The 72,089-nt window shown below is 44.9% G+C and overlaps 1 long non-coding RNA gene across 2 annotated transcripts; it reads left to right on the top strand.

The window, feature by feature from the left end:
- Positions 1 to 14,923: 14,923 nt before the first annotated feature.
- Positions 14,924 to 40,196, top strand: LOC133628584 (uncharacterized). Of its 2 annotated transcripts, none has more exons than XR_009820762.1 (3): positions 14,924 to 15,383; positions 23,415 to 23,642; positions 39,099 to 40,196. It is a non-coding gene; the product is annotated as an uncharacterized LOC133628584 (long non-coding RNA). The 2 variants fall into 2 exon arrangements; XR_009820761.1 differs by lacking the exon at positions 39,099 to 40,196 and adding an exon at positions 27,172 to 30,650.
- The last annotated feature ends 31,893 nt before the right edge of the window (positions 40,197 to 72,089 follow it).

Here is a 72,089-nt window from a genome sequence, read left to right on the forward strand (position 1 = left end):
CAATATAAGAAGAATATCAGACTATTAGAGTGTGTCCAGAGGGAGGCAAGACCAAGATGGTGAAATGTCTCGAGGGCAAGACTTATGAGAAGCGGCTGAGGTCACTTGGCTTGTTCAGCTGTGTTGGGTTTGTGTGGAGCTCTTTCTGGTAACAGGGGAGGGGCTGCAGTGGTGGCCCCTGTAAGAAGTTGCTGGAAACTTCCCCAGCTCTAAGTTGGACCCACCTCTGGGGCCGAGCCAATTGGGCACCTCTGTGAACATTTTTTAAAGAGGAGAAGCTGGAAGAGGAGGGTTGGAGGTGGCGGTGGAGTGGGGTGAGAAGTGACCCATGAAGACCGCAAGGTCAGGGAGGGAAGAGAGGGAAGAGGTGGGCTGGATCAGAGACTCCCCTGCATCCCATGGTGAGATTGCAGGCTGTCACCCTGCAACCCATGGAGAGCAGTGGTGGAGCTGAGATCTCCTGACAGCTCATGAAGGACCCCTGTAGCAATGTACCTGAAGGAAAATGGGACATGTGGCCCACCCAGACTTTGGTTATATGAAACCGTAAGCTGCATTAGGCTCAGACACAGGCCCCAGATGCAGGCTCAGACTTTAACTATATCAGACAGTGAACAGTGGGCCTGAAGAATAGTCAAGGACGAGTTGCTTATTAGAATCGTAGATACGAAGGCAGCTGTGCGTGTGGGAAAGAAACTGTGTAAGCTTAGAATAGAAATTAGATAGAGAAGGAATTAGGTAAACAAAAAATGTAGAAACCGCTACTATCAAAATACTAACATAGTTAAGCTTAACAAATCATATTCTGCTATTAGGTGCATGAACAGAGCATGATAGACTGAGCTATCCAATCATAATAGAATACATCATGTATTTAAAAAAAGGAATAGCATGTATAATGTGATTGAATGCTAAAAACGGCTTCTGCATTGATCATATTGGTCTGATGCGTGGTCCATGAATCCCGTCCCGCAAGGTGGTCCCTGCAGGACCCCCACGCCAGAGAGTGGTTGTGCCCAGAGGAGGTCATGACTCCTGTGGGAAGGTGGTTTTTCAGCAGAACGTGCCTGAAGTTCTGCTGGCCGTGGAGGAGACCCACTCTGGAGGAGTTTGTGAGGAGCTGCAGCCCTTGGGAAGGACTCACGCCAGAGAGATTCATTAAGGACTGTGTCCTGTGGGAGGGACCTCACATTGGAACAGGGGAAGAATGTGAGGAGTCCTCCTCATCTGAGGAGGAAGAAGCAGCAAACTATCTGTGAGGGACTGACCATAACCCCCATACCCTGCTGCCCTGCGCTGTTGATGGGGGGAGGAGGTATTGATATCAGAAGCAGGTAGCTGAGCTCAGGAAGAAGGGAGGGGTGGGGGGAAGGAGATCTTAAAGGGTTGGTTGTATTTTTTTCTCATCATCCTGCTCTGTTTTTGCTTTCTATCTGTTCTGTTTCTAGTTGGTAGTGGATTAAACCAATCTTGTTTTCTTCCTTAAGTCAAGTAGTTGAGTCTGTTTTGCCTATAGCCATGGTCGGTGAGTGAGCCTTCCCTGTCCTTGTCTAAATCCACAAGGCCCTTGGTTATCTTCTCTCCCTCTCATCTCACTGAGTCCTTTACTACCTCACTGTGGGGGGGGGGGGGGGGGGGGAGTGAGTGAGCAGCTGCCTGGTGCTTCATTGCTGGCTGGGCTTAAACCATAACATCAGCTTAGAGAAGAGAAGGCTGAGAGGAGACCTCATCACAGTCTACAACTTCCTCAAGGAGGGCAGCAGAGGGGGAGGTGCTGATCTCTCTCTGATGACCAGTGATAGGACACAACAAAATGGAATGAAGCTGCATCAGGGGAATTTCAGATTGGACATTAGGAAAAGGTTCTTCACTGAGAGGGTGGTTGATCACTGGAACAGGCACCCCAGGGAAGTTGTCACAGCACCAAGCCTGTCAGAGTTCAAGGAGCATCTGGACAACACTCTTAGTTATATGATTTAGTTTTATGTGGTTCTGCGAGGAGCGGGAAGTTGGACTCAATGATCCTTATGTCAACCAGCAGGGAATGGTCTTCCATTCAGCTGTTGACTGTCAGAATGAGCTGCATGTATTCTCTAACATAGCCATTCTCAAAATCAGGCTGCAGCAGTTTCACTGTCATTTGTTCACCATCCACAGAGGGCCGCAAAATTTATATCATAATGTCTAAAGTTGAAAAGGTTCTTAGCATTATTGCTGCTAAAAGCAAGACAGTCCTTTGAAGAAGGACTGTGAAGGAAGAAATCAAACCTCTTTCAGGCTTTGACAGAAATAAAATGAAATGGCCCAAGTTCTTTCCCTGACTCTACATATTTGTAGAATGTTTTAGAAACATCTTCAGCTGTTATAGGTAGGAGGATTGTAGCTACCAGCGTTACAAGGAAATTATCAAATCAGTTTAAAGTTGTAATCCTTTCTTCTATGTAGTTAATTTGCAAAGATATCCACCTAGATCCATAAAGGCCTAATAGGCCTATTAGAAATTAGAATAGGAAATTCTACTTCAAATAATTTCAAATATATAATTTTTTATCTCAAAATAAACTTTTAAAACTTCAATAATTCTCAAAAAAAAGGTATGTCTTAATTTTTTAATAGATCATTATTTTTTTCTGAATTTTACAGCAATTACTCATTGCTATTGCGGAAGTAGAAATGCTAAGGCCTGAGTGGGCCTCTTGACTCAGCTCTCATCCTGTCTCATGGGCCCGATGATTTGAACGCTCACCCTGTCTCCTGAAACGAGAATCACTGTGTAACCTCCATGATAATCAGCCCCTGTGTTAAAGAAAGCAGACTCCAGACTGGCCTTGAGCAGTTCTGTGGCTTTATGTATATAACAGATATGAATAACTCACATCCTAATATCTGTCTTTTGCGTAGCATCTCCAAGTGTATAAAACTCGTATCCACTTTACTGTACGTAACGCTTACCTTAGGACTAAACCATGATAGAACTGTGCTCTATCCTTCTGAACACAGAACATGGGCACGAATGGTGTATGGGAAGTGGCAAACTGTAAATTTGGAGCCTTGCATTATTTGAAAGCAACGAGGACTCATTTGTGAAAATAGTACCACCTCGATGCCCAAGACAACTGCCTCGACACCGAGCAAAGCATCTGTCACTTTGAGATCCATCCGGATGCTAACCGGAAGACTGTACTTGTATGTATTGGCCAAGGTTGTGTGTGTTTAAGGACTGCTTGCACCTCTATAGAGTAATAGATAAGTTAATCATGGATAGTAAGAATCATTCTAATTTCTGTATTTGTAACTTTTTTGAGATTGTTGGGTGTGACTTTTCTTATTTGGCACCAGTCGTATCTGACCAACTGATAAAATCCAATTATACAACGCTTCACAAATTATCACCTGTACCTATTGGAATGAAACAATTACAGAAACATCGAGATTTGATCAAAATTTTAAAACGAGGTCCAAGAAAATGGGAAAAAAGACCCCGATAACAGTCCACTATGACGCCGGGGGAATAAACAGGGTACTGAAACGAGTAAAAGAAGACGCAAACAAGCATTGGTGGGACGTGCTGTTTGGATGGTCCCCTACTGCGACTGGCATCCTAAATAAGATGTGTCACCCCATTATAGTCCTTTTGATACTAGTTTCAGTTAGCTTTGTTTCCTCTGCTGTGCTGTTTATTTGGAATTGGAGAATGCAACGAGAACTAACAATTTTGTCTTCCATGTCTACTGCCCATGAAAATGCATTAAAAAGTAAATAAGTGAATTGTTTTCCAGAGGTAGAAATGCATTTGGCAAATGAATTTGCCCATATTAAAAGACAGGGGGGAATTGATGGGCAAAAGCAGACATACAGAAGGGAAAGGCCTGAGAAAGTTAGAAAGACACAATTCACTGTAAACTAACACCATGATAAGAAAACTCAGCTCATTGGAATCCGAACCGCTGGTTAGTAAAAGGCCTTGAAGACCCTGAATGCTGATAACTAAGAAACCGGTGTGCAGACAGCTGCAGATAAGAAGGACTTGGAATGTGGAAAACGGAATCGTTTGCATCCTTCTCTGTGGCATGGAAATCTACCAGAGACACTGTACAAGTGTAAGCTCGAAGAGGACTTATTGCAATACAAAGCGGGGATAAGGTCATGAATATGTAGTAGGCGCTTATGCATCCCCCTACCTGTACCCTATAAGTAGCCCTTTGTTAGACAAATAGGTGTGCCAGTTGGGCAGAATTATCTCCCCTCGCACCCGCCGGCGCAATACATACCTGCTTTATAACCCTTAACCGTGTTATAGAGTTTGTTCCGCACGTCAATTGGCGAGCCAGCCAGGAGGACCCTCTCTGCCCGGCTGCTGGACCGGGTGGGGGTGTGGGACATTCTAGGCGCGCCACCGGACTGTTTCTCCGGAGAGTCTCCCATCCCCATCCGATCGCTGCAGGGGAAGAGACGGATCGGCCAGCGGACCAGGTATGTAAATTGGGGAAGCCTGCAGGGGTATAGGGGACGAGTCCGTAAGCCGTGTATGGGACGCCTCACGCTGTGACGAGGAGTAGTGGAGCTCACCAAGACCCTGTAAGTCGTAAGGGGGGGGTATAAGCACCCCTTGCACCTGGTGAGGGAGTGATACTGCTCGCCCCTGGGGAATTAGCGAATTCGCTGGTATGGTAACTTGGGCGCTCCTCGCTGGGATAGCGGGAGCACTGTGTGTGGTAGCTATCATCGTATATATTTGCTGCAAAATTTCCGTACCGGGTACCGTGCATATTTTAACATCGCTAAGAGCTCATTTTAAGCCTAACTTGTGTTGCGGAGTGCTTGTGTGTGAGTGTGTGGTAGCGTGAGACTCGCAGCATGACTGCGGAATTCTGATCCGCGTTTCCGTTCTCCCGAGAGGGAAGCAGCCGGAGACAAACGGAGCCGAGAGGTCGTTGTTGTATGTTGGAAATTTGTTCTGTGTTTTGTAAGTAGTTTGGTGTATGGCAGAGTGCTGGAGTTTGGTAGAAATCTAAAACTTTGGATTCCGGCGGGGAGAGAGCGGAGACGGGGGAAGAAGGCGCGCGGACGGGGAAAGACTCGAGCCGCCGACCTTCGGGTTGCCGGCCGGGTGCGCGGGCCCGTCGCGCCACCAGGTGCTTTCAAGCGCTACGCGAATAGAACTAGGCAGGACAGCCTGATCACTCTGAAAAGGGAGGGGGCGTCGTGTTCCTCCGCAGACGGGGGGGGGGGGGGTCGGGTCAGGTTTCTGCAGATTGCGGGAACGGATCAGGTTTCGGTGTTGGGATTACTATAAGGCTTTGTTGTGTTATTCGGTTAAGCCTTAACACTTTATTGCCCTCAGTGCTTATAATCCCTGGACAGGAGTTGTTGTTGTCACTAGTTGTAGGTTGGTAAAAACGGTTTCTGTGGAAGTCAGAGAAAGGTAGGATCGGAGGTATAATGGGAGCAAAACCGAGAAAGGAATTTCCCCAAGCAAGCCCCCTAGGAAGCATATTGAGACACTGGAAGGAATTGGCTGGGGGTCCAGGGGAACAACAACAAGGGGTTGAATTTCTAGTGGATACTGGTGCTACGTTTTCGGTATTGAATCAAGCTTTGACGCCTGTAGATGGTGATTTTGTAACGGTAAAGAGAGCTACTGGCCAAAGTGAAAAGGCATATTTTCTCCAACCTTTAAAGTTTGAATTGGAAAACAATTGGGGATCCATAAGTTTCTTTATATGCCAAACTCCCCAAGCCACTATTGGGGTGGGATTTATTAGGAAAATTGGAAGCAGAAGTAAAATTTGGAAAAGATAGAATAGAAATTAAAGTGGGAGGTGACCACTTAATTGAACTTTTAAATTTAGCCCTGATAAGTCCCTCTGAAGAGATGAGAGTGCCAAAGGAGTGGTGAACCAGGCATTCCCTGGGGTATGGGCCACTGAAATGCCTGGCAAAGCAAAAACGGCCTTGCCCATAACAGTTAAAATTAAACCAGGAGCCAAAACGGTAAGAGTGAGACAATATCCCTTGAGGTTAGAGGATAGGAAAGGGATCTACCCAATCATAGAACGATTTTTGGGATATGGATTAGTAGTAGAATGCGAATCTGAATACAACACTCCCATATTACCAGTAAAGAAGCCGGATGGGAATTACAGAATAGTTCAGGACCTTAGGGTCATAAACAAAATAACTGAGGATTTATACCCTGTGGTGGCCAACCCATATACTTTGCTGACAAAACGGAAACCTGAATTGGCCTGGTTTACTGTACTGGATTTAAAGGATGCTTTCTTCTGCCTACCTTTGAGCCCTGAGAGACAACTGCTGTTTGCCTTTGAGTGGGAGAATCCAGAGACAGGGAGAAGGACACAACTTACATGGACTGTACTCCCACAGGGCTTTAAAAACAGCCCAACTCTCTTTGGCAACCAGCTGGCTAAAGACTTAGAGCAGTCTTTACTAACCAGCGGTTCGGATTCCAATGAGCTGAGTTTTCTTATCATGGTGTTAGTTTACAGTGAATTGTGAAGTCCCTGATCCAAGGAGATATGTGATTTTTGACTTTTTCCTCCCCTAGGGAGCTGTAACCCTTCTAGGGATACTTAAAAGATCCTGCCCTTAACAAGACAACTACTGAGGCAAAGGAGATGGGTCAGGTTACAGTTTCAGTGCTGTCCTACATGATTTCCAATTCACTGTAAACTAACACCATGATAAGAAAACTCAGCTCATTGGAATCCGAACCGCTGGTTAGTAAAGACTGCTCTAAGTCTTTAGCCAGCTGGTTGCCAAAGAGAGTTGGGCTGTTTTTAAAGCCCTGTGGGAGTACAGTCCATGTAAGTTGTGTCCTTCTCCCTGTCTCTGGATTCTCCCACTCAAAGGCAAACAGCAGTTGTCTCTCAGGGCTCAAAGGTAGGCAGAAGAAAGCATCCTTTAAATCCAGTACAGTAAACCAGGCCAATTCAGGTTTCCGTTTTGTCAGCAAAGTATATGGGTTGGCCACCACAGGGTATAAATCCTCAGTTATTTTGTTTATGACCCTAAGGTCCTGAACTATTCTGTAATTCCCATCCGGCTTCTTTACTGGTAATATGGGAGTGTTGTATTCAGATTCGCATTCTACTACTAATCCATATCCCAAAAATCGTTCTATGATTGGGTAGATCCCTTTCCTATCCTCTAACCTCAAGGGATATTGTCTCACTCTTACCGTTTTGGCTCCTGGTTTAATTTTAACTGTTATGGGCAAGGCCGTTTTTGCTTTGCCAGGCATTTCAGTGGCCCATACCCCAGGGAATGCCTGGTTCACCACTCCTTTGGCACTCTCATCTCTTCAGAGGGACTTATCAGGGCTAAATTTAAAAGTTCAATTAAGTGGTCACCTCCCACTTTAATTTCTATTCTATCTTTTCCAAATTTTACTTCTGCTTCCAATTTTCCTAATAAATCCCACCCCAATAGTGGCTTGGGGAGTTTGGCATATAAAGAAACTTATGGATCCCCAATTGTTTTCCAATTCAAACTTTAAAGGTTGGAGAAAATATGCCTTTTCACTTTGGCCAGTAGCTCTCTTTACCGTTACAAAATCACCATCTACAGGCGTCAAAGCTTGATTCAATACCGAAAACGTAGCACCAGTATCCACTAGAAATTCAACCCCTTGTTGTTGTTCCCCTGGACCCCCAGCCAATTCCTTCCAGTGTCTCAATATGCTTCCTAGGGGGCTTGCTTGGGGAAATTCCTTTCTCGGTTTTGCTCCCATTATACCTCCGATCCTACCTTTCTCTGACTTCCACAGAAACCGTTTTTACCAACCTACAACTAGTGACAACAACAACTCCTGTCCAGGGATTATAAGCACTGAGGGCAATAAAGTGTTAAGGCTTAACCGAATAACACAACAAAGCCTTATAGTAATCCCAACACCGAAACCTGATCCGTTCCCGCAATCTGCAGAAACCTGACCCGACCCCCCCCCCCCGTCTGCGGAGGAACACGACGCCCCTCCCTTTTCAGAGTGATCAGGCTGTCCTGCCTAGTTCTATTCGCGTAGCGCTTGAAAGCACCTGGTGGCGCGACGGGCCCGCGCACCCGGCCGGCAACCCGAAGGTCGGCGGCTCGAGTCTTTCCCCGTCCGCGCGCCTTCTTCCCCCGTCTCCGCTCTCTCCCCGCCGGAATCCAAAGTTTTAGATTTCTACCAAACTCCAGCACTCTGCCATACACCAAACTACTTACAAAACACAGAACAAATTTCCAACATACAACAACGACCTCTCGGCTCCGTTTGTCTCCGGCTGCTTCCCTCTCGGGAGAACGGAAACGCGGATCAGAATTCCGCAGTCATGCTGCGAGTCTCACGCTACCACACACTCACACACAAGCACTCCGCAACACAAGTTAGGCTTAAAATGAGCTCTTAGCGATGTTAAAATATGCACGGTACCGGTACGGAAATTTTGCAGCAAATATATACGATGATAGCTACCACACACAGTGCTCCCGCTATCCCAGCGAGGAGCGCCCAAGTTACCATACCAGCGAATTCGCTAATTCCCCAGGGGCGAGCAGTATCACTCCCTCACCAGGTGCAAGGGGTGCTTATACCCCCCCTTACGACTTACAGGGTCTTGGTGAGCTCCACTACTCCTCGTCACAGCGTGAGGCGTCCCATACACGGCTTACGGACTCGTCCCCTATACCCCTGCAGGCTTCCCCAATTTACATACCTGGTCCGCTGGCCGATCCGTCTCTTCCCCTGCAGCGATCGGATGGGGATGGGAGACTCTCCGGAGAAACAGTCCGGTGGCGCGCCTAGAATGTCCCACACCCCACCCGGTCCAGCAGCCGGGCAGAGAGGGTCTCCTGGCTGGCTCGCCAATTGACGTGCGGAACAAACTCTATAACACGGTTAAGGGTTATAAAGCAGGTATGTATTGCGCCGGCGGGTGCGAGGGAGATAATTCTGCCCAACTGGCACACCCTATTTGTCTAACAAAGGGCTACTTATAGGGTACAGGTAGGGGGATGCATAAGCGCCTACTACATATTCATGACCTATCCCCGCTTTGTATTGCAATAAGTCCTCTTCGAGCTTACACTTGTACAGTGTCTCTGGTAGATTTCCATGCCACAGAGAAGGATGCAAACGATTCCGTTTTCCACATTCCAAGTCCTTCTTATCTGCAGCTGTCTGCACACCGGTTTCTTAGTTATCAGCATTCAGGGTCTTCAAGGCCTTTTACTAACCAGCGGTTCGGATTCCAATGAGCTGAGTTTTCTTATCATGGTGTTAGTTTACAGTGAATTGTGTCTTTCTAACTTTCTCAGGCCTTTCCCTTCTGTATGTCTGCTTTTGCCCATCAATTCCCCCCTGTCTTTTAATATGGGCAAATTCATTTGCCAAATGCATTTCTACCTCTGGAAAACAATTCACTTATTTACTTTTTAATGCATTTTCATGGGCAGTAGACATGGAAGACAAAATTGTTAGTTCTCGTTGCATTCTCCAATTCCAAATAAACAGCACAGCAGAGGAAACAAAGCTAACTGAAACTAGTATCAAAAGGACTATAATGGGGTGACACATCTTATTTAGGATGCCAGTCGCAGTAGGGGACCATCCAAACAGCACGTCCCACCAATGCTTGTTTGCGTCTTCTTTTACTCGTTTCAGTACCCTGTTTATTCCCCCGGCGTCATAGTGGACTGTTATCGGGGTCTTTTTCCCATTTTCTTGGACCTCGTTTAAAATTTTGATCAAATCTCGATGTTTCTGTAATTGTTTCATTCCAATAGGTACAGGTGATAATTTGTGAAGCGTTGTATAATTGGATTTTATCAGTTGGTCAGATACGACTGGTGCCAAATAAGAAAAGTCACACCCAACAATCTCAAAAAAGTTACAAATACAGAAATTAGAATGATTCTTACTATCCATGATTAACTTATCTATTACTCTATAGAGGTGCAAGCAGTCCTTAAACACACACAACCTTGGCCAATACATACAAGTACAGTCTTCCGGTTAGCATCCGGATGGATCTCAAAGTGACAGATGCTTTGCTCGGTGTCGAGGCAGTTGTCTTGGGCATCGAGTGTACTATTTTCACAAATGAGTCCTCGTTGCTTTCAAATAATGCAAGGCTCCAAATTTACAGTTTGCCACTTCCCATACACCATTCGTGCCCATGTTCTGTGTTCAGAAGGATAGAGCACAGTTCTATCATGGTTTAGTCCTAAGGTAAGCGTTACGTACAGTAAAGTGGATACGAGTTTTATACACTTGGAGATGCTACGCAAAAGACAGATATTAGGATGTGAGTTATTCATATCTGTTATATACATAAAGCCACAGAACTGCTCAAGGCCAGTCTGGAGTCTGCTTTCTTTAACACAGGGGCTGATTTATCATGGAGGTTACACAGTGATTCTCGTTTCAGGAGACAGGGTGAGCGTTCAAATCATCGGGCCCATGAGACAGGATGAGAGCTGAGTCAAGAGGCCCACTCAGGCCTTAGCATTTCTACTTCCGCAATAGCAATGAGTAATTGCTGTAAAATTCAGAAAAAAATAATGATCTATTAAAAAATTAAGACATACCTTTTTTTTGAGAATTATTGAAGTTTTAAAAGTTTATTTTGAGATAAAAAATTATATATTTGAAATTATTTGAAGTAGAATTTCCTATTCTAATTTCTAATAGGCCTATTAGGCCTTTATGGATCTAGGTGGATATCTTTGCAAATTAACTACATAGAAGAAAGGATTACAACTTTAAACTGATTTGATAATTTCCTTGTAACGCTGGTAGCTACAATCCTCCTACCTATAACAGCTGAAGATGTTTCTAAAACATTCTACAAATATGTAGAGTCAGGGAAAGAACTTGGGCCATTTCATTTTATTTCTGTCAAAGCCTGAAAGAGGTTTGATTTCTTCCTTCACAGTCCTTCTTCAAAGGACTGTCTTGCTTTTAGCAGCAATAATGCTAAGAACCTTTTCAACTTTAGACATTATGATATAAATTTTGCGGCCCTCTGTGGATGGTGAACAAATGACAGTGAAACTGCTGCAGCCTGATTTTGAGAATGGCTATGTTAGAGAATACATGCAGCTCATTCTGACAGTCAACAGCTGAATGGAAGACCATTCCCTGCTGGTTGACATAAGGATCATTGAGTCCAACTTCCCGCTCCTCGCAGAACCACATAAAACTAAATCATATAACTAAGAGTGTTGTCCAGATGCTCCTTGAACTCTGACAGGCTTGGTGCTGTGACAACTTCCCTGGGGTGCCTGTTCCAGTGATCAACCACCCTCTCAGTGAAGAACCTTTTCCTAATGTCCAATCTGAAATTCCCCTGATGCAGCTTCATTCCATTTTGTTGTGTCCTATCACTGGTCATCAGAGAGAGATCAGCACCTCCCCCTCTGCTGCCCTCCTTGAGGAAGTTGTAGACTGTGATGAGGTCTCCTCTCAGCCTTCTCTTCTCTAAGCTGATGTTATGGTTTAAGCCCAGCCAGCAATGAAGCACCAGGCAGCTGCTCACTCACTCCCCCCCCCCCCCCACAGTGAGGTAGTAAAGGACTCAGTGAGATGAGAGGAGAGAAGATAACCAAGGGCCTTGTGGATTTAGACAAGGACAGGGAAGGCTCACTCACCGACCATGGCTATAGGCAAAACAGACTCAACTACTTGACTTAAGGAAGAAAACAAGATTGGTTTAATCCACTACCAACTAGAAACAGAACAGATAGAAAGCAAAAACAGAGCAGGATGATGAGAAAAAATACAACCAACCCTTTAAGATCTCCTTCCCCCCACCCCTCCCTTCTTCCTGAGCTCAGCTACCTGCTTCTGATATCAATACCTCCTCCCCCCATCAACAGCGCAGGGCAGCAGGGTATGGGGGTTATGGTCAGTCCCTCACAGATAGTTTGCTGCTTCTTCCTCCTCAGATGAGGAGGACTCCTCACATTCTTCCCCTGTTCCAATGTGAGGTCCCTCCCACAGGACACAGTCCTTAATGAATCTCTCTGGCGTGAGTCCTTCCCAAGGGCTGCAGCTCCTCACAAACTCCTCCAGAGTGGGTCTCCTCCACGGCCAGCAGAACTTCAGGCACGTTCTGCTGAAAAACCACCTTCCCACAGAGTCATGACCTCCTCTGGGCACAACCACTCTCTGGCGTGGGGTCCTGCAGGGACCACCTTGCGGGACGGGATTCATGGACCACGCATCAGACCAATATGATCAATGCAGAAGCCGTTTTAGCATTCAATCACATTATACATGCTATTCCTTTTTTTAAATACATGATGTATTCTATTATGATTGGATAGCTCAGTCTATCATGCTCTGTTCATGCACCTAATAGCAGAATATGATTTGTTAAGCTTAACTATGTTAGTATTTTGATAGTAGCGGTTTCTACATTTTTTTTTACCTAATTCCTTCTCTATCTAATTTCTATTCTAAGCTTACACAGTTTCTTTCCCACACGCACAGCTGCCTTCGTATCTACATTCTAATAAGCAACTCGTCCTTGACTATTCTTCAGGCCCACTGTTCACTGTCTGATATAGTTAAAGTCTGAGCCTGCATCTGGGGCCTGTGTCTGAGCCTAATGCAGCTTACGGTTTCATATAACCAAAGTCTGGGTGGGCCACATGTCCATTTTCCTTCAGGTACATTGCTACAGGGTCCTTCATGAGCTGTCAGGAGATCTCAGCTCCACCACTGCTCTCCATGGGTTGCAGGGTGACAGCCTGCAATCTCACCATGGGATGCAGGGGAGTCTCTGATCCAGCCCACCTCTTCCTCTCTTCCCTCCCTGACCTTGCGGTCTTCATGGTCACTTCTCACCCCACTCCACCGCCACCTCCAACCCTCCTCTTCCAGCTTCTCCTCTTTAAAAAATGTTCACAGAGGTGCCCAATTGGCTCGGCCCCAGAGGTGGGTCCAACTTAGAGCTGGGGAAGTTTCCAGCAACTTCTTACAGGGGCCACCACTGCAGCCCCTCCCCTGTTACCAGAAAGAGCTCCACACAAACCCAACACAGCTGAACAAGCCAAGTGACCTCAGCCGCTTCTCATAAGTCTTGCCCTCGAGACATTTCACCATCTTGGTCTTGCCTCCCTCTGGACACACTCTAATAGTCTGATATTCTTCTTATATTGAGACACCCAAAACTGCACACAGTACTTGAAGTGGGTGGGGCCACACCAGTGCAACGCAGAGTGGGACAATCACTTCCCTCAACCGGCTAGCTATGCTGTGCTGGATGCACCCCAGGACATGGTTGGCCCTTTTGGCTGCCAGGGCACACTGTTGACTTATATTCAACTTGTCATCAACCCAAAACCCCCATATCTCTTTCCGTGGGGCTGCTCTCCAGCCTTTCGTTCCCCAATTTGTATGTATAACCATGATTACCCCATCCCAGGAGGACAATCTGGCATTTGCTCTTATTAAGTTTCATATGGCTGGTGATTGCCCAGCTCCCTAGTCTATCCAGATCTCTCTGTAAGGCCTCTCTACCCTTGAGGGAGTCCACAGCTCCTCCTAGTTTTGTATCATCAACAAACTTACTTCATGTACATTTGATTCCTGCGTCCAGATCATTTATAAAAGCCTTAAAGTGCACTGGCCCTAAAATTGACCCCTAGGGAACCCCAGTGGTGGCTGGCCACCAGCCTGATGAACCCCCATTTACTGTAACTCTTTGAGCCCGACCCACCAGCCAATTGTTCACCTTAATGTATTATGGACTTTTCTAGCTGTATGCTGGACATTTTGTCTAGAAAAATACTGTGAGAGACTGTATCAAAAGCTTTGCTAAAATAATAATAAAAAAGCTCTACTGGCTTCCCTTGGTCAGCTAAATGGGTGGCCTTGTCATAAAAGGAAATTACGTCGGTTAAGCAGGACTTTCCCTTTGTGAACCCATGTTGACTATGGGTAATATATGTATTACAGCCAAATATTACTGGTTATGTAGATGGTAGAATGGGCTGCATACAGCTATACAGTAATGTCATAGGTTACAAAAGGTGCAAAAGAGCTTCAAGTTTGTATGTATTTGGGTTACAGAAATACATGGGATCATTGTGGCCATTAGATGTGGATGTATTGCAGAAAAATAGGTATGATGCTGTGAAAATTCTCACATTGTATATTGCCTCCAATACACAACATCTCTTATATCCTTAAAACAAGCAGTCATCCTCAACACCTTGTAGCCCCATGACCCTAGAGGAGCAGAGAATCACTGGTGATATGGGAGATTAAGGGGAAACAGGATGGGGAAAGGAAATTAAAGAGCATTGCCCTGGTAGCAGCATGCAGAATGACGTGTGTTCATGGAAGAAACAGAAGTGAAGCAGGTTGCATTCTAAGGAGAGGCATATGTGGGGAAGGGTAGGGGTCTATGAGGAACATCACTGGAGGGAAAGGCTGGCACAAGTCAGCTGGTAACTCACATGCTGGTCCGGTCCAGCAGGCCAAGTACATACAGCCATTACAGAAAATGTTTAGCTTTGCCAATAAGAGCAGTACAGCTGCTGCCACCATCTCACCTACTTTAATTGGCGGCAGTTAACAAATACCATATCCATCAGCAGCTCTTCACTGCTATTTTCCGATGGAAAAAGGAGTGGAAAAGATAACAAGCACTGAGGACAACGCATAACTTCCTGTTTACTCTAAATTGCCTCCAAGTAGCAGGAAGCAAGGACGGTGGAAGAGCAAAGCAAACCACTGAAGAGAGATTCCCCCTCCCCCCTTAATCTTTAATCGCTAATAGGATGTGACGTCAGGATATCGGTGAGCACGATGCCCACGGGAAACAGATATGCTGATGTGACCACACCCCCTCTTCTCTCCTCCCTCTCACTCGGGTTTCGGCCTGGCGGTTATTATCCATTAGAACAATCAGCCACCGCTACAGGTTCTCTTTCTCTGCTCGCTCCGATGTAGAGTGATTTTACATCCATGGATAGTCCATTGCCATACTCCTGCCACTTTGTTGGAGACCGGGTGCACCCTCGCACGCCTTTAACGAGGAGTTAATACGTCCCTCCCAACCTTCTTTTCTTTTCTTTCCCCCTTGCGAAAACAGACCCCCCTCCTCTCCGGCCCAGAGCAGCTGCCCGTCATACAGAAGGCCCTGCCTCTTCCGGGTCTCTTCGGCTGAGACACTGCTTCCTCCTCTCTCGCTTGCTCTCTCTCTTTTGTGAGTTATAGCAACTGTTGCCTTGTGAATTAAGCGCCATAGTCACCGTAGTCCTGGTGACCGTTACTCATCAACAATTGCTCTGCCGCAGCTTTCCATCTCCTTCATCATCACTTACAATAGCCACCGCCATCAAGAACAACAGAGCTTTCCACGGTTCAGGTGAATATAACTGTTCTGTACGATCTTGCAATCCCGCCTTTCTATCCCTTTCTTCTTCTCCTCCTCCTCCTCCTCCTCCTCCTCCTCCTCCTCCTCCTCCCCCCCCTCCCCCTCTACCCCCTTACCTTCTCCCTCCTTGCAGTATCTGGGCTGGAACTGCTCTTTTTGAGCTTCATTATTGATTGAAGGGGAGGGGAGAGGGAGAAGCCTCGAGCGCTTTCTGTTCCTTAGCCTTTTCTTCCCTCCCATTTTACAATATGGGAAGAGACATAATTTCCAAAGGGGAAAAATATGATGTAAATTGCCCTGTGGTTGTTTATTATGAAGATTTTTTTTTTTTTTAATTGGAAGTTATTTGACATGCTGCAGTACTTGTAATATTCTAAAGTATCTTGTATATCGATAGGGAAGGCCGGTGGGTTACATAGCAGAGGGATTAAAGATCCTTTAAAATTGTCTTGAAGGTGTGATTAGTAGTTAATAGCAGAGATGGAAGGGCCAATTGGTAGTATATAAAATCCTTCCGTGCAATTAGCTGTTGGTTCCATAAACCAAGCTATCTGGTTGTAAGTTCAGTTTAATGTTGTAGGTTTAATGTTATGGCTGTACTTCTGAATTCCCAACTTTCTGTTCTCATCAACTAACATTTTAATTTTATTTTAAAACCATACTTGCTTTACATGGGATATTTGATTGTAGTATTTTTCATGCACTGATTCAGAGCCTTTTTGAATTCTTCAACTCAAATAACTTGTAGAATTTAACCTGCTAGTATAGAAACCAGTGTTTTCCATAAACTCAAAGGAGTTATGCATATTTAGAGCACATGACACCGTGTGTTTATCTTACTTTCTTAGAAACACATTCGTTTCTGAAGAGCTAAAGAAGTTTTTAATATCTAGTTCCATAGGAATAAGAACCATCTACCTGGGTATGCTTTCTTAATTAAGGTGGTCCAATCATGCCATGTTGTTGATCCAAATAGTTTCCTGGTGTCATTCAGTTTCTGTATCAAGTAGTATTATCTCAGTAGATGTTCTAAAATAGTTTCATAGTCTATTAACCCTAGCTTATACTGTGTTAGGAAGTGCACTTCTTCTTACAAAAGCATACACACTATCTTTCTTATCAACATAATGTCTTTCTGCTACCTAATGAAAGTGATATGTAGAAAAACAATGACAGAACATATTCATTGTGTGTTTTAACCTCTTTTAAAATTAAAAGAAAAACATTCATAATGTGTGACTATCTGGTTCTTCACAACCCCTTAGCCAGTGGGTTTTTTTTCATTCTTAACATATATCCCATGTGTATTTCCTGTATGATTGCTTTACTTGCTTTTATTCTGGTTTCTCTTAGTGCTATGATGAAATGTTTAGTTGCCTCTTACACCCATACTTATATGGCACAAACTAGGATTATTTTTATCTTCAGTGATTCCTTTTTGTTTTATTACATTATCGGTCCTTTTGAATGAAACCTAATTTTGAGCTACCTATAAAGTAATATTGTATTAGGGAAATAATTATTCACTTTTTAGAATTACTGTTAGCTAACATACAGATACAAGCCTGTGAAATGAAAGGCAAAATGCTAGATTTTTAAGGGGATATTTGGAATTCAGATAATGGGGGAAGCTAAAGAACTTTGGATTATTTTGCTCATTTTGTTTCTAGATAAGAAGTTAAACTAAATGTCAGTCTTTAAATCTTTTTCTTGTGTTAACATTTTCTTTGCTTTTTCAATTTATGTTTTAGTCCTACTTTGTTTTTTTGTTATTGCTGATGATTGTGTTTGTTCATGTACATTTTATAATTGTTTTCTGTATTTGCTGGCATTTGGTTTCAGTCTTTATTAATCTCTTCAATGTGGTTACTTTTTGCTGAATTGTTTCCTATCCACTGTTCTTTTCTTTTACTTGTTTTACTTTGCTTCCACATGGTTTAATGTTTCACAGTTTACTTGAGGTAGTGGGATGTGGCAAGGCTGGGAAGGATTGTATGTCAGACATCTCTGAGTTGCAGGGATAGCCTACAGTTACTCTTTTGTTAATACATTTTATTTTGGAGTGTAAACACTATCTACTTCATCTCAATATACACGAAATTGTCATTTAAAATTTATTTTGAAGAAGACTTCTTTGGCCAATTGCAAATGACTAGAAAGAACACTTAATCGGCAGTTCAGGATCTATTTTTCACAGCAGCAACCTGAAGATTGGTCTAAGCTTCTTAAAACCTCCTGTGAAAATAATCACGTGGAGGAATTTGCCTTTTTGTCAAGTAGGAGAATCTGAGGAAGTTTCTAAGCTATTTTTTTTAGATAATTTAGGAATAATCTGTGTGCTCAGTTGACATCTGCTTAGGTTTCTGCAGAATGTATTAAAGCCTGCCCCCTTTTTTACTGTAGTAGTGCTTCTGTGCCTGCACTGCCTTTTAGCGAGATCTTGACCTGCTTGAGAGTTGGGCAGAGAGGAACTTCATGAGGTTCAACAAGGACAAGTGCAGAGTCCGGCACCTGGGGAGGAACAGCCCCATGCGCCAGTACAGGCTGGGGATTGACCTGCTGGAGAGCAGCTCTGCAGAGAGGGACCTGGGAGTTGTAGATAATAAACTAAACATGAGCCAGCAATGTGGCCTGTTGTAGGCGCCCGGAAGATCTTGGATTATAATGCAAGAGGTGGAGGGTTCAGAAGAGGCGGGCACAGGGTGGAGTGAAAGGAGGTGCTTGTGTTAGCAGATAAAAGCGCATGGCGCAAGCAATTAGTTGGACTAAAGCATCATCCATACTGAGTATGCAGTGATCTTGTCCCCTCAGCGGTCGGTGGGCTGAGTGATCCATGCGGGCAGCCTGGTGATGTTTCCGGTAGCAGTAACAGTGGCCAAGAAGGCCAATGGCATTCTGGGATGCATCAAGAAGAGTGTGGCCAGCAAGTCGAGGGAGGTTCTCCTCCCCCTCTCCTCTGCCCTGATGAGACCTCATCTGGAGTACTGTGTCCAGTGTTGGGCTCCCCAGCTCAAGAGGGACAGGGAACTTCTGGAGACAGTCCAGCGCAGGGCCACCAAGATGATCAGAGGACAGGAGCATCTTTCTTATGGGGAAAGGCTGTGGGGTCTTGGACTGTTCAGCCTGGAGAAGAGGAGACTGATGGGGGACCTCATTAATACTTACAAATTTTTGAAAGGCGTGTGTCAAGAGGATGGGGCAACACTTTTTTCTGTAGTTTCCAGTGAAACGGCTAAGGGTAATGGAGAAAAGCTGGAACACAAAAAGTTCCTCTTAAACATAAGGAAAAACTTCTTTACTGGAAGGGTAAGGGAGCACTGGAAGAGGCTGCCCAGGGAAGTTGTGGAGTCTTCTTCTCTGGAGGTTTTCAAAACCCGCCTGGACGCATTCCTGTGTGACCTGATCTAGGTGGATCTGCTTGAGCAGGAGAGTTGGCCTAGGTGATCTTTAGAGGTCCCTTCCAACCCCTACCGTTCTATGGAAAGTGCAGGAGATCATAGAATGGTTTGGGTTGGAAGGGACCTGAAAGATCATCTAGTTCCAACCACCCTGCAGGGATACTTTCCACTAGACTAGGTTGCTCAAAGCCACATCCAACCTGGCCTTGAACACTTCCAGGGATGGGACATCCATGGCTTCTCTGGGTAACCTATTCCAGTGCCTCAGCCACCCTGATAAAGCAACTTCTCTTTATGTTTTGTCTTATCCTAATGTGGGGGGGGGAGGAAGTTTTGATTTTGCTTTAGAGAAGATACTGCAAACTTATGAGTTCTGGAGAAAAACCAAAGTACCAGTCAGAAAACAGTTCTCCTTCATGAATGCTCTTTTAGGAAGAAATTTGTTCCCCTCCCCCGGACTTCTTGCCTTCAAAACAGTCTTCATTTTATTACTCTTTTTTGAGATCCACGTAGAAAACCTCAACTAAGTAGTAGGAAATGTTTTGAGGTGCACAAACTGGTTATTGTATAGACTATCTCTCTTAGCCTTTCCAATAACTTTCAAGGCATCTTTTTATTCTTGTGTTCCTAAGGAAATAGTTTCTGTGATACTGCCCTCCATCTTATTTGAAAGAGGGGTGGGGGTTTCAAAAACACAGGTTTCATGGGAATAATTATATGAGGAAAGGTAAGACTAAATTTATGCTACTGTTGAAGAAAATGCAGTCAGTGCTCAGGTGTGTTATATTCCATTTGGCAATAGACATCTGGCCAAGCAGCAAGTATCCGCACCTTATACTCTGTTGTAATATGGGATATATTTAAAGAGCGAGAGGCATAAGCCAGATTTCTTACAGATGTCTTTAATCATACTACTATAGAACAACTTACAGGAGAAAAGCCGTGTTGTTCTCTTCTGTGTGTTGTTTCTTATCCCTTCTCCAGTGGATTCGCTAAAATGTTATTGAAAACACTGATCCTGTAGAGGTACTTGTAGAATTGTAGAATCATAGAATAGTTTTGGTTGGAAAAGATCTTTAAGATCGTCAAGTCCAACCACTGTCCTAACACTGCCAAGCCTTCCACTAAACCATCTCCCTAGAGATCTAATTTGGTTTGCAGCATCTTTATGATTGTGTTTGCCTGGTTTTACTCATTATTTTCAATTAAAAAAAAAAGTCTTAAAATCAACTTGCAAATCCATTGGGTGTATATAAATATAAAAAGTAAATATGAAGCATCATGCTGGCATTTTTAAGATGTTTTCTTAGGTGGTTAATTTATGGTCCAAAATATAGAGCTTGATATACTGTTCTTTGGGACAGTAAAATAAAGCATCTCTACAGAGCATGTTGTGCAGCTGTTTCAGCTGTTGTAATATTAACTTTGTGTTTTCTTGGTGTTTAGTATTTTTAATTGTCCTTCTAAATGACAAATCAGAGGAAAACTTTCTTGTTTGCTTTCAGTTAGAATACAGTGAAGCAAATTGGTCAGAAATGTATAAGGAGGCCTACAGGTTTATTAATGCTTCTTAACCTGAAAGCACCACATACCTTTTAGGTTGCTCAGCAACTGATGCCTGGCAGCAGTAGTAGATTGAATTTTGAAGAGCGACCATGGTGGATGTAATAATAAAGCAAGAGTACAAACAGTTGTCATGTTTTTCTTTTCATAATAAACTACTTTGAATTTAAGGAACTTTTTGTCCCTCAAAAATTAGAAGCCCCTTGTAAAACAAAAGCAATTCAGAATGCTTCTGGTACCAAAAGTAGTAAAGCTGTTTGTTTAGAATGAGAGTGGCTGTTGTGTGGGGTTGGTTTTTTTTGATTGGTTTATCTGTTTCTAATTTCCTTTTTTTTTTTTTTTTTTTCTTTTTAGCATAGTACTATGAGACAAGACAGAAAATAATGAATCATTAAATGGAGCAAAGTTAGACATATGATGCTTGCTTAAAGTGATTTGTAAATTTTAACTTCTCTTGTAAATTAATCCGTTCTAAGACTTCCTAAAAGTCACCAGCTAAACAGGTAAACAAATAAATGGTTTTGAAGGAATACAAATTATTTTACTTTGGGATATAAGTCAAACTAATGGATTTAGAAAGAGATCTCCCCTGAAGAGGTTATTCCATAACTGCCTGTTGTAGGGGTTTTTGTATCTACGTGAGTCATAGAATCATTTTGGTTGGAAAAGACCTTTAAGATCATCAAGTCCAAGCTTGCAGTATCAACTAATCTCACTTAGTCAATTTTTGTGTTTCAGTGTATACATGGTCAGTGGTTTATTATTTTGTTGTTGTTGTCTTCTCTTGGTTCAGCTAGCAAATAGTCTAACTAATATTATTTCCAACTTTTTTGGAGATGAATGTTGGATATAAAATCCTATATTGATAGTCATTTTCCCCATGTTTAGCAAATAAAATAAAAATAAAATCTTCTTGTAAAGATTTGTATAGAACTGGCTGATGGACAAATTTACTCTTTCATACCAGTCTGTCAGTGTTTTACCTTTTCAAATCCTTTGTGTTAAAGGTATGAAAAAGGTAGGAAATATGTAGGCAGGTAGGTGATGTGGAGATGGAATGAAACACAGGGATTATCTCACAAATAGTAAAATGCATTACTTAGTACAACTACATTCAAGCTGAAAATTTCTCACCTGGCTGACTTAATAACTAGAACACTGAGCTTTATTTAAAAAAAAAACCAAACCACTAGTAAAATCTGAATCTAAATTTGATTAATACCTCTGTTCATTTATTGTGTCTACTTTTAGAACAGTGTAGTTCAGCTAAAGGTCAAAAACGAAAATAAAAAGCCCAATTTAGTTCTTTGTGAAGTATTATATTTCATTAAAATAGCACTATTTTTCCTGAACAGCAGAGATCTGTCTAACAGTTTAATACATACAGTTTCAATTAATAAAAGCAGTAGTTCTACCTTCATAGCGTAGAACAAGAACGTTGTATGGCAATATAATCTACTTTAATGTTACTCGTTTGACTTGGGATGTTTTAGTGTTGCATTCTGAAAAAAAATCTTTGTTAAATGGGTCTCTTGAGTCAGACTATATGGATAGTACCTTCCAGCTCAAGTAGTCCGTTTCAGAATGTGTTCTTCTGTGACATCACTAACATTAGAATTCTCACTGCAAAGCATATTAGTAGGTGAATATAATCAGTAAAACAAATGCTTATATTGTAATAATACTATTTATGTGGCATGTTTTTCTAAACTGGGGACTTAAAAAGCAATTGAAAAGCATATTTTAAGCACATATTTAGGTTTTTCTATCTTTAGGGAAGTTGTTAAGCAAGAACTTAGTTTAAAGTATGCAAAGTCAGTTAATTTATGGAGAGTTAAACACTTTGTATGAACAACCTTCTGAATTAGTATGATTTTTGGTGGGAGATATAGGACAAAACATGGCTTTGAGATGGGACCCTTGCTCCTTGATTGAAGGTGCTCATCTGCAGGGCAGAGGTTTTTTTTCTTTTTCTCTCAATTGATCATGGATATCGTATATAGAATATATAATATATTGGGGCAGCACTTTTTTCTGTTATCTCCAGTGACAGGACAAGGGGTAATGGACATAAGCTGGAACACAAAAAGTTCCATATAAACATAAGGAAAAACCCCTTACTGTAAGGGTGACAGAGCACTGGAACAGGCTGCCCAGGGAGGGTGTTGAGTCTCCTTCTATGGAGATTTTCAAAATCTGCCTATACGCATTTGTGTGTGACCTGATCTAGGTGGATCTGCTTTAACAGGGGCAGTTGGACTAGATGATCTCTAGAGGTCCCTTCCGACCCCTATCATTCTACGATTCTATGGATATAGCTACAAGCTAAAGACCACTGCTGAGAACACAGAACAACTCAAATGAGGGAAATACACAGCATGATTCTAATGCTTTTGTGAATAGCAACAATAATTTATGATCATTTATACAATTAAAACCCAACAAGTTTAACAAAAAAAAAAAAAAGGAACAATATTGTAACTTGAAGGAAACTGGCTAAAGCTACATTTTTCCACTCTATAGAGTTTGTAAACTAACTTCTGGACTTGAAGCTTGCATTCAAATGATCACTCAGCCCACCGACCGCTGAGGGGACAAGATCACTGCATACTCAGTATGGATGATGCTTTAGTCCAACTAATTGCTTGCGCCATGCGCTTTTATCTGCTAACACAAGCACCTCCTTTCACTCCACCCTGTGCCCGCCTCTTCTGTACCCTCCACCTCTTGCATTATAACCCAAGATCTTCTGGGCGCCTACAACAGGCCACATTGCTGGCTCATGTTTAGTTTATTATCTACAACTCCCAGGTCCCTCTCTGCAGAGCTGCTCTCCAGCAGGTCAACCCCCAGCCTGTACTGGTGCATGGGGTTATTCCTCCCCAGGTGCCGGACTCTGCACTTGTCCTTGTTGAACCTCATGAGGGTTCCTCTCTGCCCAACTCTCAGGCCGGTCGAGGTCTTGCTGAATGGCAGCACAGCCTTCTGGTGAATCAGCCAGTCCTCCCAGTTTGGTGTCATCAGCGAACTTGCTGAGGGTACACTCTGTCCCCTCATCCAGGTCGTTGATGAAGATGTTGATCAAGACCGGCCCCAGAGCTGATCCCTGTGGAACTCCGCTGGCCACAAGCCTCCAACTCGATTCTGTGCCGTTGATCACCACCCTCTGGGTTCCGTCATTCAGGCAGTTCTCAATCCACCTCACCGTCCACTCATCCGATCCACACTGGCTGAGCTTTCTGATGAGGATGTTATGGGAGACGGTGTCAAAAGCCTTGCTGAAGCCAAGGTAGGTTACATCCACTGCTCTCCCCTCATCTAGGCAGCTGGATTATGCCCTCATAGAAGGCTATCAGGTTGGTCAAATGGGATTTCCCCTCGGTGAATCCATGTTGATTCCCCCTGATAACCATCTTTTCCTTCACATGTTTAGTGACTGCGTTCAGGATGAGTTGTTCCATCACCTTTCCAGGGATAGAGCTGAGACTGTGTGGTGGTTTAGCCCGGTGTCCACCAAGTCATAATATCACTCCCCCTCCTAAACTGATCAGGAGAGAGAAAGAAATTTAACCAACGGCTTGTGAGCGGAGATAAGGATGGAGAGCATCACGGGCAAAACAGACTCAACTCGGGGAGAAAAAGGTTTGATTTATTAAAGGAATAATAAGAGCAGGGAGATGAGAAATTAAACCGCGTCTTAAAACACCTCCCCCCACCCCTCCCTCTTCCTGGGCCGCCCCTTCCTTGCCCCCCAGCGGCGCAGGGGATGGGGGTTGCGGTCAGTTCATTACAGATGGACTTTGGCGCTGCTTCTTCTCAGAGGGAGGCCTCATCACACTTTGCACTGCTACAGTGTGGGGTCCCTTCCCCACAGGAGACAGTCCCTCACAAACTTCTCCAGCGTGGGTCCTTCCCATGGGCCTACAGTTCCTCACAAACTGCTCCGGCATGGGGCCTCCCACGGGGGCAGCTCCTCACACGCTGCCCCAACGTGGGTCATCCACAGGGAGAACAATCCTTCGGGTACCAACTGCTCCAGCACGAGTTCCCTCACAGGATCACAAGTCCTGAGAGCAAACCTGCTCTGGCGTGGGCTCCTCTCCATGGTCCTTGCTACAGGTCACAGGGGAGTCTTTCTTTCAGGGCCTAAGCTCCCTCCTCCCCCTCCTTCTCCACTGACCTAGGTGTCTGTGGAGATGTTTTCACGTTCTCACTCCCTGTTGTTGCTGCAGTTTTGCAGCTGTGCGACATCTTCTTCCATTTCTCAAATTCGTTATTCACAGCGGTGAATCGATCACTAATTGACTGGGCCTGTGTCAGATGTGGGGTCCAGCTTAGAACTGACTGGTCCTAACCCTATGAGCTACAGGCTCATATGAGCTACAAGCTTCTGACAAGTCTTTGTTTAAAGAAGCCACCCCTGTAGCCCCCCTGCTACCAAAAAACCTGGCCCAGGCAAAACCACTACAGGCTGGCAGGCCTGTAGTTTCCCGGGTTGTCCTTCTTGCCCTTTTTGAAGACTGGAGTGACATTGGCCTTTCCCCAGTCCTCGGGAACCTTGCCTGTCCTCCATGATTGTTCAAAAATGATGTAGTTGCTAAGCCGCTCTCCATCAGCCAGTTCCCTCAGCACTCTCAGATGCATCCCATCCAGATTCATTAACTTATGAGTGTTGAGCTTGGGCAACAAGTCTTTAACCTCTTCCTCTTCCACCCAGGGCAAGTCCTCTGTTGTCCAGGCCATCCTACTATCCTTGCTGGACTGGGCTTCCCGAGGGCCAACCTTGGCTGTAAAGACTGAAGCAAAGAAAGCATTCAGTACTTCGGCCTTCTCTGCATCCTCCGTCACCAGGACACCCTCTGTGTTCAGCAGCGGGCCCACATTCCCCCTAATCTTCCTTTTGCTGCTGACGTACCTAAAAAACCCCTTCTTAGTTTTGTTAACTTTCCTGGCTAGGTTTAATTCTAAAAGGGCTTTAGCTGTCCTGGTTGCACCCCTGCATGCTCTGGCAAAGTTCCCAAGAAATCAGGCCCTGTTCCCACCTCTCATAGATGGCTGCTTTCTCCCTGAGTTGTCCCAGAAGATCTTTGCTCATCCATGGAGGCCTCCTGCCTCCTTTTCCTGCTTTCCTACATGTGGGGACACACTGATACTGGGCTTCAAGGAAGTGGCGCTTAAAGATCAACCAGCTCTCTTGGGCACTTCTGCCATCTAGGATCATATCCCATGAGATCTGTCCAAGCAGGTCTTTGAAGAGGCCAAAGTCAGCTCGCCTGCTTTGTGTCCTGCCTCTTCCACACAGGATCTTGAACTCTATCATCTCATGGTTGCTGCAGCCGAGGTTGCCTCCAACCTTCACATCCCCAACCAGACCCTCCTTAATTGTTAGCACAAGGTCCATCAGCACACCCCTCCTCGTTGGTTCCTCAATCGCTTGTGACAGGAAGTTGTCATCTGTAGGAACCTCCTGGACTGTGTGTGCTTGGCTGTGTGGCTTTGCCAGCAAATATCGGGGAGGTTGAAGTCCCGCGTGAGAACCAGGGATTGTGACTGTGAGGCAGCTCTCAACTGTTCGTAAAAGGCCTCATCCACTTCCTCCTCCTGATCAGGTGGCCCGTAGCAAACTCCTACAAGAGTATCACCTACCTTACCCTGCCCCTTACTTTTCACCCACAAGCACTCCACATGCCCCTCATCCCCACCCAGGCAGAGCTCAATGCACATTCATTGCTCCCTCACATGGAGAGCAACTCCACCTCCTCACCTTGTTAGCCTGTCTTTCCTGAACAATCCATAGCCCTCCATGGCCGTGTTTCAGTCATGAGAGCTGTCCCACCACGTCTCTGTGACCGCAGTGAGGTCGTAGCCCCACATCCGCACCCACATCTCCAGTTCCTCCTGCTTATTCCAGGCTGCGTGCATTGGTGTAGAGGCAACGCAGGGGCTTACTCAAACACACAGGTTTCCCTGGACAGATGCAGGAGGATCCTCCCCGGTTTGGCTCTCCCTCAGGGTGGACAGTCTTCTGCATCTCAACACGGTGTGCGGATGAGGGGCACTTATCATTGCATTCCCTGCCCTGCCCTCTTTCCCTGCTAGAGAGGATAGCTTGTTCTATGTTACTTCTTTCCCTCCACCCCCCAAGTCCTTCAGTTTAAAGTTGGCTAGCCTATTCCCAAATATTCTAGTGCCCTTATGGGAGAGATGAATTCCATCCTGTCCTATCAAGTTATAGTCCCCAAAGAAGAATCAGTTGTCATAAAAACCGAAACCTTCCTGCCGGCACCAGCCTCTTAGCCAGGAGTTAACTTGGCTGATTTTTTTCATTGATGACTTCCCTTTTACCTCTGGTGGACAGGATGGAAGAGAAAATAACCTGTGCCCCCCTACCCTTCACTTGCTCCCCCAAGGTTTTAAAATCCTTTTTGATTCTGGAGATATCGTGTCTCATTACATCATGGAAGAGGAGTAGGGGATAGTAGCCCACGTCCCTGACGAGACGTGGCACTCTCTGAAGCCACATCATGGATCTTGGCTCCCGGCAGGCAGCACACCTCTCGTTACTCCTTGTGTGAACGACAGATGGGTCTCTCGGTGCCTCTTATCAATGAGTCACCCACAACGAGCACCTGTCGTTTCTTTTTATGGCACCCATTACCTGTTGCTGGTGGAGCAGCTGATGGTGAATTGTTTGCTGGGATTTCCCCTTCTGGAGCTTGCTCGTCTAAGTCCCCCGTCGCCACTGCCTCATACTTATTTGTAATTGGCACTCTGAAAGAGGGGTTATGAAGACGAGCCCTACTTTTTTATGTTACCAGGGTCCAAGGCGTATCGGATTCACTGGAGGCCTGTACCTGATTGTGGAAGCCTCTGTCGATCTCCACCTCCATCCCTCTGATACTACAGAGCTACTAACGGTTTCATGCAGCTCTTTCACCTGACGCTGGAGCTCTTGAACTTGAGGGCACCTATGACACGTACTTACCTCAGCAGCATAGGTCCCTAAACATCCTAGACACCCCCTGCTCTCCACCTGGACTGAAGCATCCTTGCTGACCGACTCTGGGTGGATGCATCGATCTTCACCAGGGTATTCTCCATCTGAGTCTTGGCTTTAGCCCTCAGGCGAGTGCCCACCATCTTGTTAGCTTGGGGCAGGAGCACTTCTCCAACTTGCGGCTCTATGTGGGCTGAGGGATCGTTCCTTGCCCATCCTCCCTGCTCGCCCTGCCTGTGCAAACTGCCATGCCACACCTGGGTGCCGCGCCACGTCCTGCTTGCCGCGCTCCCTGGAGAATGTTTAAATCCCCCACGGCTGCTGCGGCTCTGCCTCCACGCAAGACCGTCCCCGTCGCGAGAGCTGCCGGCTCCTGGTGGGTCTCCTCGCTTCTCCTTCACTCCCCGTGCTCCAGGAACCCCCGGATTACCTCAATTGGCCGCCCAGCTGCAAATAAACGAGCTTTGCCACCGCTGTGTGTCCCAACGATTAAAAAGGATGGGAAGAGAGATGGTAGTTAATGAGGATTTATTAGATACTGTAGGACGTGAGCATGATGTAAATGGTATGGAATAAAGGTTGGAGATTGTGCTGGTTTTGGCTGGGATAGAATTATTTTTCTTCATAGTGGATTGTATGGTGCTATGTTTTGGATTTGTGCCCAAAACAGTGTTCACAACACGCTGTTTCAGTTATGTTCAGCAATAACTTCCATGGTGTGAAGGCCTAATCTGCTTCTCACACTGTTCTGCCAGCGATTAGGCTGGGGATGGACAAGAAGTTGGGAGAGGACACCACCAGGCCAGCTGACCCCAACTGACCAAAGGGATATTCCATACCATATGACATCATACTCAGTAATAAAAGCTAGGGGAAAGGAGGAGGGAGGGGGTGACGTTCTGAATGATGAAGTAAATGTTCTGTGTGATGAAGCCCTGCTTTGCTTAACATCTGCCTGCTGATGGAAAGTAGTGAATGAATTCCTTGTTTTGCTTTGCTTGTGAGTGCAGCTTTTGCTTGACCTATTAAACTGTCATTAAACCTGGGAGTGAGTGAGCGGCTATTTGGTGCTTAGCTGCCTACTGGGATTAAACCACGACAGTACGTTTGAACTTATTTCAAAATAAGTAATATTTCGAAATTTAGATCAGACTACTGTTTTTAGTATCTTTGAGAACTTCACTTGTTGTAAAAATATAATGCATCGGGTAATCATAGAATGGTAGGGGTTGGAAGGCACCTCTAGAGACCATCTAGTCCAAGACCCTTCTAAAGTAGGTCCACCTAGATCGGGTTGCACAGGAACGCAAGTTTTGAAAACCTCTAGAGAAGGAGACTCCACAACCTGCCTGAGCAGCATCTTCCAGTGCTTTGTCATCCTTACAGTAAAGAAGATTTCCTTGTTTAAGTGGAGCTTTTTGTGTTTCAGCTTTTGTCCATTACCCCTAGTCCCATCACTGAAAAAAGTGTGACGTACACCTATTAAATACTCGTAAGTATTAATGTGATTCCCCCCTCAGTCTCCTCTTCTCCAGACTGAACAGTCCCAGATCCCACAGCCTTTCCTCATAAGAAAGATGCTCCAGTCCCCTGATCATCTTGATATATATAATCATATATATATATGATACATATACATTATGTATGTACATTAAGGTACACAATATAGCTCAAGTAGAACAGAAAGTTAGCTTTTTTTAAAAAGATCTACAATCAATACTCAATATAGAGGAAGTCCATACAGCTTCTTAGCTAGTGCATTTAGACTCTTCTCTTTCACCGTGTGAAATGCTGGAATAGAAGGAATACTGAAAACAAATAGCAAAGACTGTTGTGTACAGCTTAGAATACAGAGAAATGGAAATTACAACTAAACAAAGGCCTGTAACAGATCCAGCGCTAGTGACCTTTGGCTCTTGTAGTGGTTTTGTGTGGCCAGCTTTTGGTAGCGGGGGGCTACAGGGGTGGCTTCTTTAAACAAAGAGCTGCCAGAAGCTTCCCCTGTATCTGATAGGGCCAATGCCAGTGGGCCCTAAGATGGACCTGCTGCTGACCAAGGCCTGGCCGATTAGTGATTGAGGTAACGCCTCTGTGAATAACGTATCTGAGAAGGGGAAGAAGTTGCTGCGCAGCAGCAGAAGGGAGTGAGAATGTGAAAACAACATCTCCACAGACACCAAGGTCAGTGGAGAAGGAGGGGGAGGAGGTGCCTCAACACTGCAAGAGAGATTCCTCTGTGACCTGTGATGAAGATCATGGTGAGGCAGGCTGTCCCCCTGCAGTCCATGGAGGTCTGCGGTGGAGCAGAGATCCACTCGCAGACTGTGGAGGATCCCGTGCCAGGGCAGGTAGATGGCCCAAAGGAGGCTGTGACTCCGTGGGAAGTCCACACTGGAGCATGCTCCTGGCAGGACCTGGGAGTCCATGCAGAGAGGAGCCCATTCTGGAGCAAATTTGCTGTCAGGACTTGTGATCCTGTGGGGAATCCATTCTGGAGCAGTCTCTTCCTGAAGGACACTTTTCCACGTTGGGCCAGTGTGTGTGAAGAGCTGCCCCCGTGGGAAGGACCCATGCTGGAGCAGTTCATGAAGAACTATCTCCTATGGGAGGTACTCCCCACTGTAGCAGTGGGAAGTGTGAGGAGGCCTCCCCCTGAGAAGAAGCAGCGCCAAAGTCCACCTGTGATGAACTGTTTGTTAACCCCCATCCCCTATGCCGCTGGCAGGGGAGGAGGGAGAGTCCTGGGAAGAAGGAGGGGTGAGGGGAGGTGTTTTAAGATTCGGTTTTATTTCTCATTTTCCCTGCTCTATTTTGAGTGTTCATTAATAAATCAACCCATTTCTCCCCAAGTTGAGTGTATTTTGCCTGTGACGCTAATTGCTGAGTGATCTCCCCGTCCTTATCTCGACGTGTGAGCCTCTTGTTATATTTCTCTCTCCCTTGTCCAGTTTAGGACGGGGAGTGATAGGACGATTTGGTGGGTACCTGGCACCTAGCCAGGGCTAAACCTCCACAGCTCCACAGAGAAGCCACGAGAATGCCTCCAATGGGGAATGCCAGGCTGTATATTGAATTACTTTCTTCTTTTCATGTTGGCGTGTGTTTAACTTGGCACATTTTTTTGTGTTTTTAGAAAGCTTTGGGCCTTTGAAAATTTTCTAGCATTCTCTGGCTTCAGTTCTTTTTAAAAAAGGGGTGGGGTTTCAAAAAAGTGCATTCTTAAATGATTCCAGCAATTCAGCTTGGTAGGATTAAATCCAGCATCAGTTTTCATATTAAGTATTTGCACTTATTTCAAGTTAAAGGAAGTCCAACAAACCCAAGCAACAGAACAGTAGAGTTGCTGTGTACAGGATCAAAAACGAAACACGTTGACACATTTTGACAAAGCTTTCTTTTTGCCAACGTTCTCTCCGTCCCTACCCTAGATGACTGTTTGATGAATGCCTGGAGACTGGCTGTTTTCTTCTCCAACATACGTGTCTATGCACATACACATACTTAGCAGTCTTATGGAGAGAAAGATTTATAGCATTCATCCTGAACATCAGAATGGAATTTGAGTACGAGTGACAGGTCCCAGTTGCAGTCACGGTTGAAACAGAGATGTCGGATATTTCTAGTCTGCAACAATCATTTATCTGTAATACCAGAATGAGTTGAAAAAGCTTGATGGAAAACATCAAACCCTGTCTAGCCCACCGATGTGGGGAATCAAGCCATCGTTGAAAGGAGGGACTATATTACAAGAACCGCCATGCTGTATGCTCTTCACAGAATCACAGAATGGTAGGGGTTGGAAGGGACCTCTAGAGATCATCTAAGTCCAACCCCCCCTGCTAAAGCAGGTTCACCTAGATGAGGTCGTGCAGGAACGTGTCCAGGCAGGTTTTGAAAACCTCCAGAGAAGGAGACTCCACAACTTCCCTGGGCAACCTCTTCCAGTGCTCCCTCACCCTTACCGTAAAGGAGTTTTTCCTTCTGTTTAAGTGGAACATTTTGTGTTCCATCTTAGGCCTATTGCCCCTAGTCCTGTCACTGGAGACAGCAAATAAAAGTTCCTCCCTATCTTCTTAACATACATCTTTTAAATACTGTGGTAGTTTGAGCCTGGCTGGATGCCAGGTGCCCACCACACCGCTCTATCCCCCACCTCCTCAGCAAGCCAGGGAAGGGGAGAAAAATAAGATGGGAGTCCCGTGGGTTGAGATAAAAGCAGTTTAATAAAGAAGCAGCAAAGCCGCGTGCGCGGGCGGGAAGCAAAGCAAAAGCAGATAAAGCCGTTACTCTCTACTTCCCATCAGCGGCGATGTCCAGCCACCTCCTGAGAAGCAGGGCTTCGGTACGCGTAGCGGTTGCTTTTGGAAGGCCAGAAATGAATCTTGCCTCCCCTTCCTGCTCCTCTCCCCCAGTTTATATTACTGAGCTGACGTCATATGGTATGGAATATCTCCTTGGTCAGCCTGGGTCAGCTGTCCTGACCATGGTCCCTCCCAAGATCGTGCCCACCCACAGCTATTGGTGAAGGTGGGGGAAGGAATGCTGGAGGGACAGCCCTGATGCTGTGTGAGCAGTAGTCATAATATTGATATCCACAGTAAGCACAGCACTGCAAGAGCTGCTGTGGAAAATCACTACCATCCCCGACCCACTACAGTCTCCACCCCTTATTCCATACCATTTATGTCATGCTCAGACAAACTGTCTTAACAACCCATATACATTCTTATATACTCTCATTAACCAGTACCCCCACTCTTCAACAGACAAACATCATTCTTGTATTCCCTCTTGCATCTTGCATCAAACAAACAAACAACATTCTTATATCTTTCGTCCTCTGTAGATGTTCACTGGAGCAGGCCATAACTTCTGTCTTATCCATCAAGATGGGTATCCAGGCCAGGGGAAACAGTATGTTCAGTGTTGGGCACCAGCACCGTCTTGGTTTGTCCAGTTGTCCGGTTTTTCTTGCGAAGTTCATCTACAACAGATAACTCACATAACAGGTTCTTTTTCCCCCAAGGTTAAGTCTCCTTGAGGTACACATCGAGTTTCCCCATCCTTTCTCATCACCCACCAAGTACACCCAGGCCCCTGAGCAAAGACAATCCCACAAATGGGTTTGCCCTTTCCCATGGGAGGTGCAACCCATACTGCCTTCCCCAGCCATTTCCCTGCGTGCACTACAGGGACCTTATCTCCTCCCACAGTATGTAGTGGTTTTGTTTGGGCAGGACCAGGACGGTTAGTTGAACCTCTGCTGTTAACCAGCCAAGTGGCTTCTGCTAAATTTTTATCCCACTGCTTCCATGCCCCATTGCCCAGTGCTCTCAACATGGTCTTTAGTAATCCGTTATATCTTTCAATCTTTCCAGAGGCTTGTGCGTGATAGGGGATGTGGTATATCCACTCAATGCCATGTTTCTTTGCCCAGGAGTTTATGAGATTATTTAAAAAATTAGTTCCATTATCTGATTCAATTCTTTCTGGAGTGCCGTGCCACCACAAAACTTGCCTTTTAAGACCCAAGACAGTATTTCGGGCAGTGGCATGGTTTACAGGGCATGTTTCCAACCAACCGGTAGTTGCTTCCACCATGGTGAGTATATAACGCTTGCCTTGGTGTGTTCGTGGTAGCGGTCCAACATAGTCAATTTGCCAGGCCTCACCATATTGAAAACCCAGCCATCGGCCTCTGTTCCAGGGAGACTTGATTTGTGTGGCTCGCTTGATTGCAGCACGTTTCACATTCGTGGGTGACCTGTGTAATGGCTTCCATGGTCAAGTCCACCCCTCGATCACGAGCCCATCTATATGTTGCATCTCTTCCCAGATGTCCTGATGTTTCATGGGTCCATCGAGCTATAAATAGCTCACTTTTACGCTCCCAGTCTAGGTCTACCTGAGCTACTTCAATTTTGGCAGCTTTGTTTACCTGTTGGTTGTTCCATTGTTCTTCATTGGCACGGCTTTTTGGCACGTGAGCATCTACATGACGTACTTTCAGAGTCATGTTTTCCACCCGAGCAGCAATGTCTTGCCATAATGCAGCAGCCCAGATGGGTTTACCCTTGCGCTGCTAGTTGGTCTTCTTCCATTGCTGTAGCCATCCCCATAGAGCATTAGCCACCATCCAGGAGTCAGTATAAAGATAGAGTACTGGCCACTTCTCTCGTTCTGCAATCTTTAGAGCTAGTTGGATGGCTTTCAGTTCAGCAAACTGACTTGACTCGCCTTCTCCTTCAGTGGCCTCAACAACTCGTCGTGTGGGACTCCACACAGCAGCTTTCCACTTACGATGATTTCCTACCACGCGGCAGGATCCATCAGTAAACAAAGCATAATGCCTCTCATCTTCTGATAGTTCATTATATGGTGGTGCCTCTTGGGCACGAGCTACTTCCTCAGGCAATGCTCCAAAATCTCTGCCTTCTGGCCAGTCCATGATCTTTTCCAGGATTCCTGGGTGATTAGATTTCCCCAGCCGAGATCGTTGTGTAATCAGCGCCAGCCACTTACTCCATGTAGCACTGGTTTTCCCTTTGAACATCCAGTGTAACACAGGCAGACGTGGTGCCAAGAGGAGATGAGCTTCTGTGCCAATGACTTCTGAAGCAGCTCGAAGTCCCTCATATGCTGCTAGTATTTCTTTTTCAGTTGGGGTGTAGTGGGCTTCTGATCCTCGATATCCTCGGCTCCAAAACCCTAATGGTCGACCTCGGGTTTCTCCAGATGTTTTCTGCCAGAGGTGAGACCATGCTCTCCAGCGGCAGTGTAGAGGATGTTCTGCACATCTGGTCCTGTCCGGATGGGCCCAAGGGCGACTGCACGAGCTATTTCCTGTTTAATTTGTTGAAAAGCTTGTTGTTGCTCAAGGCCCCACTCAAAACAGTTCTTCTTTCTGGTTACTCTAAAGAGAGGGCTCACAAGCTGACTATAACCTGGGATATGCGTCCTCCAGAATCCCACAAGGCCCAGGAAAGCTTGTGTTTCTTTCTTATTAGTTGGTTGAGACATAGTCGCTATTTTGTTCACAACATCCATAGGCACATGCCGACGCCCATCTTGCCATTTTATGCCCCAAAACTGTCTCTCTTGTGCAGGTCCCTTTACTGTGTTTCTTTTTACAGCAAAACCAGCTTTTAGGAGAATCTGAATTATTCTTTTCCCTTTCTCAAACACTTCTTCTGCCTTGTTGCCCCATACAATTATGTCATCAATGTACTGTAAATGTACAGTAGGAGAGGGCAGAGGAGAGGGGGAGGAGAACCTCCCTCAACACACTGGACATACTCTTCTTGATGCATCCCAGGATGCCATTGGCCTTCTTGGCCACAAGGGCACAGTGCTGGCTCATGTTTAGTTTATTGTCAACCTGAACTCCCTGGTCCCTCTCTGCAGAGCTGCTCTCCGGCAGGTCAACCCCCAGTCTGTACTGGTGCATGGAGTTGTTCCTCCCGAGGTGCAGGACTCTGCACTTGCCCTTGTTGAACCTCATGAGGTTCCTCTCTGCCCAACTCTCAGGCTGGTTGAGATCCCGCTGAATGGCTCAGCGGGGCAGGGCATGGAAATTTCAGTCTTTTCCTGATGGCTTCTGCCGCTTGTCTCTCCTCAAGGCAGACAGAGTCCTCGCTGGTTCTCCCTGCTCCAGCACGGGGCCCCTCACGCTGGGGGACCTGCTGGGGGATGGGTCCTGCATGGATCCATCCGGCATGCATTCGTCCCTCCTGTGTGGGTCTGTGTGGCCCGCAGGCACTCCAGCATGGCCAGTGCCATGGCTGCCTCCCCACACAGTCTCCTGCCCATCCAGGCGCATTCAGCCATAGCTGCTGGTGGCTCTCAGTCCTATCATTGCCTTATGTGGGTTGCGTGGGTACCACCTGCATTCTCACCGTGGGTTGCAGAGGGGTCTCCAGTCTGACAGTCATCTTTCCTTCCTCCTTCTCTGGGGTCCACATGGTCACTTCCATCTTGTACCACTCCTCTATCTCTTCCAGCTGCAGATTTCCCTTCTTAAATAGTGATGGCAGAGGTGCCAGATTGGCCCAGCTGGGCTGGAGTTGAGTCCACCTCAGACCCTGGTGATGTTTCAAGAACTGCTAACTGGGACAGCACTGCAGCCTCCTCTTCCTGGTACCAATCAAAAATGTCTCCACATAAACCTGTGACTTAAGGGTAGGAGGAGGATATGAGAAATGTTGATTCTATATAATATAGAGGAATTATTTCCAAATATAGTCATTCTATGGTTTTGACTTCAAGCATTATCAAACAATGCAAGAAAAAAAGTTTTAAAATTCATTGTGAAAACATATTGGTTGTATCTTTTTTTTAGCACTGTGGCCTAGGTTTGTTGTGATATACTACACCTGTATTGCATTTTTAGTACAATTCACCTTTTCCCATTGTGGAGATTATGTCTCACTGTTCAATAGATAGAATTGTATCACCATGGAAAGGTAAATCCTAAATATAGTGCAAAAACATTATTTGGTATATTTTAACCCTATTTTCCTGTTCATATCCCTCCCTTATTTTTGGGATCTTTCTCATAAAAGCCTGCTTAAAAATACTTGCTTCCTCCTGTGGAAGACGGTTTTAAGAAGTTTAGAGGAATTAACTTGATTTTAGTTGTTTTCTGATCACAGAGAGGGATGGTGGACTGAGATGTACGCTTCCTAGTTAGAGAAGATGACAATTGCAGTACGTATTTGAGGGTTTGGATGAATGGGTCATAGAAGTTGCATGGCAGACATCCCTGACGTATTCAAACAATACTTTCGTTAAACTGGTTCTCATAATGAAATAGTCTTATCCCCCAGTGGCAGTTATAGAATATTAGTCAAAAAAAGCGCCCCAAACCAACAAAGTTCTGCACAACCATTAGAGGTTATAGCATGAAATACTTGAGGTTGATTTAGGTTTATTTCATAGAGTGGTTTGGGTTGGAAGGGACCTTTAAAGGTCATCTAGTCCAACCTTCCTGCAATGAGCATCTTCAACTAGATCAGATTGCTCAGAGCCTGGCCCAACCTGACCTTGAATGTTTCCAGGGATGGGGCATATACAACCTCTTCTGGGCAACCTGTTCCAGTGTTTCACCATCCTCATCGTAAACAAGTTCTTCCTTATGTCTAGTCTGAATCTACCCTCTTTTAGTTTAAAAACATTACCCCTTCTCCTGTTGCCACAGGCCCTGGTAAAAGCCTGTCCCCATCTCTCTTATAAGCCCCCTTTAAGTATTGAAAGAAAGAAGAAACATGTCAGCTGAAATGCCAAGAAATATGAGAGTCCTATTGGTATTCATGACCATTGTTTTCTGACCTATATCTGTGAAATCTCAAATACTATTGGAAATTGTTGTTGTTATTGATCTCTGAAATGTCACATCGATCTTTGTCCAAGCTCATTCTTATTCTGTTGCTCTCTGGCAGGTTCTCAAAAGCGCTTCTTGAACCAACTTTTTCCAGAGTTTTTCTTTTATCTATGTAACACTTGATTATATCATTACAATCAATACAATCTCTCTAAATAACCTTGGTGAAACATTTACTATCTTTACTAATGTATTGTGAGAGAACGTATTTTAAAAAAATACCTATTTTTCATTAATGATGGCTATGCTATTATATTTCAGTTCTCATATCAAGTTTTAGTAATTTAACCAAAGCAGTTCCCTTCCTTCTGTTCTTTTGTTCCAGATGCTTGATGATTGAATCCTTGATGTCAGTTACACAAATGTTGCATTTATTATCTCCATTTATTATCTCCATCCAGTTTTCCAGCCAGATTAGAGATAGTTCTTGGATTATCTGTAATTTTTCTGGCTTCTCAACAATAGTAATTCTTTACTCTCTATTATTTTTCATTCTATTCACCTCTTTACCTGATTTTATTTACTTAAAATCAGGAGTGGAGATTACAGGAATCTTTCCGAACCTTCTTTCCTCACCTCTTAGATTAGAGCTGTTAAGAATGTTAGACTAAATAATACAATGTTGTTTTTCACATCTTTGGTGAAAAGAGTCCACTCTCAATGAACTGATGGTAATGATCAAATGTCCTAGAAACTAGATCATAGAACCATTCCTGAAGCTATTAATTTACCAAGCTTTTGGCTTTCCTTTGTACAAATGAAAAAAATTCTGGGTTCACTTCTGTATCCACCTGTTAGCCTAGAACAGTGGCCTCCAAATTTTTGATCACACACTCCTATGAGTACAAAAGTTTTTGAGCATGCACCCCCACTATGCGTGTATTTATTTATTTAGAAATCATATAAATGTATTACTGTGCTAAAATATTATGTACAACATAAAACATACACAAAAAAGGATGAAAGATGACCAATATTTTTAAAATACTTTTATTTTATATATTAATGGTACAAAAAACCCTTTTTGTGCTTGCTAAAAAATATTATGAATTATTTTTAGTGAGAGCAATGTGATTGAATCTTCACTATTTTAAAAAAATCTTGGTTTAACACTTTGTGATACAGCAATTCAAGTTCTGTCTCTAAGATCAGTTTATGTCAATACTTGGTTTTAATGGCTGCCATAGCTGGAAAAGATGCCTCACAAAGATACATGGATCCATTCAAAATTGTGAAAAACTTTTATTATCGCCTGTAACATGCTCTTTATGGTTGAGAAAACTATATTAGGGTGGCTTGATCAATTTGACATTTCATTGTAAAAATTGTGTGTATATTTAAAAAGCTAATCGCATATGTTCTGAATAATCATAAGAAATCTTTTCAAAATCTAGAATACAGAAGAAAATGAATGTGCTTTTGTTCTGAGCTAATAAATAAAATAAATTCAAATCCAACATTTCTTGTAAGTTTTGGGTTTGGGTCAGGTTAAAAAATTCAAAATGCCTGAAATCTGAATCCGGTTTCAATATAGCTGATTGTGATTCAAGATCGGTAGAAATTTCAGGAGAAAAGATTATTTCACCAGGTGTTATCATATTAGAGACTTTTATCTTTGCATTATCTTCAAACTGCAGTCATCCTACAAATACATGCATCTGGGTTTACATACATACAGCAGAGAGTTTGGCTGCTCCCCAGGGTCAACCCACCATAGCCCTTTTTTGGTGCCTACTGTGGGGATCAAGTTAATGACAGTTTTAATCTGATCATGCTATAACTGTTGTAGTTGTTAATTGGCAGGCTTCTCTGCAGATGTAGTGGGTTTATGTGGCCAGGTTGTGGTACCAGGAGGCTGCAGGGGTGGCTTCTTTAAAAAAAAAAGAGCTGCTAGAATCATCTCCTGTATCTGATAGGGCCAGTGCCAGTTGGCTCTGAGATGGACCCGCTGCTGACTAAGGCTGAGCCAATTACCCCACATCAGGTTACTAAATCCAAACTAATATTAGATGAAGTAGCTGGAGCAACAGTGTATGTATTACTGAAAGATGATACTCCTGTTTTCCTCTTTTATCACAGACTGGCTTGTTGTGCTCTTTAGTCTGTGCTACAAACACATACACTGTATATATTTCTGCAAGATCAGTATGGCAATATTTAACTCTGTCTCCACTGTAACTAATTAATCTGCCATTTACGTTGATTCATTTTCTGGAATGATACATGGCACTGCAGCCTCTGGGGAAAAGCTTGTGTGTATACCAAGTCATGGTTGAGCTGTTTTGCAAACACGGAGGTGCTGAAATAAATTAAAACTGTTAATGGTCCTGGTTACACAGCTCAAAATATACAACTGTTTTTTTTTACAGCAATGGAGGATTTGACATAAGATGGGTATTCCGTATACTCCCACAGGATAGGCAATAGTCGAACGTGCACATGCTACATTGAAAACCCCGATTTTAGAACAAAGAAGGGGGAATTCTTTGGACACACCACATAATCAGCTAGCAATGGCTTTATATACTCTTAATTTTTTAAACATAAATAGTTTTGTCCTGACAGCTGTGCAACACCATTTCAGCACTACAACGGACTTTATTGCTAACTTGTGGGTTCTGTACAAGGATCCTGAAGGAGACTCAGCCTTGTAAAGAGACAGTAGATCTGTTGGTGTGGGGGAAGGGTATGCTTGTGTTTTATCGCTCACAGATCCTCAGTGGATACCAACAAGGAAAGTTAAGCCATATAATGAGCTGGAAGAATCAACCTTTCAACCCAAAAACACTGACGATACGGGAATCAATGCGCAGGCAACAGATTCCTAGGAACTCGGCAACTGTGCCTGTCACTTGGGGAAGTCTTGAAACAACTACAACAGAATGCAGAGAATACGATGGCATGGGTAGGAGCGATGCCAATGCTGGAAAATACCTTTTTCTTTTTTCTTTTTTCTTTTTTTTACCTATCTGGCCCTTATTTCAACCAACTCTGAAGTAAGCATAAGTTTGCTATTTTTATTTTGGCCAAAAGCAACTGGTCACATATATTGGGCACACGTCATCAACCCACCATTTTTGCCTTGGTGGGATCCCAAGATACCAGTAGCCAGTAATAACACACAGTAGACTGGAGGAGCTTGGCTTCCTCCTTGGGATGCAGAGAATCAGTCATATCATAGTATAACATTGTATGTGGAACCAATGATAGTACCATTGATCATGAGGTCACCATCTGTGCAACTCATCCTTATATTTTGTTGGCTAGAACTCGGGCACAATTAAGCAATAGTGTTGATCAATCTCAGATTACCATCACAGATAGAAATGCTGAGACCTGAGCAACAGACCCCGAACCAAAGTTGACCTATAGATTAACCTCCCAATCAAATGTTATATAAGTAGCTCATCATTAGTGAAATATGAATAAAGTTTCCAATTATTAGTGAAAGATATAGCTAAAATGTTTATAAGAATGTATTATTTGATGTGTCTATTTCTGTATGTACAGATTTTGGTGTTTGAGGCAGAGAAATCAGATGTTTAGCCTTGGTTGGTAGTACATGAAAAAGAACTAAATAGATAAGGAAACTCCCTTGGTTCCTCCTGGGGCCCTGGCCAAGTGATCACCAACTGACCAGAGGGCAAAGATTTTGAAATATCGCCAGAGAAGGAAGTAACACTGATGAGCAAAAGCAGACATACGGGGGGGAAAACCTAAGAAGTTAGGACTCGGTTCATTGTAAACTAACATCATAATAAGAAAAACTTAGCTCACTGGAATTCAAGTAAAGGCCTTGAAGACCCTGAATGCTGATAATGAAGGAGCTGGTGTGCAGACATTTACAGATAAGAAGAAGTTGGAATGTGGAAAAACAGAAGACTGGTTGCATCCTGCTCTGTAGCTTGGAAATCAACCAGGAGGCACTGCACAAGTACAAGCTCGAAGAGAACTCATTATAATACGAAGAAGGGATAGGTTATGAATATGTAGTAGGCGCTTATGCATACCCCTACTTGTATACTATAAGTAGCTGATTGTTAGACAATAGTGCGTTCAAGTTGGGCAGTTATCTCCCTCACACCCACCGGCGTAATACATACCTGCTTTATAACCCTTAACCGCGTTATAGAGTTTGTTCCGCATGTCAATTGGCGAGCCAGCCAGGAGAACCTCTCTGTCCAACTGCTTGGACTGGTTGGGTGTGGGACATTCTAGGCACGCCACTGGACTGTTTCTCCAGAGAGTCTCCCATCCCCATCCAATCGCTGTCGGGGAAAAGACAGACTGTTGGCCAGCAGAGCAGGTATGTAAATTGGGAATATCTACAGGAGGTACAGAGGATGAGTCTATAAGCCGTGATTGGGACACCTCATGTAGTGACGAGGGGTAGTAGAGCTTAACAAGACCCCATAAGTTGTAAGGGGGTTATAAATACCTCTTGCGTGTGGTGAGGGAGTGATACTGCTCACCCCTGGGAAATTAGCGAATTCGCTGGTATGATAACTTGGGACACTATGATTGGTGTGAGAATGATGACATCCTCAAACGAACTTGGACAAGTGTGCCTAGAGAGACTGAAGTGCTAGTTTAATTTGAACCTAACCAAACCAACCTTGGTCACATGCCTATGGCAAGGATCGGAAGGACAGGCACTGCACTATAAAGTCAAAATTGACCTAAGGCTAGAACCAAAGACCTTTGAAATCAGACCATATGTGATCAAAAATATAGGTCAACAACAAATGTTGTTCAACCCAGAATGGTCTCTTAAATGTGTTGAGATGCTGATGCAAATCAATGTTTCAGGTATTCAGCCAACATGCTCTCCCTTCCATTTTTTGAGAGCTGGACAACCTGGCTGCAAAAACAGGTGCCCTTTAGGGGTCGAACACAAAGAGACCTAACTGGCAGGGACACACCACATAGGGATGGGATTAGGGGTCCTAAATGAAATTGATTCAGAAATATTAATGGATAGATTGGCCACTGCAACTAGTGATCTGACAAGATTACAATAACCTTTGCAATATTCTCTATCAGCGTTAGGAACTAGCCAGTGGCTTTTATCAAAAGTGTTACCAAAGTGGGAAAAGGTGGAGGAGCAAGACCATGAATTGATAGTGAACACACTTGGTACGGTCCAAGCCAATGTTTCTTTGGCCCTCAGCTGTATACAGGCACAATTATGGATGCAATCGGTGGCCGCCTTAATTATATGAGAGGGTGGTGAAGGTACTTTCCCATCGAAATCCAGAAAGTGGTTTGGGACAGCGTCACCAACTTAGAGAAGGAGTTTCAATCCTGGTGGACTCTGGTGAATTTTACCTATGACCCCATCACTGATACTGCCACAGCCTTTGTGTTGACTATACGTAATGCTTCAATATATGTAATCCACTCCATTATTACATTAGGATTAAACCATGATAAAACTGCTCTATCCTTCCTAACACAGAACATGGGCATGAATGGTGCACGCTGTCCTGGTTTGACCCAGGATAGAGTTAATTCCCGTGAGGAACCAGGAAAGGGTACAGCCTGAACAGCTGACCCAGGCTGGCCAGCAGGTATTCGATACCATCCTAACATCATGCCCAGTATATGGGTGGAGGCTAGCCGGAAGAAGCTCTCTTCCGGGCTCGCGGGCTCTCGGTCGCCGGTCCGGAGCGGTCGCTTAGGTCGGGTCCCGGGTGGTGAGCAACTGCATCACTCACCAGGTTTCTTTGTAATATCCCCTTGTTTTTGTTATAGTTGATCCTCTTCCATTTTCCCCAGTAAATTGTTCTTATTTCAACTTACACAGACTCTTTTACTTTTTTTTCCTCCCTCTCCGATCCCCTCCGCGTTCCGTCGGGAGGGGGAGGGGGAGGAGTCGCATTTTTTTTTTCCCTTTGCTCCGGCTGGGAAAAAACACGACACATGGGAAGTGGCAAACTGTTCTCACGGTTTAGCAAGGAGCAGCTTTTGCTTGGTAACAGGGGGAGCGGGTTGCAGTGAAGAACCGGTAAAGAGTTTTTGGACATTCCCCCGGCTCCTGGGTTCACACCCACCTGCGGCACGGCTGGGCCAATCTGGCGCCTCTGCGATCACTATTTAGGGACGGGAATTTGAAGGGCTGGCAGGAGGTGTAAGAGTGATACAAGATGTAGGTGACTATGTGGATCTTACAGTCAGAGAAGGAGGAAGGAGAAGCACTAGACCAGAGACCCCTCTGGTGAGCATGCAGGCTGTACCCCTGCAACCCATGCAGGGCCATGACAGGACTGAGAGTTACCAGCAGCTGCGTGTGAGTGAGCCTGGACAAGTGAGGGACTGTGTGGGGAGATGGCTGTGGCACAGGCCGTGCTGCAGCCTGTGTGCCGCAGAGCAGACCCACGCAAGAGGCAGAAAGGAGCTGCAGCCTTTGGGATAAATGCGTGTCAGAGCAGCCTGTGCAGGGCTGCTGTGTGTGTGAGGTACCCCATGGACTTTCAGGGAGGACTGGTGCAGAGCCTGCCTGCCACGAGGAGGGACAAATGGCAGAAGCTATTGGGAATAGTCTGACTGAAACCCCCACTCCCTGTGCCCCTGGGCTGTTCAGGAGGGGAGGAGGTAAACACACCGGGATCAGGGCTCTGAGCCTAGGAAGAGGGAAGGAGTGAGGAGAAGGTGTTCTTAAAGGGCTGGTCGGACTCTTCATTGCTGTACTACTCTGTGTTGTTTTATTTTGGTTATATTTTGGGGTTTTAAGGTTATGTTTTAGTTGATGTTGTGTTAAATTATTTTCTCTTTTCTTCCCCAAGCCCAGTAGCCTGATCTGTTTTCTCCTGAACCTTAAGCAGCAATTAAGCTCTCCCTGCCCTTTGGCAATTCTCAGCCTCTTTGATACTTGAGGCTAATTGTGGTCTTTTGTTCCCTGATGGGCCAAAACCAGGACAACTGTAAATTTAGAGTCTTGCATTACTTGACACTGAGCAAAGCATCTGTCACTTTGAGATCCATCCAGATGCTAATCAGAAGACCATACTTGTATATATTGGCCAAGGTTGTGTGTGTACCTGTCGTGGTTTAGGCCCATCAGGGAACAAAAGACCACGATTAGCCTCGAGTACCGAAGAGGCTGAGAATTGCTCAAGGGCAGGGAGGGCTTAATTGCCGCTTAAGGTTCAGGACAAAGCAGACCAGGCTACTCGGTTTGGGGAAGAAAAAAAAACCAGAAAATAATTTAATGCAACATCAACTAAAACATACCCACAAAAACCCAAAACATAACCAAAACGAAACAACACAGAGGAATACGTCAATGAAGAGTCCAACCAGCCTTTTTAAGAACACCTTCCCGCCACACCTCCCCTCTTCCCGGGCTCAGAGCCCTGATCCCGGGGTTTTTACCTTGCCCCTCCCTGAACGGTTCGGAGGGGCAGGCAGTGGGGGTCTCAGTCAGTCTGCTCCCAATAGCTTCTGCCGTTCGTCCCTCCTCAGGACGTGCCAACTCCACACCAGTCCTCCCTGCAAGTCCGTGGGGTAGCTCACACACATGGCAGCCCTGCACGGGCTGCTCCGACGTGCACCCAGTCCAAAGGCTGCAGCTCCTCTCTGCTTCTCGTGTGGGGCTGCTCTGCGGCGTGCAGGCTCTCCAACACGGCCTGGGCCATGGCCGTCTCCCCACACAGTCCCTCGCCCGTCCGGGCTCACTCACATGGAGCTGCTGGTGGCTCTCAGTCCTGCCACGGATCTCCATAAGTTTCAGGGGCACAGCTTGCATTCTCGCCACGGCCTGCAGAAGGGTCTCCGGTCTACTGCTTCTCCTTCCTTCCTCCTTCTCTGGCCGAAGGGTCCGCGTGGTCGCCTCCATCTTGTATCCCTCTTACACCTCCTGACTCGCATTTCAAATTCCCGTCCCCTAAATAGTGATCGCAGAGGCGCCAGATTGGCCCACCCGGGCTGGAGGTGGGTGTGAACCCAGGAGCCGGGGGAGGGTCCGCAAACTCTTTACCGGGTCTTCACTGCAACCCGCTCCCCCTGTTACTAAGCCAAAAGCTGCTCCTTGCTAAACCAGAACAGTACCTCTATAGTAATAGATAATTATGGATACTAAGTATAATTCTAATTTCTGTATTTGTAATTTTGTTAAGATTGTTGAGTGTGACTTTTCTTATTTGGAACCAGTCCTATCTCACCAGTTGATAAAATCCAATTATACTGTCCTGGTTTGAGCCAAGATAGAGTTAATTCCCGTGAGGAACCAGGAAAGGGCACAGCCTGAACAGCTGACCCAGGCTGGCCAGCAGGTATTCGATATCATCCTAACATCATGCCCAGTGTATAGGTGGGGGCTGGCCGGAAGAAGCTCTCTTCCGGGGTCGCGGGCTCTCGGTCGCCGGTCCGGAGCGGTCGCTTAGGTCGGGTCCCGAGTGGTGAGCAACTGCATCACTCACCAGTTTTCTTTGTAATATTCCCTTGTCTTTGTTATAGTTGTTCTTCTTCAATTTTCCCCAGTAAACTGTTCTTATTTCAACTTACGCGGGCTCTTTTACTTTTTTTTTTTTTTTTTTTTTTCTTCTCCGATCCCCTCCGCGTTCCGTCGGGAGGGGGAGGGGGAGGAGTCGCGGTTTTCTTCCCCTTTGCTCCGGCTGGGCAAAACCATGACAATACAATTCTTCACAACTTATCACCTGTACATGTTGGAATGAATCTTACGTTGGTGAAACAATTAATGAAACATCAGTATTTGATAAAAATTTTAAACGAGGTCCAAGAAAATGGGAAAAAGACCCCGATAATAGTCCACCGTGACACAGAGAAAATAAACAGGGTACTGAAATGAGTAAAAGAAGGCGCAAACCACCATTGGTGGGATGTGTTGTTTGGATGGTCCCTTACTGCGACTGGCTTTCTAAATAACTTGTATCACCCCATTATTGTCCTTTTGATACTAGTTTTAGTTAGCTTTGTTTTCTCTGCTGTGCTGTTTATTTGGAATTGGGGAATGCAACAACGACTCACAATTTTGGCTTCCATGTCTAGTGCACGTGAAAATGCATTAAAAAGTGATTTTCAAGTAAATTATATTCCAATACCCCCTCAAGAGATAGATATGCATTTAGCAAATAAATTTGCCTTGTAGGCACAAATGTGACTTGGACCAGCCAGCTTGAATAAAGATGGTAGGGACAAGTTAATGCAGCTGGCAAGCTACTTCCAATTATCAGAAACAGGTGCTGCAAGTTAATCAATTGGGCCCTGAGTGATCTCATGGGCAGAAGCAGCATATAAGGAAGTAGCTAGCAAAAGGGTGTCTTTGAGTCAATTCTGTTGGTTGTACTATCTTGCCTGTGCATGTCTCTGCATGTGCATTACCTAGATTCTCTACATCTTTGAATGAATATAGCTTGTACCGCTACAACATTTGGTGACCCCAATGTGATCAGCTGAATTTGTTGGATTAAGAACCCTCCGCAGAAAATCGCCTGGGTTCTTGTCTGAAAAGGCAAGCGACCTGATTAAACTGGTATGATGGGAAAGATGATGAGCAAAGAGGAAAACCGTATTGACACCCTCCAGCATATCCTTGCTGAGAAAGGATTCAACTATGAAAGAGAGAATTTGTTAAGACTTGTAAGATGGGGACAAGAAGTAGGTTTCTTCGTCTCCCCACAGGAAGTATATGAAATGGGACATTGGCGAAATATAAGAGACACGTTGAATAATGCTATTGGCCTATGTAAACTAGTATCATCCATTCTACAACAGCTCGAATCTGAGCGTGCTACAGATGCTGCTGTGAACGCAGAAAATGCTATACCATCTGTGTTCCCAGTAGACGCTAAAAGGTTCTTTGGAGGTGGTGACTTTATAGTGCCATCGGCTCCACCTCTAGAAGAAAATACTAAGAGATTTGGAGGTGATAATGTCATAATACCCTCGGCTCCACCTCTAGAGGAGGAGAGTATGGATGTGAGCCTACCCCCCCCCCCCCCCCCAGAGCACCGTTCTGGGAGCTGAATGTATGCATTGTTTCTCCTTCCCTCCCACCCACCCTTCACCGTCCTGCCCTGTCCCATCCTGCTGCTATGCCTGAAAGAGTACCTGGCAGAGAACGAAAGGTACGCTTTGCCCACAATACTACAGATCTGCCATTGCCCCTGAGCTCATCAATCCCTGAGTATATTCCTCTTCTATCATCACCTTCAACATCTAGTGAAGTTGAAGATCAACAAAGACAATTGTTAAAGGAAGAATTAATAAGTCATGGAGAAGATATGAAACGGACTTTGGCCCACTTGGAGGAACCAATAGAAAAGCCAAAAGTAACAACTAATCAACTGTTGAAACGGATTAATGAATTAACTAGACTAGAGATTAAAGTTTCACCCCCACAGGTGCTCAGAGACCCCTGGCCAGATGACTATGATCTGGCTAAGAAATGGAGAGGCCTCATACGTGATACAGTAATTGAAGGAGAATTCATTCCACAAGCCTTTCCGGTAATAACAGCACATAATAATCCTGCACAAAGATAATGGGCATCTTTGGCTGGAAGTTGGTAAGGGAAGGCCAGAAAGCTGTGATGCAATATGGCTTGACCAACCCATAAGTTCAAACCTTATTAGATCATATTTTTTCCAATGGATCAATGACTCCATTTGACTGCCGGAAGCTAGCAGAAACCTTCCTGAAGCCCACTCAGGTGTTACTATGGGAGTCTGAATGGGAAAAAGGAGTCAATGTGGTAATAGTAGAAAATATGGACTTACAGCAGGGAGATCCACGGCAAGTCGTCAGAGCAGATATGATGTTAGGAAAAGGACCATTTGCTGACCCTCAGGTACAAGCCTGACTCCGTGAAGCTATTTTGCAACAAACACAGACACTGGCTTGTCAGGCGTTTAAGATCGTCCCTGACATGGGGATGCCAGTTCCCTCATATACAACCATTATACAGAAACCTAATGAACCTTTTATGACCTTTTTAGACGGTCTAAGAGCAGCTCTGGATCATATACCAAACATGTCGGCTGAAGTAAAAGCGGAAATAGGATTGCACTTAGCAGTTGCTAATGCTAACCATGATTGCAAAAAGATCCTGCAGGCTCTCCCGCAAATGGCAACTTTGGTTGACATGATAGAAAGCCTGCTCTCGGGTAGGATCATCAGCACATTTAGTTGAAGCAATGGCAACAGCATTGAAACCATTAGTTCGACAGCACAAAGGAAATCGGAGGCCAAAATGCTTTAATGGCGTAAAAATGGGATGTGAAAAATCAATGTCGGTCCAGACCATTGGTATGGACAAACAGCTCCATCAGATCATCAGGGTCCAATAGCAGATTTAATGGTAATTGTTACAAATGTGGCAAGTTTGGACACAGAGCAACTGAGTGCCGCTCTCGAGTGGCCAGACATGTAATGCCTAAGGGAAACGGGTTAACGAGTGCAAAAAGGGCGAGCACGATGACACAAAAATGCTCTTCAACACCAATGGCTGCCTGGATGGCCTCAGATCAGCCACTGCAAGAAGCGCAGGAGAGGATGTGGAAACAGCAGTAGATGTAACCATCTACAATACGGATGTAACGGTTATCTCATCCAATGCTATTGGACCCCTTGGCTATGGTTTAAGTGCTCTGCTTTTAGGACGGTGATCGGCCTCTCGACAGGGTATTTTTGTGCTCCCTGGTGTTATTGATGCAGATTATGAAGGAAACATTGGAATAATGGTTAAAGCTTGGCAGCCACCAGTTTATATACCTAAAGGAACTAAAATAGCTCAATTAGTTCCTTTCAGGGCTAAAGTTCCATTTGCAGCTAGTCGTAGGCATCGAGATGGTGGTTTTGGATCCACTGGAGTACCGAGGTAAGAATTTCAATGCCCCTTTTGCAGGGAAAGCCCACTCAGACGGTTGTATTCCAACATTCAAATGGTGAACACATGGTTGAGTACAATACATTACTGGATACGGGAGCAGATGTTACCATTGTTCCGATATCCTATTGGCCAAAAAGCTGATCTTTAGAGATTTTAGACATTCCTGTTATCGGAGTAGGAGGAACACAGATGATAAAAATTAGCAGAGACCTGATTTTGGTATGGATACAGGGCGAAGAGAATAGATGTGTACAAATTAAACCCTATGTAATGAACACTTCAGTTTGACTTTTAGGTAGAGATGCCTTAAGCCAAATGGGCTTTCGTTTGTCAAATGAAAACTTTTAATGGCAGACATTGATGGGCAACCAATCCTGAAGTTAACCTGACTTACAGATAAACCAGTTTGTATTGATCAATGGCTGCTAAGCAAGGAAAAGCTTGCCCAGATTCATGAATTAGTAAATGAACAATTAGAAAAAGGTCATATTAAGCCATCCACTTGTCCATGGAATACACCAATTTTTACTATCCCTAAAAAATCAGGGAAATGGAGATCGTTACATGATTTAAGAGCTGTTAATGCAGTGATGCAGGATATGCGTGTTTTACAGCCAGGATTACCCTCTCCTGCAATGCTTCCAAAAGAGTGGCCCTTATTGGTGATTGACCTAAAGGACTGTTTTTTCACAATTCCCCTACATGAGGATGACAGTGAGAAGTTTGCTTTTACAGTACCATCTATTAACAAACAAGAGCTGGCAAAACGATATCAATGGACTGTTTTACCTCAGGGAATGAAGAACTCGACAACTATTTGTCAAACTTATGTTGCCTGGGCGCCGGCACCTCTGAGCAAAAAATATACTCATGTTTTATTTTACCATTATATGGATGATATCCTGATTGCAGGAAAAGACCTGGACCAGCATCAGTTTCTACAAGAAGTGAAGCGACAGTTGAGCATCTCTGGGTTAGTGATTGCACCAGAGAAGGTACAAATGCATGCCTCTTGGAAATATTTAGGTAATATTATCACTAGTGCATGCATTTATCCTCAGAAGGTGGCAATTAAAACAGAAATTGCTAATTTAACAGACATTCAAAAGCTAATAGCTGTTATCCAATGGGTACAAACCATATATAGTATCACAAAGGAGGATCTTGCGCCACTAATGCCTTTTAACAAAGGCTCAGTAGAGGCTGACAGTGCACGAAAACTCTCCCGGCAGCAAATACAAGCAATAGAAAAGATAGGAAACAAGATAGTCAATAACTACAGTCACCGATATGATCCTGACTTGTCAATTAACATTACTGTGATATGTCAAAATCAGCAGTCTTGATGCAATGGGATTCAGTAGCGAAAGACCATTGAGGATCCTGGAGTGGATATTTTTGCCATATAATTTGCAAAAAACAATTACCACGAGGCTAGAGGCAATTGCGAAAATAATAGTTAAGACCGGAAAACATCTGCTGGAAATAGCAGGGATTGAGGCAGACATCATTTTTATTCCTCTCACAGATGAATTCTTGAACTGGACACTGCAACAATTTGATGAATTACAGTGGGCCTTATTGTAATATTCAAGGACTATAAATAATCATTATCCGGCTCATAAATTGTTTTCTGTTAATTTTCAAATGGAAGACTGGCCGTTGAGATCAGCAGTACCCGTTAAAGGCCTAAATGTTTTTACCAACGCAAGTAAGATCCAAAGCAAACCACTCCAAAGCAGAATGGAAAATGGAAAATGAATGGGAGAATGGAAAATGGCAAAACCTAACTGTTCACTCCCCAGGCAGCTCAGTTCAACTGCTGGAGCTGATGGTTGTAGTTAAAACCTTTGAGAAATGGCCAAACGTCCCATTAAACATCATCTCTGATTCCCTCTATGTGGTGGATGCCATCACTTGATTAGAGAGAGCACGGTTGAAAGAAATTTCTAAGCAGAATCTGTATAACTTATTTCTATGGCTCTGACATCAGATAAATGAATGTCAAACTGCTTATTATATTGGACATATTCGAAGCCATTTGGGCTTAAAAGATGGCTTATCAGTTGGCAATGAAATTGTTGACAAGATAGTAGCAGCTCCATTATTGATACCTATGGGGCCAATAATTGACAATTTTTCCCAAGCCCTCAGATGGCACGACTTTTTTCACCAAGATGCGAAAATGCTGGTGAAGCAGTTTGACCTGACCATATTGGATGCTCAGGGTATTGTTTCCACATGCCCTGCATGCCAGAATCAAATTGGCCTAGCAGTAGGAGTCAAGCCTAGGGGTCTGACACCATTAGGAATATGGCAATTGGATATCACTGTCTATGCTCCTTTTGGACGATTTAAACATATACATGTCACTTTTGATACCTATTCAGCCATGGTTTGGGCCCCAGCCTTAATGAGCAACAATGCTCGAGACGTCATAAGACATTGGAGGAGTTCTTTTGTAGTCCTTGGTGTTCCATGAGAGATAAAAACTGATAATGGCTCAGGATACATAGCCAGTAGAACACGTAAGTTTCTGAACTTATGGGGTGTTAAACATGCTACTGGAATCCCAGGAAATTCTACCGGTCAAGCCATTATCGAACATACACATCAAACCTTAAAAGGACAGCTAGAAAAACAAAAAAATGGGAGAAGGGGGAGTGAACCCTCAAGACAGACTAATGAAAGCCCTTTATACAATGAATCATCTAGGAATTGTGGCAAACCGGAATGAACCACCAGCATTAACACATTTTTCCTAAATGAGTCGGGATTTGGTTTTTACTGATAAACCTAAAGTTTGGTATAAGAATCCCGTTACTGGAGAGTGGCAAGAACCTGCTGATCTGTTAACGTGGGGAAGAGGCTATGCTTGTGTCATTACAGATCAAGGTCCCTGGTGGATTCTGGCAAAATGGATCAAGGCACATCAACCGAAAGGACTTAATGACTGTAAGACCAATGGAAGAAACAATCTTGAGGAAAGAACCAAGTGATCCACCCTCAATCCATCACCCTATTAAAATGTAAACCCTGTCAACTGTGGCACCACATATGCTGCTGTAAATTCCTTCAGCAATCTGTATTTCATCAAAAGAATTGAAGAACTTAACAAGACGGCCAATGGAAACTTGAAAGCAAAAATGGTGTGTTTTCTACGGATGAAGAGATATTTCCAACTTACAGATAATGCTCACAGATAAGCATGTTAAAGAAGTTGAAGAAAAGTCTGAAACTACATTCAGGAAACAGAAATAGGAAAAAAAGGAAACAGTGGAAGTACAGAGAACTCATCCCTTCTAAGTATGCGACCCTCCTAGCAACATAGATTATGTTTATTTTGAGCTTATGGATTTTTGTATTATGTTGTTCAGCAATGTAGCTGTTATTGACCTTTTGTTGTAAACTCATGGCCATGGGTAAAAATATTTTTCTTCATGTACCTTTAATTTTGAAATGTGTTGCTGAAGGCTGGCTGGTCCAAAAAGAAAAAGAGGGGAATTGTAGGCACAAATGTGACTTGGATCAGCCAGCTTGAATAAACCTGAAAGACTGCTATGACAGATGGTTCCATGGACTAAATTAATTCAATGAAAATGTTATAGAGATAGCCTGTAGACTAAGGGAATGATATCTCTGTGTGTGTGTGTACTGGTGGGTCCCAACTGGAGGTTGGGACATCCATTTTTCTATTGTATCTAGCAACAGGACAAGGGGTAATTGGATGAAGCTGGAACACAAAATTTACATTTAAATATAAGAAAAAACTATTTTACTCTGAGAGTGACGGAGCACTGGAACAGGCTGCCCAGGGAGGTTGTGGAATCTCCTACTTTGGAGGTCTTCAAGACTCGCCTGGACATGTTCCTATGCGACCTGGTCTAGGTGACCCTGCTTCTGCAGGGGGGTTGGACTAGATGATCTCTAAAGGTCCCTCCTAACTCTACCATTCTATGATGATTTTATATATATGTCTCAATGACAGGAAAAATATTGGTAAATAATTAGAACCTGTCTCATCTGGGCAAGATGTTGATGGCATAGAATAGGGGGTAGATAGTATCCTGGATTTAGTTTACATGGGGTTCATTTTTACCAGACTCCTGTGAGGGGGTGTGGCCAGACTATTAGATACCATGCTAATCTCATGCTCAGTATATAGGGAGAGCTGGCAAGGGTGGCAGCAGGCTGTGGCCATTCCTCTGGATGGAATATCAATTCCTGATGGTGACTGGGCATCACTCGCTTTGTGTATTCCTGTATTGCTGTTATGGCTGTTTCTCCTGCCCTTGTGTTGTTCTATTAAATTGTCCTTAACCCACAAATTTTTATCTTTTCCTCCTGATTCTCTTCCCCATCCTGCCAAGGTGTGGAGTGGTGAGCGAGCGGCTGCATGGTTTGGTTGTTTCCAGCTGGGTTTAAACTATGACATACTCATTGAGGTTTCCATTCATTCTCTGTTCGTGCTAATCTTAACCTTTCAATCAAAACTCTCTATGCTACTGCTACAACAGTAGTAAAAGCATGACCAAGAGAAAACTGGGACCATTACTGAATAGGGCAGATGATTTACTGACAGTGGACACCGATAAAGTTGAGGCACTCTTTGCATCTCTCTTCACTAGAAAGGTGTCCCAGGCCTCTTTGCTTAGTGAAAGGGTTCAAGTAGAACCACCAGCAGTGGATGAGGATCGAGTCAGGGATTATTTGTGAGAACTCTAGCCATACAAGTCCATGAGACCTGACAGGATGCATCCAAGGGTGCTGAGAGAGCCAGCTGCTGTTCTTGTAAGGCCATTCCATACCATCTCTGACAAGTCACAGCTGTGTCATTGGAAAGGGGGAGGTTGCTGATGACTAGATGAAGGTAAATATTGCATCCATCTTCAAAAATGGCCAAAAGGACCATCTGGGGAACTGCAGGCCTGTCAGCCTCGCTTCAGTCCCTGAAAAAATCACGGAGCAGGTCCTCTTGGAAAACAGTTCTGGCCACATGAAGGAGAAGGCTATTGGAAGCAGTCATCGTCGATTTACCAAATCATGTCTGACTGTGGTGGTTTAGCCAGGTGTCCACGAAGTCATAATATCACTCCCCCTCCTAAACTGGACAGGAGAGAGAGAGAAATATAACGAGCGACTTGTGAGTCAAGATAAGGACAGCAAGATTGCTCAGCAATTAGTGTCATGGGCAAAACAGACTTGGGGAGAAAGAGGTTTGATTTATTAAAGGAACAATAAGAGCAGGGAGATGAGAAATAAAACTGAATCTTAAAACCCCTTCCCCCATCCCCCACTCCTCCCTCTTTCTAGGACTCTCCTTCCCTCCCCCCAGCGGCGCAGGGGATGAGGGATGGGGGTTGTGGTCAGTTCATTACAGATGAACTTAGCCGCTACTGCTTCTCAGGGGGAGGTCTCCTCACACTTCCCACTGCTACACTGTGGGGTCCCTCCCCACAGGAGACAGTCCCTCATGAACTTCTCCAGCATGGGTCTTTCCCATGGGATACAGTTCCTCATGAATTGCTCCAGCATGAGGCCTCCCATGGGGGCAGCACCTCACACACTGCTGCAACGTAAGTCATCCACTGGGAGAACAGTCCTTCAGGTGCTGACTGCTCCAGCCTGAGTCTCTCACAGGATCACAAGTCCTGACAGCAAACCTGCTCTGGTGCGGGCTGCTCTCTCCCCACAGGCTCCCAGATCCTTCTAGGAACTTGCTTCAAGGTGGGTTTCCCACAGAGTCACAGCCTCCTTCAGGCATCCACCCACTCCGGCGTGGGATCCTCCATGAGCTGCGAGTGGGTCTCTGCTTCTCGGTGGTCCTCCATGGACTGCAGGGGGACAACCTGCTTCACCGTGGTCCTCACCACAGGTCACAGGGGAATCTCTTTCAGGGCCTAAGCTCCCTCCTCCCCCTCCTTCTCCACTGACCTTGGTGTCTGTGGAGATGTTTTCACATTCTCACTCCCTGTTGCTGCTGCAGTTTAGCAACTGCGCAACAACTTCTTTCCCTTCTCAAATACATTATTCATAGAGGCATTACCTCCATCACTAATTGGCCTGGGTCAGGTGCAGGGTCTATCTTAAAATTGAATGGGCCTAGCCCTATCAGCTACAGGGGAAGCTTCTGGCAGATCTTTGTTTAAAGAAGCCAGCTCTGTAGCTCCCCCCGCTACCCAAAAACATGGCCCAGACAAAAACACTACACTGACTAACTTGACTGCCTATCTTGATTAAAATCGTTATGATTGTGGACATTTACCTTGACTTTATCAAGGTTTTTGACACTGTCTCCCACCCTATTCTTGTATCTAAGTTAGTATGTTATAGTGTGGTGGGGGGGGAAGAGGGGCAACTTTAGTTTAGTGAAAAACTAGTTGGATGATTGAGCTCAAAGTATAGTGGATGATGGGTCATATTCTACCGGGAGGCCAGTGATAAGTGCAGTACTGCAGGGGGCTATCCTGGAACCTGTCCTGTTGAACATCTTTATCAATGACCTGGAAGTGGCAACAGACTGTACTCTTGTCCAGTTTGCAGATGATGCTCTGAAAGACAGGGTTCCATTCAGGGATTATCCCCCTTTACTTAGCACTCATTAGACCATATCTGGAGTACTGTGTTCAGTTTTGGGTCCTATATAATATAGGAAAGGCAACTGGAGCATGTCTAGTGGAGGGCCACCGAGATCATCAGGGACCCAGAGCACATGCTCTATGAGAGACTGAGGAAACTTGTCTTTTTCATCCTGAAGAAGGGAAGGCTATGGGAAGGCTAACAGTGGCCTTCTAGTACCTACAAGGAGGCTATCAAGAAGGTAGAGCTAGGCTCTTCACATTAGTGCATGGTGGAAGGATGGGAGGCAATGGGCATAAGTGGAAACAAGAGAGGCCCTGACTGGACAGAAGGAGAAACTTTCACTATGAGGATGGTCAAGCAAAAGATCAAGGTGACCAGAGAGTTTGTGAAGTATCCATCTTTGGAGGCTTTTAAGACCAGACTGGATAAAGTCCTGAGCAACCTCATCTAACATCATAGCTGACCTTGCTTTGAGCAGGAGATAGAACTAGAGACCTCCTGAGGTGCATTCCAACTGGAATTTTACTATGATCCTATATTAAGGAAAGTTAAGTCCTGTTGTGTTCTCTTCCTCTCTGGAATGTTTATGTAATACTTAACTGGGTTCAGTAGTAGAGAAATATATTTTATTATCTGCAGTTTGCAGCTGTGAGTAATAGTAAAACCAAGTTAATTATTATAATCTGACAGATAATCCAACAAACAATTTATAGTATTATCATTTGCTTTGTCCTTCTCTGGCTGTATCCCTCGCGGAATATCAGAACCGCAGATCAGGACTTCACACTCTCTTCATACTTCTCAGTCACACACACACACACAGACACCATCAACAAAACTTATTAACATACTTCACAAAGATATTGGCAACCAAAAATAAGTAAAGGGACGGGCAAAACTCAGAAATTCTTATTACAAGTTCCAGGTCTATATTAGCTAGACTTAAGTGAGTTAACTAAACTGAGCAGTTACTGTGTAGCAGTAACTAGACTGTGCAATCAGCCCAAAGATGACCAGTCCATTTCGTTAATTCCCAGTTAAAGTGGGGTTTTTTTGGGTTTTTTTTTTTGCATATAGACTTCTCCCACAACTTACAGGTCCCACACGGGACGTCTACCGATGAATTACGGATCCCCAATTCTGATGACCAGTCCCGGTCCCAAGTGGGACTAACCCACACAAATTAAAGAATACCTTTATTTCTGTGATGGTCCTTGTCTGCTCCTGCAGTGATCTGGCAGGGTGAGGAGGCCCTCCAGGAAATCCTGGGGTGCACCTAGGGAGTCCTATTCCTTACTGGATCCTGCAGCCGAGTAGAGAGGGTCCCACCAGAGTCGCCAAATGATGCCATGAAGAAGCCAGTCAGGACTCAATAGCCAATGAGACTATTAAGCAGGTATTCTTTATGGCAGCACTGGGGAACACGGGGGATTCCATAACCTAAACTTACCTATCTACCTATGAATCAGCAACACCATCGTATGCCAACTTGTTGGCTGTCATGTCATGGAGAGAAGGCGAGGGGAAAATGATGGATGAAGCGGTCAGCCAACTCCAGCAGTATGAAGGAAGCCTTTCTTCTTTACAGTCCTGTGTCTCTGCTGTGGAGAAACTATCCCGCGAGTTCCGACAATTTAAGAAAGATATCTCCTGCTCTCAAACTGTATGGGGCCATGTCTCTGCTATTAGGAACAAGCGTTCTGATCAAGAGAGGAGATACAGAGGGTACACACACCAGGGCAACCTGTGGTTCTGTCTACACAGTAAGGGAGAGGATATGAGGAGGTGGGATGGAAAACCTACCATGGTCCTAGAGACAAGAGTACGGGAACTACAAGCAAAAACAAAAAGGGACTGCTCATGGAAAAATGCTGCCCCAGTTTCCAGTGAGCAGCTCCCCAGAGATGTGGTGCTTAATCTTGCTTCTGATCCTCTCGAAGGGATCTCTAGTTCTGTCCCAAAGAAAGTATGTGATACACATAACAATCAATATTAGAGGGGCCCTGCCTCAAGCCAGGGGGAGGACAGGGACAATAGGATCTACTGGTCTGTGTGAATTTGATGGCCTGGCACATCAGATCCACAAGAGTACAAGGCTCTTGTGGATACTGGAGCCTAATGCACTTTGTTCCCATCAAGTTATAGAGGAGATGAACAAATTTCTATTTCTGGAGTGACAGGAGGATCCCAACAGCTCACTGTGGTGGAAGTAGAATTGAGTCTGATGGGAAATAGATGGCAAAAGCACCCCATTGTGACAGGCCCAGAAGCTCCGTGCATCCAGGGAATAGATTACCTGAAGAGAGGGTATTTCAAGGACCCAAAAGGGTATTGGTGGGTTTTTGGTGTGTCTGCCTTGTAGACAGAAGAAACTGAACAGCTGTCCAGCCTGCCTGGCCTCTCAGATGACCCTTCTGCTGTGGGGTTGCTGAGAGTTGAAGACCAACAAGTGCCAGTCACAACCACAACAATGCACCGGCAGCAATATCGGACTAACTGTGACTGATTCCAATCTACAAACTGATTTGTCAATTGGAGAGCCAAGGGGTGATCAGCAGGACTCAGTCACCCTTTAACAGCCCCATATGGCCAGTACGAAAGTCTACTGGAGAGTGGAGATTGACAGTAGACTATCGTGGCCTGAATGAAGTCACCCCACCATGTGCTGCTGTGCCGGACATGCTGGAGCTCCAATATGAACTGGAGTCCAAAGCAGTCAGATGGTACGCTAGATAAGGACATTGCTAATGCATTCTTTTCAATTCCATTGGCAGACGAGTGCAGGCCCCAGTTTGCTTTCACCTGGAAAGGCATTCAGTACACTTGGGATTGATTGCCCCAGGGGTGGAAGAACAGCCCTACCATTTGCCATGGACTGATCCAGGCTACACTGGAAAAGGGTGGGGCCCCTGAACACCTACAATATATCAATGACATTATTGTGTGGGGCAATTCAGAAAAAGAAGTTTTTGAAAAAGGAAAGAAAATAATTAAAATCCTCCTGATTGCTGGCTTTGCCATAAAACAAAGCAAAGTCAAAGGGCCTGCACAAGAGATCTAAGTCTTAGGAATAAAATGGCAATAGGGTCATCAGCATATCCCAATGGATATCATCAACAAGATTACTGCAATATCTCCACCAACCAGTAAGGAAGAAACCCAGGCTTTCTTAGGCATTGTGGGTTTTTGGAGGATGCATATTCCGAACTACAGTATGATTATAAATCCTCTCTATCAAGTCACCCGGAAGAAAAATTACTTTAAATAGGGACCTGAACAACAGCAAAGCTTTCAACAGATAAAACAAGAAATTGCTCAGGCAGTAGCCCTTGGGCCAGTTGGAACAGGACCAGATGTGAAAAATGTGCTTTACACTGCAGCAGGAGAGAATGGCCCTACCTGGAGCCTCTGGCAAAGAGGACCTTGAGACTTGAGGCCGACCCCTCGGGTTCTGGAGTCAGGGATACAAAGGATCTGAGGCCCGATACACTCCAACTGAGAAGGAGATATTGACAGCATATGAAGGAGTCCGAACTGCCTCAGGAGTGATCGGGACAGAAGTACAACTTCTCTTAGCACCCTGACTGCCAGTGCTATGCTGGATGTTCAAAGGGAGGGTCTCCTCCACACATCATGCAACTGACACCATGTGGAGTAAGTGGGTTGCCTTGATCACAAACGAGCTTGTATAGGAAACCCCAGTCGCCCAGACATCCTGGAAGTGATCACCAACTGTCTGGAGGGCAAAGACTTTGGAATATTGCCTGAAAAACTGACACATGCTGAAGAATCCCCACCGTACAATAAACTGTCAGAAAATGACAAGCAATATGCTTTGTTCACCGATTGGTCCTGCTGTATTGTGGGAAAACATCGAAGGTGGAAAGCGGCTGTGTGGAGTCCTCTATGACAAGTTGCTGAAGCTGCAGAAGGAGAAGGTGAATCAAGTCAGTTTGCAGAGGTGAAAGCCATCCAGCTGGCTTTAGACATTGCCAAACGAGAAAAATGGCCAATACTATATCTCTATACTGACTCGTATGTTGTAGACGTCCGAAAGATCTTGGGTTGTAACGTGAGAGGTGGAGGGTATAGAAGAGGTGGGCACAGGGTGGAGTGAAAGGAGGTGCTTGTGTTAGCAGATAAAAACACATGGTGTAAACAATTAGTTGGAATAAAGCATCATCCATACTGTGTATGAAGTGATCTTGTCCCCTCAGTGGGGGTGGGCTGAGTGATCCGTGCAGGCGGCCTGATGATGTTGTCGGTAGCAGCAACATATGGTGACACCAACGTGATTGGCGGAACGCAGGATGTCCGCGGCCATGGCACAGTTGGAACAGGTGATTAAGGTACTCAAGGCGCCTGAGGTGGGCAAGGGGATTAATCCCACGGTCACGTGCATCCTATGGATGCAGAGGCGGGGTGTGGTACAGGCATCCACAAAGTTATTAAACGTCCAAAATTGGACGACAGTGGAGGAGGAGATGTTACAGGCTGCCTTAGCGGGGACCAAGGGAATGGATCGGTATCTTAAAGCGTGGGGGGTGATTAAGAGGACTCTGTCTAAGGCAGCAGAGGAGAAACAGTTTTTGTTGTCGGTGCAGGAAGCTATCCGGGGGGAGGGGCGGAAAGTGCAGACAGAGGAGAGAGTTTGTAATGATCAGGAGGCTCAAACGAGCGTGGAAGTGGAGAATCTGGGGGCGCAGACGGGTCCGTCACTGTGTGGGGACGCGGAATGTGATAAACTTGACAGCGAGGAGGAGAGGGAGGGGTGCGGCCCCGGAGCAGAGCCCTCGCAGGAGAACTGCTTCCCAGTCGAGCCCCGCCCGCCGGATTACCCCTGGGACGAGTTGCCGAGGATGCGGATGAGGGATGCCGAGCGGGCGGAGTCGGGCGGGGGATGATCAGGGGAGAGTGGGGGGGGGGGCGTGTTAGACTAGGCACCATCGGGCACGAGAGGGGAGACAAAGAAAAAGAAAACGCAGGAGAGAATAATACCGACTGCGCCGCCGGGGACTGCACGGAGTGAGCCAAACCCCCCCCCCCCCCCCCCGCCCCTTCCATCCGCAGCCGCCGCCGCGCAGCCGCTTCCTGCGCCCGTTCAGTTTCTCCGGAGTGCCCCCCCCACCCCGCGCGCTGACACCACAGGCCTCAGCCCTCACAGACAGCTGGGCTCATCCTTTCCATCTTCGATCCGTTGCCTCAACGAGTGTAAAAAACTGTTGATCGTGATGTCATGCATTTTGCTGTAAATGTGATGACGAATCGTGATTTTCTTGCAGTGGAGGGTTTCTGGGGTGTTTTGGGTGTCAGGAATGGAACTTGGAAGAACAGAACATTTTGGCATTGAGAAGTCAGTGACACATTAAAAAAAAAAAAAGATGAAGAAAGTTTGTGGGCAGTGGTTTGTGTTTTGGACTCATTGGTAAAGGATTTTTTTTTTTTTTATCAGGAGTAAAAAATGGATTTTGTCATACTGTTGATGCTTCAAATGATTGTGGCAATTTCAACAACCCAAGCAAGACATGTGGGTTACACTGGCCAAAGCAATCAATCAGTCTACAATATGTTTATCAATAGCCACTCCAGATAATCCTTTTTCTACCTGTTTGGTGGGAGTTCCATTAGATGTGGCACAATGGCTTGTACCAAATGCATTAAAAACAAATCCCTTAGTTAAGGGTAATGGCAAAGTTGACAACTGGGATTTGATCATTTCATGGTTACCAACAATAACAACAGAGCCACAGGAGTTAGAATTATTGGGATCTATAAAGATGGATTTTTGTGTTATGTTTAATTTTACCAGCAATACCAAAACATTTGGGACAGAATGTGGATCCCATCCTGGGCGTGTATAAGAACACAACATCTTGGTGCAATTATACTTCACCAAAAAGATCCAGGTCTAGTCTTGTTGCCTATATAGTTACCAAAGGGAATTTGTCTGATTTGTGGGGATCAGACATGGCCTGGAATACCCTCGAGATTACAAGGGGAACTGTGCAGTTTGGGACGACTGACGATCTTGATGCCTAATCACACAATGATTTGGAAACATCGTCATCCAAAACGATTTGTGCGTGCATTTACTAGCGAATGCGATGACCATGTTACCCTTTGGTCTCCCTCAGCAATAATAGCAACTAGTATATTTGCTCCAGGTGTAGGAATATCTGCTTTATGAACTCAGCTATGCAAATTAGGATGCTGGCTTAGCAAACAACGTAATCAAACCTCAATAAATTGATTAGTGATGTAAGTAGTATTAGACATGTAACTTTACAAAATAGAGCTGCTATAGATTTTTACTTTTAGCACAAGTGTAATAATTTTGTTTGTCAGCTGTGCTCTTTTTTTTTCAGTGTATAAAATAAGCTTACCAGGCATGAGTTGCTGAATGAATGTCTGAAAGAGGCCACGGCCTGGTAACAGTGAACAACCCATGCTTTGTGAACTAATGTGCAGATTGTCCTTGAGAAGCTCTCGACTGTGAGAAAAGAAGAAGAAAGAATGCCTACATGATAACAAGCTCAAGCAAGGAGGAGGCTGAAGCAGTATGTGAAACTGCAAGGCTTATCGCAGAAAAGTGCAGCTGGCTTTTAGAGAAAGGACCAATTAGAAGTAGTATAAACATGCTAGCTTTGCTGCTGATTATAAAAGTCTGATGCTTGTTAGTAAAATTTGAGTTATGATTTAAAAAAAAAAAAAACAAAAACAAAACTATTTCACTGTGAGGGTGACGGAGCAGTGGAGCAGACTGCCCAGAGGGGTTGTGGAGTCTCCTTCCTTGGAGGTCATCAGGACTTGCCTGGGCATGTTTCTATGTGGCCTGGTTTGGGTGAACTTGCTTTTGCGGTGGGGGGAGGGGTTGGACTGGGTGATCTCTGGGAGTCCCTTCCAACCCCTAACATTCTAATATTCTATGATTCTACGATTCTATGACTCAGTGACCGATGGGGGCAGATATGAATGGGCTCCCTTAGAAACAAAGGTTGTGAAGGAGCTGCAGGGGACTGTAAAGACACACGTTTTACAGATGCCTCATCAAAGACCAACACAGCGACAGTGGTGTGGAAACAGGGAGACATCATCCATACTGAGTATGCAGTGATCTTGTCCCCTCAGCGGGTGTGGGCTGAGTGATCCGTGCAGGCGGCCTGGTGATATTGCTGGTAGCGGCAGCACTCATGGATGGTGGCAAATGCTTTGTGGGGAGTGGCTGCAACAATAGAAACAGAATAACTGGCAACACCGGGGCAAACTCATCTGGGCTGCCTCACTGTGGCAAGACATTGCTGCCCACCTGGAGAAGCTGGTTGTGAGGGTGTGACATGTAGATGCCCACATACCCAACAACCGGGCCAATGAAGAACATCAGCACAACCAGGAGGTGGACCAAGCCGCCAAAATTGAAGTGGCTGAGGTGAATTTAGATTGGCAGCATAAAGGTGAATTGTTTGTAACTCAGTGGGCCCATGATGCCTCAGGACATCAAGGAATAGATGCCATCTATAGATGGGCTCAAGATCAAGGGATGGACTTGACCTGGGATGCTGTGGCCCAGGTCATTCATGAATGTGATATATGTGCTGTTATCAAACAGGCCAAACGGATGAAGCCTCTGTGGTATGAAGGATGATGGCTCAAGTATAAACATGGAGAGGCCTGGCAGATTGATCATATTACACTGCCACTGACTCACCAAGGCAAGCACTATGTCCTCACCATGGTGGAGGCAACCACTGGATGGCAAGAAACATATCCTGTGCCTCATGCCACTGCCCAGAACACAATCTTGGGCCTTGAAAGGCAAGTCCTATGGCAACACAGCACCCCAGAAAGGATCGAGTCAGACAATGGGATGCATTTCAAAAACAACCTTATAGATACCTGGGACAAAGAGCACGGGTCTACCTATTGAGTGGGTCTACCACATCCCCTATCATGCACCAGCTTCTGGGAAAATTGAACAGTACAATGGACTATTAAAGACCACTTTTAGAGCAATGGGAGGTGGGACCTTCAAACATTGGGACACGCATCTAGCAAAGGCCACCTGGACAGTCAATACAAGGGGATCTGTCAATAGAGCTGGCCCTGCTGAATCAGAACTCCTACACACTGTAGAAGGGGATAAAGTCCCTGCAGCGCATATGAAAAATCTGTTAGGAAAGAGTTTGGGTCAATCCTGCCTCAGGCAAAAGCAATTCCATCCAGGGGATCATTTTTGTCCAGGGACCTGGATATACTTGGTGGGTGATGTGGAAGGATGGGGAAGTTCTATGCGTACCTGCTGAAGACGACGGGAGACAAGCCCACCCTGTAGTGCAACAAATCTCAACTTTATTTGCAAAGATACAACTCTTTTATAGATACAATAATCAGGCTCATACATATTGCAAAAGCTAAGCTCATCATTGGTTCCCAGTTAGGTGCAAACCTCGCCCTTGTTTCAACAAACTCCAGATACTTGTGGCTGCTTAACCCAAACTAAGCTCCTGCTTTTTCATCCTGTTATCATACAGCTCTCTTGCTCTCACGGCCTTGAGCAGGAGTCCAATAGCTTATCGCTTAGTGCTTACTGCCTAACCAGCTGTATTCTATCATGTCCTCTTTCTCTAGCCAAGTCTCCACAAAACTCCCGACATCTCCCCCGTTTTCTTTTTGGACAATGATATTAGGCTCCCGCATCCTCTCAAATGTTCTTGCTATTGTCTGTTGAATACAATTTTTGAAACAGGGAAACACTAACAATATAAATAAAACAATACCCATAAAGCCAATTCCATACATTATAACATTTCGCAACCAAGGGCCTATTCCCCATCCCTTAAGCCATCCTTCAAGTCCTAATCCCTCTTCTTGTTTCAACTGATGTAATCCCTGTTGAAGTTCTTTCAGTTTGGCATGTATCGAGGTGGAATGGTCCGACAGGTTCATACAACACATGCCTTCAAACTCTTCACATCCATGTCCGTGGGCTAATAAGAAAAGTCTATGGCAGCTCTATTTTGTAACACCACATGATTTACACTTTGAACGTCAACTGTTAACATACCAATCATTTCTGAAGTTTAATTTACCTCATCCTTAGTCCAACATCCTAACTGTTTAGCCAAGTTCATGGCCTTATTGGCTGCTCCTCCTGGCAAAAGGATGGCAACTATGACTTGCTTCAGTTCACTCCAAAATCGTGGGGGACCAATATCAGTACAATCAAACTCATAATAACTACGTTTTTTGCGGGAGCTATTATTATGGTCAGCAAGCTGCATTAGCGCGGTTAAGTTAGGGTGGAATAAAGAGAGTTTCCCCAAATAACAGGGTCCACCCAGGGGATTTACTGGTATTCCGTTCCAGGCCCTTTCTCCACAGATTAAAAATATAACCGTGGGCAATTTCTTAGGTGATGTAATACTAGAAACATTACATCTGGAATACAATTGCTTAAATACCGTTTCTGACTTCAAAGAAGAGTCTAAGGTGGCCCAATATTTTCCATTTCTATTAAAGTCGTGGATATCCCGTGACATAAAACTTACCCAATTTTTTCCCTAGTTCCATTAGTACTGAAGCTTGCATTGGCACTTCCAAACAGGTCTATTTCCTCAGGGGGTGAGGCTAATCTGGTATTAAAAGACTTAATTATCTTACATTGATGTTTCTCATCCTAATTGTGCTTAGCCCCGTTCTATTACACAAGGTGTTATTATCTATTAGTCCACAAAGTTCCTCCAAATTCCACACGGGCAATCCTATCAAACATGTTTTAAAAGGATTAGTAACCCCTCCCAAACTAAGACAAAGAGATGATTGACCAGTTTGATTAGCAAAGGTTATCCAGATATTATCTCTAGGCTGATTAAAATGCATCAAGCTGTTAGCAATGATAGTTACACTAAAAGCTATGGTTATAACAAAACACCTCATTATTATTCATTAAAAATCACTATATTTTTGTTATATAACCTTCAGTCTTTTGATTGTTAGCCAGTACTCCAATGACCACAAGACGAGGGTGTATTTATTCTTCAATCTCTTCCTGTCCTTTTTCGTCAGATGGTTTGATCTCCGCAGCTTCAAGGACAGCTCTTGTCCACTTGGCTGGCACCCAAATGGATCCTGTATGAGAATCAACACACAAATACCCACGTCCCCAGTATAATACTTTGGCCGGAGGCTGCCATATCCCTGTTTTAGGGTCACAATATTTAACCCATATTTCTTTCTTTCTCTCCTTTTGTGCCTTTGGATTATGATGCATTATTACAGGTGGTAGCTTCTGTTCCCCAAACACACACAGGTGGTTCATAACAAATAAAGCCTTTAACAATTTCATATGTGGGTCTTTGACATCCCCATATTTACCAAGATATCTTTTTAGAGTCCCATTAGCTCTTTCTATTATGGCCTGTCCTGTGGGGGAGTGGGGAATCCCTGCTACATGTTTAACTCCCCATTGCCTCATAAACTGTTCTATGCTTCTGCTTATATAGGCCGGTCCATTGTCTGTCTTTATTTTCTGAGGAATTCCCATTGTTGCAAAACAACTATATAAATGACATTCCACATGTATGGCCCTCTCCCCTGTCTGTGCTGTTGCCCAAATGAATTTGCTCCATGTGTCTATGGTTACATGCACATATTTCAGTCTTCCAAACTCTGCCACGAGTGACGTCCATCTGCCAAACTTCAACCCCTTGTTTACACCATGTGCTCACACCTGCCACCACCAGCACCTCCTCTCACTCCACCCCGTGCCCACCTCTACTGTACCTTTCACCTCTCACGTTACAACCCGAGATCTTCCGGACGCCTACCACATCTCCCGTTCCCTATGCTCGATGACTCCAGTATCCTGTGGCACGGGCTGATACATAACGTGTCTGCCCAGCACATATGCTAGCTGAGCCAATTGCAGGAAGATATGATCAGGTGCTGGTCGTGTTCCACTTCACTATTCAATCTTGCCAATAGTTGAGTGACTCCATCTTGATCTGCATCACGGCAAGCACTCCGAGAAACACATCAATCTGCAAGAGAGACTCAGTAGACCATTATACTTAGATCTTCTACACCCCATGCTCTCCCCCTCCCTAAGACGGTTGAGCTGTGAGCGCATTTAACGACCGCCTGTCCCTGGCTAGTGTGAGGGATACCGTGGCTCAATGCATGGGGATAGCTGGTATGTCCATGACCCCTGCGGGCAGCCTATAACTCAAATTTTACTAACAAGTATCAGACCCTTACAATCAGCAGCAAAGCTAGCGTGTTTATAGTACTTCTGTGGTAGTTTGAGCCTGGCTGGATGCCAGGTGCCCACCACACTGCTTTACCCCCCACCTCCCGAGAAGCAAGCCAGGGAAGGGGAGAAAATAAGATGGGAATCTCGTGGGTTGAGATAAAAGCAGTTTAATAAATAAATAAGCAGCAAAGCCGCGCGCGCGGGAAGCAAAGCAGAAGCAGATAAGCTGTTACTCTCTACTTCCCATCAGCAGCGATGTCCGGCCACCTCCCGAGAAGCAGGGCTTCAGTACGCGTAGCGGTTGCTTTGGGAAGGCCAGAAATGAATCTCGCCTCCCCTTCCTGCTCCTTTCCCCCAGTTTATATTACTGAGCTGACGTCATATGGTATGGAATATCTCCTTGGTCAGCCTGGGTCAGCTGTCCTGGCCATAGTCCCTCCCAAGATCATGCCCACTCACAGCTATTGGTGAAGGTGGGGGAAGGAATGCTGGAGGGACAGCCCTGATGTTGTGCAAGCGGTAGTCATAATATTGATATCAACAGTAAGCACAGCACTGCAGGACCTGCTGTGGAAAATCACTACCGTCCCAGACCCACTACAACTTCTAATTGGTCCTTTCTCTAAAAGCCAGCTGTAGTTTTCTGCGATAAGCCTTGCAGTTTCACACGCTGCCTCAGCCTCCTCCTTGCTCCAAGTTGTTATCTCATAGGTATTTTTGCTTCTTCGTTTCTCACAGTAGAGAGCAGCTCAAGGACAATCTGCACATTAGTTTAGCAACTCATGCCTGGTAAGCTTCTTCTCATACACTGAAAAAAAAAGCACAGCTGACAAACAAAGTTATTATACTTGTGCTAAAGGTAAAATCTCTAGAAGGTCTATGTTGCAAAGTTGTATGGCTAATACTACTTACATTACTAATCAAGTCTTCTAATGTCATTGAGGTTTGGTTACTTTGTTTGCTAGGCCAGTATCCTAATTTTCATAGCTGAGTTAATAAAGCAGATACTCTTACACCTGGAGCAAATATACTAGTTGCTATTATTGTTGAGGGAGACCAAAGGTAACATAGTCATCACATTCGCCAGTAAATGCATGCACAAATTGTTTTGGACAATGATGTTTCTAAATCATTGTGTGATTAGGCATCAAGATCGTCAGTTGTCCCAAACTGCACGGTCCCCTTTGTAATCTCGAGGGTATCCCAGGCCATGCCTGGTCCCCACAGATCAGACAAATTCCCTTTGGTAACTATATAGGCAACAAGACTAGACCTGGATCTTTTTGGTGAAGTATAATTGCACCAAGATGTTGTGTTCTTATACACGCCCAGGATGGGATCCACATTCTGTCCCAAATGTTTTGGTATTGCTGGTAAAATTAAACATAACACAAAAATCCATCTTTATAGATCCCAATAATTCTAACTCCTGTGGCTCTGTTGTTATTATTGGCAACCATGAAATGATCAAATCCCAGTTGTCAACTTTGCCATTTCCCTTAACTAAGGGATTTGTTTTTAATGCATTTGATACAGGCATTGTGCCACATCTGATGGAACTCCCACCAAGCAGGTAGAAAAAGGATTATCTGGAGTGGCCATTGATAAGCATATTGTAGACTGATTGCTTTGGCCAGTGTAAGCCACATGTTTTGCTTGGGTTGTTGAAATTACCTAAAACCATTTACCACAATCATTTGAAGCATCAACATAAACCACCTTTTAGCTTCTCAATGCCAAAATGTTCTGTTCTTCCAAGTTCCATTCCCGACACCCAAAACGCCTTAGAAAGCCTCCACTGTAAGAAAACCAGTATTCATCATCACATTTACAGCAAAAGGCATAACATCACGACCAACAGTTTCCACACTCTTTGAGGCAACGGATTGAGGATGGAAAGGATGAGCCCAGCGGTCCGCGAGGGCTGGGGCCGACGGTCTCGGCGCGGTGTGTGTGGGGGGGCACCGGAGACACTGACCGGGCGCGGGAAGCGGCTGCGCGGCGGCGGCTGCGGATGGAAGGGGCGGGGGGGGTCTGGCTCACTCCGTGCCGTCCCCGGCGCCGGCGGCGCAGTCGGTATTACGCTCTCCCGTGTTTTCTTTTTCTTCCCCCGCGTGCCCGATGGTGCCCAGTCTAACACGGGGTCGCGCTCCCCCACTCTCCTCTGATCATCCTGCGCTGCACCCCCACCCGACTCCGCCCACTTGGCATTCCCCTGCAAGTCGTCCCAGGGGTAACTCGGCGGGTTGGGCTCGAATGGGAAGCAGCTCTCCCGCGGGGGCTCTGCTCCGAAGACCCTTCGCCTCCCTGACTTTGCAAAAACTCTTGTGTAGAGAAGAACCTTTTTCTTTTTTCTCGGTATCATCCGCCTCAGCTCCGCTCCCGGCGCTGCTCTCAACCCCTCTCCCGGCGCTTCTCCCGGCGCTACTCTCGGTGCCTCTGCCAGTTCACTCTCTGCCCCAGGGACAGGCTCACTAAGTGGCGGGGGGAGAGGCGGGGGCTCTTTAGGCCGGCACTCTCGTTCCCCAGGAGGGGCTGATGGCTCATATGGTTCCCGTACCCCGTCTGTGCCTTCAGGGTCATTTTCTACACTCCGAGGGGGGAGCACTACTTTTGAAACAGTAGGAGCCAGAGGGGTGGGTTGGAACCAGTCATGCTCATAATTTTTATTCTTACTTTGTGCTGCTGATGCATGCTCAGCAGCCTTCTTTTCTGCCTGATGTTGCAACAACTCATTGTGCACTATCCTCCAAAGCTTCCCTAACTTTTCAGCTATCTCATCGTCCTCCAGGGTAGCTTCCCACAGCAAATCTCCAAATTTACGCCATTCGCTCAATTCATGCACTGTATGTGGATTCTGAAACACTCCCTTAGCATACCCATAAGCTAACAACCCTGGTAGGTCTTTTTGCAGATCTATACCCTTTATCTGCCGCTTCTGCAAGAATGCAGTAAATAAATTATATGCCGCTTGCCTTTCCATACCTATTTGTCAGCGCGCTGTTGCAGTCCTTCAAGGTCCGGCGGCACGTATCGGCCGGGCTCGTCTATACGGTCACCCAGGGCACAGCGTGTTCCCAATTTTCACGCTTATTGCCGTCCTTGCTGCATAGGACCCGAACCCCTTTGTCGCTCCGCCGTGGCGCCCAGTCGGTATATCACGTCCTTCGTGTATCGCGTCGGGGTCACCATTTGCTGAAGACGACGGGAGACAAGCCCACCCTGTAGTGCAACAAGTCTCAACTTTATTTGCAAAGATACAACTCTTTTATAGATACAATAATCAGGCTCATACATATTGCAAAAGCTAAGCTCATCATTGGTTCCCAGTTAGGTGCAAACCTCGCCCTTGTTTCAACAAACTCCAGATACTTGTGGCTGCTTAACCCAAACTAAGCTCCTGCTTTTTCATCCTGTTATCATACAGCTCTCTTGCTCTCACGGCCTTGAGCAGGAGTCCAATAGCTTATCGCTTAGTGCTTACTGCCTAACCAGCTGTATTCTATCATGTCCTCTTTTCTCTAGCCAAGTCTCCACAAAACTCCCGACACGTACCCCAGGAGGATTTGATTTTTGGTGAGACTAGCTCTTAAACTAAATCGTATTAGTTACTGAATAACCTCCTGCCTTGAGCATGCTCTTTAGGAAGAGGTGATCTCATACAAGAACATGCATCCCAAGCTGAGACCAGAGATGCTGAAGCAGTGGGTTTATATCATCTGAGCAGGAACCTGGAAGACTTCTATGAGAGATGGAGCCCTGAAGTCATGGAATAAATTAACGGCCCATGGACTAAGGGAATAATATCTGTATCAATGACATGAAAATGTTTGAAAAATGTGCCTTATCTAATCATGACGTACATGGAATAGAATAAGGGGTGGATAATGTCCTGAGTTTGGCTGGGATAGGGTTAACTCTCCCCAGCTGCCGCCAGGGGGCATGGCCAAGGCTATTCAATCCCATGTGACATCATGCCAAGGATATCAGGACAGTAGCCCTGCCAGGGCAGGAACTGCGGTTCTGCTGTTGGGCTGCGCGTTGGACAGTGAGCAATTACACTGGGCATTGCTTGTTTTTCTTTGTCCTTTGGCCATCATTGTAACTGCCTACTCTTTGTGGTGCTCTATTAAATTGTCCTTATCTCAACCCACAAAGTTCTAGAACTCTCTCTTGATTCTCCTCCCCATCCTGCTGAGGTGGGGAGGAGTGAGTAACTGTGTGGCTTGGTTATTGTTCTGTTAGGGCTAAACCCTCACACTGAATGACCATAAAACCCAAAGATCATGTGTAAGTATATGAAGGGAAGGGGAAGAATACACAAGAAATCTATCACTTCATAGAATCATAGAATGGTAGGGGTTGGAAGGGACCTTTAGAGATCATCTAGTCCAACCCACCCTGCAGAAGCAGGTCAACCTAGATCAGGTCACATAGGAACACGTCCAGGTGGGTTTTGAAGATCACCAGAGAAGGAGACTCCACAACCCCTCTGAGCAGCCTGTTCCACTGCTCTGTCACCCTCACACTTAATGTAAACATTGTATTTATGCAATTTCTTTTTCACTTTAATTCCCTAAATCATTAAATGCAAAATTAGTAGCATCCAACACATCCAGTTTCACATTTGGCAATGAGAACCCCATTCTTCACAGACAAAAAAAACCCCAAAAACCTAATAGCACATTCTCAGACATTATTACAACTATTTCTGGATTACCCTCCCTCCAAATCCCCCTCCCCTCTCAAAGCACCAAAAATAAATAATATCCATAATAATATTAATATCCATAAAAATGCGTCAAGAAAATAGTCACATTCTTTTCTTTGTAGTTAAAAAAAAAAAGAAAAAAGAGATCTTTGCATAAGTCTTAACAGTGCTATACTGTGTCCATCATTTTGGGTTCTTCAGCTTTTTATAGCATTGAGTTTAAACTGCAGACACTTCTGTTTATGAAACCTGGTAGATCATTTGTGCTCTGCAACAAATGAAGAATTGAAAGCTTAATCTCAATACATACATACACTTAGAGATAACTAAGTCAAGCTTTTTAGCTGTCTATCTTAAGATAAGTTTGTAATAAAATATATAATTACTTGAAAAAAAACCCCAAACCCTAGATAGTATTTCCATAATGTGAATGTCAAGAAGTTTCTTTATGTTTAGCTATTAAAGAAGCACAGAATCAAGTTGGAGGCCTGTGGCCAGTAGAGTTCCTCAGGGATTGGTTCTGGGGCTAGTCTTGTTTAACATCTTCATCAACGATCTGGATGAGGGGAGTGTAGGCACAAATGTAGCTTGGACCAGCCAGCTTGAATAAAGATGGTAGGGACAAGTTAATGCAGCTGGCAAGCTACTTCAGAAACAGGTGCTGCAAGTTAATCAATTGGGCCCTGGGTGATCTCATGGGCAGAAGCAGCATATAAGGAGGTATCTAGCAAAGGAAGGGTGGCTTTGAGTCAACTTTGTTGGTTGTGTTATGTTGCCTGTGTATGTCTCTGCATGTGCATTTCCTAGACTCTCTATGTCTTCAAGTGAATATTCCTTGCACCTTTACAATAGGGGAGAGACTGTACCCTCAGCAAGTTCGCTGATGACACCAAACTGGGAAGACTGGCTGATTCACCAGAAGGCTGTGCTGCCATTCAGCGGGATCTCAACTGGCTTGAGAGTTGGGC

Source organism: Colius striatus, chromosome W, assembly GCF_028858725.1.
Source record: "Colius striatus isolate bColStr4 chromosome W, bColStr4.1.hap1, whole genome shotgun sequence".
NCBI classification, from domain to species: Eukaryota; Metazoa; Chordata; class Aves; order Coliiformes; family Coliidae; genus Colius; species Colius striatus.